Source organism: Syngnathus acus, chromosome 2 (assembly GCF_901709675.1).
Source record: "Syngnathus acus chromosome 2, fSynAcu1.2, whole genome shotgun sequence".
In the NCBI taxonomy this organism is placed as follows: domain Eukaryota; kingdom Metazoa; phylum Chordata; class Actinopteri; order Syngnathiformes; family Syngnathidae; genus Syngnathus; species Syngnathus acus.
The window spans coordinates 6,005,912-6,078,000 of record NC_051088.1 but is presented as its reverse complement, the minus strand read 5'-3'; the positions used below and the strand labels follow the sequence as shown (position 1 = coordinate 6,078,000).

Here is a 72,089-nt window from a genome sequence, read left to right as displayed (position 1 = left end):
CTTCTCCATCAATTCAGAAGTTTTATTCATCTAAAGTTTAAATACTAAAAGCCACTGTTGCCGGTCCACATAAATTACCGCATGCACTTACGTACACGTCCGATGTCCGTGCTTTAACTGAGCTAATAGGTGACAAGATGGGGAAAACTTTGTAGCATCAGACTTTTGCACAGTGCTGCACATATGTGACATAAAAAGCGACGGGCTGCACTACCTGTACCATGATGACCTCGCCAAAGGTGGAGAAATATTCCTTCAAGTCTTGCTCTGTGGTTTTCCACGGCAGGCCGAGGACAATAAGGTCTGATGTCTTCTGGTAACCCCTTTTGACTTTCACAGCTGAGGCGGCATCTATTTCCTCCATCTTTCTTTTGTTATCTGTGGAAGAAGGAAAACGCATTGCTTTGAGGATGACCAAACATGAAGTAGTTGGCTTTCCATCCAAAATGCACCCATTTGCCTGATGAGCAGCCTAAACATCATTGACAAGCACATTGACATTGGCTTAGAGAAAAATTAATATGAAAAATATCTATTTTGGAGTGCGCAGACACATGCTAATCACTTTTAACCTTTTATCCTCCCCCCAATAAAAAGAAAAGAAATAAGTAAACTAGGCAGTGCATGGGCACCTTTGGGGTGAGGGAAGATTCCGCAAGTAATTGTTGGAGTAATCGCCAGGATATAGGAGTTTAAAAAGATTTGTTTGCGACAGCCCTACCACACAGAATGAGCATGATGGTCATTTTGTCCCTTAACCACATCTTGATTGATATTTGGGGTGATCCTGTAGCCCAAAAACATAGGCTTGAGTGCCTCAAAACTCTAAATCAGGGAGAGGGAACCCTCTGGCGATGAGCTGATCATCAGATTCTTTCATTTGACATCATAAGGCGCCAATCATTTTAAGAGGCATTCCAGCGGAGATTCTAGGAGGGGTGTGTGAATGGACATGGAATGATGCCCTATCAAATTAGAAAGTGTGCTAATGTAGCTGGAATAGGGCTGCACAATATAAAGAAAAAAATATTGATATTGCGGCATCGACGTACCCTATGGGCCTATTGCAAAGATCAGTCACTTTCTCGTTTCGTGGAATTGTTTGCTTTTATCTGAATTTGAGAAGTCGAATGCAAACTGAAGTGCACATAGCCATCTAACAGTTGAACATTATCTAGGGGAAATTACATTTAGCTAATACCTAGCTTATTTTATTGCATGAAAAAATGTACTTCATTTGATGAAAATGTTATTTCTTTAGATACATTAAATATCACTGACGATATCGCTATATTCAATATTATATATTCATAATCCATATGGCATATCACATTTTTTTCCAATATCGCGCAGCTTTAAAGAACAGTGACTCCTAACCAGTACGCTGTGCTGCTCCAAAAATATTTTCATTTAGTCAGATTATTATTATTATTTTTTAATTATGCCTCTTTAGTCCTCTATCAAAGTCAGTTATGTATAGTAACAAGCACAACATTTTACATGCTCTTCTACTAGATGGCAGAAAGTACAACTAAGTTGCATATTGGATTTGCACTTTCATGTGTATTTTCAGAATTAGGATAGGAATAGATACATTTGCCATCAATTGACACCCAGACACTTCCAAAATTGTAACCGCCCTTAAATGCCCTAAAATGGAAGCAAAGCCCATTTTTTTTATCAGTCAAAGCTGAGCCAAGCTCAATTAAACGCTTCCCCTCAGTTTGACATACTTCCTTGGCGTCAAAGGAACATTCAATGTTTTCTTTTAGCATTTATGAGTGTTTATAAAGGGTTTAACTTTGATTAATTGTATCATACGCAGGCCTTTGTTAAATTCTCATTAAATCCACTACTTGGGCTTACCTTTGGGGTAGTTGACCACGTAGACCAGGTTCCCCCAGTCGCTCTCTGGCGCATGCAGGACACCCTCCACAAGCCGAACTCCACGCATGCACTGGGACTCCGGATTTCTATAGCGAAGCCCGCACGCCCCTGGAAACTGGGCCGCAACCGACGACAGCAGAACCGTGCCGTCGTCCTCCGAGGGGATCTCCATCGGCTCTTCGTTCTCATCCTCGGCCACCCGAATGTACAACTCGGACATGTTCTCTGAAAGGCCGGTAGCCAGCTTGAAGCCTCTTGGTGCTACCTCGCTACGAGGAAGCTATACACGCAAAAGAATGCGCTTGAGTTCGTTACTCGAATTTGCTCCGCCCAGAAGCAAATAGAAACACGAAAAAAATATCGAACGTTGACACCCACACAACTGTAGATACTCGAACGTTTGATTTTACTGAGCTGAGAGGGCGCACGAAATGCGTCACTTATCTCCTTTGTCGACGACAAACAAGTTAGCTAGCTTGCCACCGAAGCTAGCAAACTCGAGAGGGCTTGAGAAATGAATGACCGTCCAGTCTAGATGTGGACTCGCAGTCAACAAATACAAACGTAATCTCCTTACCTACGGTCTTATGGTCAAACCAGATTGGAGTAAAATAAAAATTCGAAATACGACGGTGGAATTGAAATACAAGCTTTGCTACGCACAATGCACGCAATTATACCACACGCGCCAGCGGCTACCTCTGAGTTAGCTAACAAAATGGCTGCTGGGGCTGACGTCACCCTAATGAGAACGCTGGAATTTTACAAGGATACAAGCTAGATGCTTTCCGCATCTTTGAAGAATTATGCTGCGTCGTAGTTGCCATGTTGGATGTGGCTTGATAAGTCGCGTAAAAGCGAAGATTCCTCGTTACTCGGAAATCCAGTCGTGATGGTCCATTTTCACTCACAAGTTTAGTTTATGTATTTTGGGGAAAAAATTAAAGAGCATTTTTATTTCACCCATTCAACTTGGAGAAATAATGAAATAACTAACGCCTTGAAAAACGTTCACTTTCAAGGAGTTATATGGCCACGCCCACTTCCGTTCTTTCATGTCTTGGTGACTTGGTGATCATATGCCATTCAAAATCATTGTAAATACATCGCTAATAATGTCGAAATATCAATTAAGATCAATTAGCGCCAAAATGTATGTGGACATCTCTATTTAGGCCCACTCTGAAACCTCTAAAAAGACCCCAAAATGATGATCCGATCATCTGTCCGTCCAACCCTCTGAAAAACACAGGACTATCTTTAGACATTGGATAAACTTCTCAACGTCACTGCAATAACAGAAACTTGGATCAAACGGGAATAAAAGAAAATACAGTCAACGAGTTTCCACCTCGACGAGTATAAATAAGTTCACAGATAAAGAAGTAACAAAACAGGTGGTGGAGTCTGAAGAGGGAGCAACAGCAATGTGTACATACTCTTATTAGTTTATACAAACTTGTGTACTTTATCATATCAATCAATATGTAAATACTCTTATTAATTTATACAAACATAGTTGCTCCATCAGAGCACAGACACGGCACACAGAGCTTCGTAACTTTTCCATTACACATAAGGCACAACTCATTAACTTCATGACACATAGATACAAAACATTCAGTAGATAACAAGACGTTCAGGTGATAACGGAACAAATAACTGCCTTATGTTTTTCCTTCTTTCCCCCTCCCTTTTCTTCTCTTCTGTATTCCTGCTAGTGGACACTATAAAGCCTTCTGACCGGAACTATGAGGTTGTTGTGTCATCTGCTGAAGTGCATTGTGTACTGACTGCCGTAAAACAACCCAAGATCTTGCAAATAAAGAATCAACTATTACTCCACATCTTTGTTTTCCTTGCTCAAAAACGGACATCTTGAACAAAACGCAACAAGCCGAAATCTATATTGAAAATATTGTTTTTGAAACACTACTCAGTATGTCAATGGTGATTGCAAATGCATGTGAATTTGTGACAATCGAAATCAGTCTTTTTCTATCTGTGACTATTAAAACAAATGCCACACGCACCCTACAGAAGTTCGATTTTAAAGAAGAAAAATGAAAATGCCGATATGGGTACATATGCACCCCAACAAACTAGATCTATTCAAACTGAGACAAAATAACCTTGGGCACAGAGGACTGTTGCTATTTGAACACTTGCTACCAGGTAATAGAAATCGCTTGTATTATGTCTACAATACAGGCTGGTGCCTGTGCTGCTGAAGTGTACAAATGTTGTTACAAAAAGTCTTGAACACTGTTGTCAACGCTGATACCAGAATACATAAACAATATTGTGGAATGTGGAGTAATACATAAATGAGAGGGAGTTGCAGTCTTGAGAGCACACCAGGAGCAGATCTCCTAGCGGCAGGAACAGGCACTTCCCCAACTGTATGATAAGCTATGGCTCTCCTAAGCTGGATTTTCAGTGAAATCAACCATCTCCACTCTACGTTGACCCTCATGAGGTTGCACTTCCACCTACAAAATAAGCTGAAAGGAACGAAGGCTGGCGTCCTTGGAAGCGAGGGACTTCCAGCCTTGGAAAGCAACCTGAGGGCCGAGAGTAGAGAGGCCAGAGATAATGGCCTTGAGATGTCTGAACTTCATAAGAAAATGGCTACAGGCCAGTGGGAAGCTACAGGAGGCCAGTGGGAAACGATTAGCTGTGATCGGTGGGTGCAAGTACCGCCTGTTGTTGGGGACAGTGCCCGGGGTGCCCTGAAAGATTGTGACTCCAACTCTCTTGAAATTGATTAAACTGTCACTGTTGTATTCAAATCAAACTGTTAAAACATATTATAACTAAATCAACTTGGCATTGCAGTATTCAAAACAAATTGATATAAATTAATTGATTAGTTATGCAAACTTCCAGTTTTATGCTCTATTCAAATCATATTCAAACCTCCAGTTTATTTGTTTTTGTTGTATCCAAATAATTGCTGTATCCAAATCACATTCAAACTTCCACTTTGTTTGTTATTGCCATATTCAATAATATGTTATCCTGGTCACATTTCTTTTTTCTTTTGTTTCTCTCTTTTCATGATTATGGTAGTACTGTAGTAATGTAGATTGTGTGTCTGGCAGTGAAACCCTTGGTTGTAATCGGGACGGGGCTGGATAAACAGAACTGCTTCAACCCGCTTCCCTTTTTTGACAAGTCATGTAAAACAAAATGTGAAATGTAGTTGTGATAAGTGTGTTGTACTTGCCGAAATAAACTAAATCAAATCAATGTGATGTTTCACTGCCACCCTCACCGTGGCCCTGCTGCAGTATACTAAAGTAACTACAGATGGCAGTATTGTATTTGTTTTCAGAAACCTGGATTGGTCCGTCGGAGTCGGAGCGATCCGCTTCAAGCTTTTTTTCCCCCAGTACCCACTTAACCATTTAAACACATTTTCTCTTAAAGACTTCACTCACTGATTGACCTCACATTTCATGATAACAATAACATTATTGGGTAAAAATAAAAAATACAGTCGAGAGGACTATTCTCCCGACTCAGTTTTTCAAATTAAGCAATAAGTTGATTTGCATTTTCTTATAAATATATATATATCTTTGTAAAGAAAGATATCATGCACATGATGTCAGGAATTAATGCCAGGATGGTGGAAGCTCTGTCCTTGTGAGGCCCTTTCCCCCATTGTTGTTGTGACCTCCTGGTGTGCACTCAAGCATCTGTAAATGATAACACTGCAGTGTTACGCACTTACATGCATCATATACAATGGGCCGTGGGGCAGAAAATCTAAACTTCCTTGTGTCTTTGGTCCCCATCTGCTCGGTGAACTTATGAGCAGGAAATAGGAATAAGAAGTTCAAAAAGCACAGCAACATCCGCGCCTCTTTCATGTGGCGTCTTCTCGGCCATCACCCTATCTGTAGAGACTGCTAACTTTCTTTACAAAGTTAAAAATCCCTTTCATGTTCCACTGTTCCTATTTTGTTTTAATTTCAGTCACAACATATGGTTTGCACATCTGGGAGATGCTAAGCTTGGTGGCACCCCCCCAACACATGCACGCACACACGCGCGCGCACACATATCCTCACACTGCTTCTGCGAAGTGATCCATATATGGTCCTCATTGTCAATGCTGATAATTACTCATCATTACAAACAACTCCTTTTTGAGTGTCCACTTTGAAGTTACGATAGAAGGATCCTTAATCGTTCAGAATTTCCAACACACGCGCGCACCACATGCGCACACGCGCGCGCGCATACACACACACACACAAACACACACACACACACACACACCACACACACACACACACACACACACACACGCACACACACACACACACACACACACACACACACACACACACACACACGCACACACGCACACACACACACGCACACACGCGCACGCACGCACGCGCACGCACGCACGCACACACACACACACACACACACACACACACACACACACACACACACACACACACTACTTTTTTATTTGGTGAATTTTATCTGGATCTGGATACTAAACAGATTCAATGAGATTGTGCTAGCAATATTAATGAAAAAAACTGCCATTTTCAGTTTTTGATTTCCAAAATGATGACAATTCTTTTTCAAAACTGGAATTTTTGGTGTCTAATAAATTGACATAAATACCTAACTAAATATCACCGATTAAAAATAAATGATGTAAAAAAAAAAAACACAAAATTGTCAGATAACATCAGAGCTATGAATTACTTTCCAAATGTAAAAAGAAAAAAGCGAAAATAACTCAATCTTTTTTCACGTGACATTACTTAGCACCCTCATACTGGACAGTGGCAACTTGAGTCATGTTCACATAAGCTGCAACGACAAGAAGTTAAACTTCTTGTGGCGCCTTTGCTTGTGATGGTAGCTCTTCTCTCCCTCTTTTGCGAAATTCACTTCATGCGTTTCGAGACAGTCGGCAGCATAGGTACTTTGACAGTTTGGCCTGAAGACACAAAGGAGGCGCTGCAGAAACATTTAAACATCCCGGATTTATCTAGTTTTTAAAGAGGTCTATTTTTAATGACTGTATAATAATAATAATAATAATAATAATAATAATATTAACAATCCTCCTCCTCCTCCTCCTCCTCATCATCATCATCATTATTATATAAGTTGATATTTCTATTTGATGTTTATTTACAGCACTTTGTATCAGCTGCGGTAGTTTTTTAAAGTTCTCTATAAATTAAGTTGAGTTGAATACTGTTGTGTCTAATTTAAATGCCCCTGCAAAGCCGCAGACAGCACATTGCAACTACAAACACTGAATATAATCGAACAAGTTCTTATCTTCGCTCATTCCAAATCAAAGGCAATTAAGCAGCTATTGACTAAAATGACAGCAAAATACAGTCAGTTGCTGCTGAGGATGAGTTCAGCCCCGTCCAGTCTCTTCTGCTCTCCAGCTCGTGTCTGTCTCTCTTTTGGCTTTTGGCTCGGTAGACAGCGCTTCACGCCACTGGAGGGCCGCAGCGAGGAAGAGGGGGAGTAAAGCTATGTGTGGCTTTGAGTGGTTGCTAGGCCTCTTCATCTCACTTGGTGGGTAATTACAGAATTATGGGTCAACCACGCATGTAACCGCAGTTACGTTGCACAGTAGCAGATGTGCTCGTGACATTATCCAGCAGTAGAGCAAAAGGTAAATAAAAACATCTGCAGCTGTTGCTACGGACCTTTGCCAAACTTGCCTCCAAGCCTAATTGTTCCCACATGGGCCCGCTCAGCCGGAGTAGTAAAAGGGGCGGGTAGGTCCTCCGTTTCAGAAATACCCTTGGAGAAATTTATGAATGGGACAACAAGCGTCTGATGGCGCTTGTGGCAGTGTGTGTTTCTACGCACGTTGATGTGTGACTCGGCGCTATCAAGACTATCGTTGAAAAAGCAACATCGTTAAAAACAACTTTTTTTTTCTTTCCTTTTTCTCATGTGGCTGTCCCGCCGAAGCATCTTCTCAAAAGTCCTCCTGGTCGCAGTGTTCCTCTGCTAAACATTGGATGTGTGTGCGTGACAATGTCAGGGAGGTCTCTGTTTGGATTTGAGCCAGGCCTGCTGTAGCCCACATGAAACAAAAAAAAAAAAAAAAAATAAGGAAGAGGCCCAATTTTAGAGATATCCTGTCTATGCTTGACTTTGGACGATTGTACGTGGCCTGTCATTGTGTGCTTCCATGTGAAACCACACTCACACATGTGGGGCAATTCCCTGGAGCATCCTACACTTACTGCTACTGTGACGAGTTAGATGCAGATGTCCCATTTTGTGGCAATTAATGATCAGTATTATAAGCAGCTTTATTCAACAAGTATTAAAGATACAAAGGAGAAGTTTCTGGCAGTTGCAAACATTATACTGTACAATCTAATGAGACCCAATACAGGGAGCAAAATGATGTCCTAACAAAGGATTTTTTTATGTTAAGGCAGGCACTTTTATTCATTTATACAGAAAATTTCATACATAAGGCAACTTTGAAGTGGTTCACACAGACAAAAGCACAACACCTAAAAACATTTACAAATAAACAGCCGAATGACATTCAAAAGCAAAAAGAACAAACGTACCTTAAGAATGATGAAAAAAAATCTAAAAGTATTTAATCTTGGGACTAACTTCACTTATGCTGGCAGTGTATTTCACTTGTGTACAGCATAACAACGAAATGCCGCTTCACCATGTTTGCATTGAAACCTGGGTTCCACCAATTGACCCAAGTCCACAGACCTCAGAGCCCTTCTGGGTTTAAATTCAAATTGGCATTTCTTTAATATATTCAGAACCCAACCACACAGTGATTTTTTTCAGAATCCGAATTTTGAAATCTATTCTACAGCTGCCTGGGAGCCAGTGTAAAGCCTTTTGATTGTAAAGGTATTTGTTGAATAGGAACATCATGTTTATTAACCTGGTTGTAGTAAGCAGGACTGAACGGCAACAACATCAGTCAGTAGATTGCAAGACTACCAGTCCACGGAATTGAACTTAAGTTTCTTCCCTCACAGGTCATTCACAGATGCATCGCATGTGTTGCGTGCTTGGGCAGCCAGATTCACAGCAAGACCAAAGTGAGTATGTGTGCGTGGTTTCTTGCGGAACAAACATTGTCATTCAGGCAATGTACTGTGTAGTCTTCCAAAGTCTGGCAAAGACAGGATGTTTCTAAAACTGAGACTTCCTTCAGCCTTCAGAGGGCTCTCATTGGAATATACCATCATGATAATTGGTCAAGAAAATTGATTTAGGGACGAATGGATTGAAAACAATGATAAACCCAGATAATATTTTTCTTGTGGGCAATTATTCTCTTTTTTGTTTCTGTCGACATCTTATTTCACCAACTGGCATGGTTCTACTGACTTATGCCAAGGTCTGCGATGTCTTTAAATTTAAAAGATCACATGACCTGCATGACTACACCCCACGGGAATATATTCTATGTTTTGAATTGAGTGTATTTGTACACATGCACATGAGAGGTCTCAGCATGGTACCCAATCCACAATAGTGTCCGAGAGGCAGATTCATATTCTTGATGAATACAATCATGTCGTGTAGATGATCATGACAAAGGTGTGTGTATTTGTGTGAAACAAACAAATCACTTTTGTTGAACAACCTATAATGATAATATTGTACATCCTGTATACAGTATCATAATCAATGAAAAGTGGCTCGGTGGGATACGATGTTGTCGACGACCAGCGAGAATTTCAACATGATGTGTTTCGCTTTTGAATACAACAGATTTTGGAAACTCGGGAACGAATATGCATAAAGCTCGTGTATTATAAATAGAAAGGCAGGCACAGAGAGACATTTGACAGAGGCGGACAGATAGAGATGATGTGGTATGTTTTGGATCATAACTGTTGATCATACCTATCAATAATATGACAAAATGGACAAAATAAATAGTGCAGAACACAACGCATACACATTACAATAACACACACACACACGCACACACACACACACGCACACACGCACGCACGCACGCACGCACGCACGCACGCACGCACGCACGCACGCACGCACGCACGCACGCACGCACGCACGCACGCACGCACGCACACACACACACACACACACACACACACACACTTGTGTGTTGTGCTGAGAAGCTGGCTGCCAACAGCATGTGCCTCCTCTCCCTCTCTCATTAACCGCAACTGTCAGATACTCTAGATGAGGAGCAATTAAACTCCATAATAAACCCTCGCCATCAATTCCTGTTTGTTGATGTTGTTGTTGATGGTGATGATGTCGACAAGTTCTGTGCTAACTAGTACTTCAGTGGTAGCACCCTTGCAGCGAGGAGACTCCTTAGGCCTCTCTACACGCCATGCCACACACAGATTGCCCAAAAAACTGAAACAAAAATCAGTTGATTGTTGGAAATTGGATGTTGACACGTGCAACTTTTGGTAGCAACTCTTTTTTATACCAGCTTCACCAAAAAGTGGCGCAAACTGTCAAGATAAAGCGCAACTTGTGATTGGAGCTGTCTTTGGCTGTAAAAAGACTCCCCATGTTTGCTCTTGTTCGCCGACGATAATGCCACGACTTGTCCTCACTGCTGATGAGGCTTGTCTTCCCTGACGTGCAGCAGCGGCGTTGGAGTAACAAGTTTTCTTGCACTGATAAAAACCTGAAGCTTCTTTTTTTATTTTTATTTAATCCATCCCTTTTTATGTTAATGCACACATGTATGATATTAAACCTTAATGACATTTTGAACCCATAGTTCTTGTAATCAGCTGAACCTTTGGTGACCTCATGAATTAGGCAAAGGTACATGTTCGCTTCAATAATGCAGCCTGATATAAAAGACCGGGATGGATTTTCACTTAATTTTCAAGGCCGGACAAAGCATTCCTTGGAATTTAAATACAATAGCCTTTCTTTGGGAGGCTATAAAAACATGTATACAGCTGTACAAGGAGTTTCCTGAGCCTAAGGCAAAATATGGTGTCAGTTATTCCTATTATCACGCCAGGCACTGGAAAATAGTGAGAAACACGTCCTGTTCAGAGAGACAAAAAGCTCACATTTCATGTTCTCATTGGAAAAAAAGACACTTGTTTTGCAGGCACATTTTCCTTTAAAAAAAAAGAAAAGAAAAGAAAGAAACCTCAAAACCAAACAAGAGTGACAGTGTTGGATTTATTGTTTTCAGCTCTTTTGTCTTAAGTGGTCAGTGTTTGTGCCTTTGCCATGGAAACAGCAGGCTTATTTATCTTTACGGCCCTTTTACAATAACGCCCTGTTTTCCTGACCAAACAACAGAGGAAATATCAGGTCAAACCTCCTTCCCCTCGCTAATGATCAGGTCAAATCAGCCTCACCATTCAAACAGCTTCTTTCCATACACACTTATTGTATTAGTCAGAAATGAAGATTTATGTCCCTACTGTGTGCATGTTTTTAAAGACCTTTTTGTTCTTCAAGTGGCCTTAATGTTAAAGGAAAAGGGAAGCGATGTTTTTGTGGTTATTCTCAGCATGCATGAAAAGGAAACGCAAGATGGCGTCAGAAAATGGACTCATCTCACATACTGTATGAGAATAGTTTGCGTTATTTACAGGTCACCCCCCCCCTGTTTCTTCTGCTGTAATTTGTGCTAAGGCTTGCTTTTGACTTTTGATTTGCTGGAAGATATGAGTTGCTTCCTCACAGGATTAATCTGTTAAATCCATATATACTTGTCCTCAGTGTTATCATTTGCAAACATCCTAGTGTCTATTCTGTCAAAGAACCAACTTTCCAGCCTGCCTGTGTGCCCCACCTCCGAGAGCAATTTTTATTCCTTTTTCAAAGCGCTTCTCTACTGCCATTGGTCCTCGTAGTGTAACTGTTTCTTCCCATAGAAGAAAGTGTCACTTTCGATGACAAGAAATCTGCATAAAAGCACAAGGTGTGTGGTAAGTGCATGTCACAATTAAATTACTTAATGGCTGACAGTCCTACGATATATCACATGTAATTTACATCAAGCGTCAGGGTAATAAAGACTTTGTAAAACTTACATTGAAATTCAATTAGAGTGTTGAATGCATAACCAAAGCCGTGAAAAATGAACTCATTGGGGGTCCCTTTTCATTACTGCCCCGAGGCAAAAGAGACCATTAATTTAATACATTCCCTGTTTTTTCACTTGAGCATTTTTAACTTGGTGCACATTTCCATACTAATGCTTCTAATACAATGAGAGATCATGTACAAGACAGTACAAGAAGCCCCCCTATACTCACAGACAAACCCTCTGCAGTTGTTACCTTGAGTAGTAGGACCACTTTCAATCAGTCATGCTTGAAAAATGGCCATATGTACGTATATGTGTATGTCTATATGGATTCAGATACATATCTGTTTTCTAGTCACTATTGATTTACTGCAGGCACCATTCCTGGCATAGGTTGGTGGGGTGGGGTGGGTTATAAACAATACTGCAACAGCATGTCTTAATTAGGATTATTCCATTTTACCTCACAACACTGGATGTGCACCCTTCAGTCAACCACAAAGCCAAAACATAACCGGGACCCCTTCATCTTCAGTGCCACCCTCAGGAGGAGCGCTAATTAAAATACAATTTCATGAACTGTTCCAGCTTGGTAAATGTAGGTTTACTAGGGTTCAATAGACTTTACAACGCCTCATGGTTAGGAACACGTTTATGATTTAAAGGGACTCATGAAGAATGGGTCAGAAAAGAACAAACTTGTTTGTTGGCGCAGTGATGACCCAGTGTGTCGGTCTTGGTTAACAGAGTGAGGAGGGAAGGTCATGTTAGTGGCTGTCAACATGATGCTATCAACAGTTTATCAACCTCCTTTGCACTTTTTTTGCAGGAAATGCAATCACAAGCAAGCATGTGAAACTGCATGTTGCTTTCCTTTCATAAAATTTCTTTAGAACTCTTGCAAAACAAAACAAATGGTGGCTTGAGATACGAGATAGTTTATTTCGAGATGCTAGGTGTTGTTTAGTCGATTATTTTCTTTAATTTACGATTACAAAACTGAGATAGGAGCACTTCCAGGGGGCAGTAAAATCAACTCGTTGCAACAAGCCGCAGTTTGGCAGCTTTTTGCAGAAAATTTCAGAAGCCGATAAAGCCAACCTATTCTATCCATCTCAGGGGGCTGCCGTTTTGTCCTTTACTGCCATCTGCTGTCACCTGAAATTGACATCACAGTGCCCACAGGCTCAGCTTGCCAGTGTCATGTGACCAAACCCAGAAAACACTTGATCCGTGACAAAAAGTAAACTTTTTAAACTTTTGAATGGGTCAATTTGACTCACAATATGAACGGAGATTTTATTATTTTAGTACAGTGGGTGACATAAAAAGGAGATTATTTTTTTAAAAATTTGTATTCTTACAAAATCTGCTTTTGCTCATTCAAGACTTTTTTGTATGCCGGTTTTTTCCCAGCATTGTACACGAACAATGCTAATAAAATCAGTTCATTGAACAGTGAGCGGATGCGAACAGCAGTGGTGCATGTTAAAAGTCATAAACACATAAAAACACAAGTGACACCGGCACCCTTCTGAAAGAGTCCTGGCAAAGGAGGGAAATTCATGTGTTATTCATGGGAAAGCTGCGAATGTTAGTGCTTTTTCTCCTTGTTTCAGCACGCATTTCTTCCATTTGTCTTGTGATGCTAAATTTTTAACGTTTTCCCCTCCACATCGCATTGATGTTGCATATAATTAGGGAGTTTACAGCAAAATTGTTTCTGACACCGCAGTGTTCACAAATTAGAATACTTCAGATAGGAAAAATTCAGCTGGGAATTGTGGCGCTTGGATGTCTGAAAGTCGACTAAATATTATATGCTATGGCCTGCAAATGTGACAAAATCATTTGAATTAACAGAAAAGACGTGAACACTAATTGAAAACTCTTGGTTTATTTATATATGCTAAGGAAGCTGCTTGTGTTTTCGAGAGCAGGACGCTTCCGACGCCTTCCACAAACACGACACCATATCCCGCGCAGAAAAAGAGCAGGAAAGGCTGAAGTGCATGTGTGATTTATTTATTTTCACCCAGACGGATACTCAGAGGTTTATACAGATTTTGCCATTTGGAGGTTGAAATAATGGATGGAGTGCTCATCCATATTTAATTCCACCATGTTGTGCGAAGGGTAAACATGTTGTTTGAGATGTCTTTTCTCTGTTGAACTGTGTTTTCTCATTATGAGACTTGTGTGTTGGGAGCAAAAACTAGTTACGAAAGTGCTTAAAATGTATTGTAGCAAGTCTTGTGATTATTCCTGAAACTTGCTTAAAAATGGTCCACAGTGCACTCCGTCTTTCGTCGGAGGTCAGCTGAGATAGACTGGAGCTGAAGAGAATAAGTGGATGGCTGGAGCTTCCCCAAAAGCACCCCCTGTGGTAAATAAAAACATAAGCACACAAGTCTAATGATTGACACTATCACTCCCAAAATAAAATGTGATTGTTCAACAACAAGGGTCTTTCTTGTTCTCTAAAGAAAGCCATGCCACTAACACAAAGCTCTATCTGGACGTAGACACAAGTCTAGAGATTCGCTGATAATTTTCCTTTTTAATAAGTCATAATTACGCAGAGGGTCTGGCTGTGCTGTGCAGCCCTTGAAAATGAAATATGTTACATTGGGGCCTGATGGTAAAGGATATTGCTTGCCGTTCATACATAATTGAGCAATCTTGAATGTCAAACCAGTGGGAGAAAATCCAACAGAAGCAACAGAACACCTCACCACAAATCTACTCGGCCTCTTCTGCTCTCCCAGGCTGTCAGAAGGGAGTAACATGTGTTATGTGGTGTACCAATGGGCCCACAGGAGGTGTATAGTGACAGTTTTAAAGAGGAGGTCTCCTAAACTCATACTTTTACCATCACCATTTACCAACCTCTACAATTACTACTGCTACTATGGCATGGGGGTGTTCTGGTTGACCCGCCTCTGCCACATCACATGGACATCGGGGAAAATACCTCTGAATTGGCAAACCGGGGTAGTGGTCCCAGATGGTTTGTTCCAACTGCAGGGGAGCACTCTTCACAGGAAGTCCAATGGCAGATTAAGGTGGAGTAATATGCTTTTTGTCCTGGCTGCAGAACAATGGAGCAGCTCTCCACCTTCAGCAGGGTTCAGAAGTTCGGATGGGAGTTCATCCAGCCAATCTAAATGTGCTTTGTGGATTTGGTAAATGCATTCAACTGTTTCCCTTAGGGAGTTCTGTGGAGAGTGGTTCCTGAGTATGGGGTGCCAGACCCTACAGGTTATTCAGCATTGCCATTAGTTTCCGGTGATGGTTGGACACCACCAAGGCTGCCCTTTGTCAGAGTTTCTGTTAATTACCTTTATGGACAGAATTTGTAGTAGCACCTAAGGAGGTTCCAGTTAAGAGATGGAGTAAATCACAGTGTTCTCTAAAAGTCAGGGATGAGATGTTGCTCCAAGTGGAAGAGTTCAGTTTCCTTGGGACGAATCGGGCAGGCGATCAACATAGTGAAGAAGAAACTGAGCCGAAAGGCAAAGCTCTCAATTCACCGGTCTATCTATCTCCCCACACTAACCTATGATCATGAAATGTGAGTCGTGATCAAAAGAATAAGGTTGCGGATACATGCCGTCAAAATTTGTTTTCTCTGCAGGGTGTTCGGCCTCTGCCTTAGAACTCAGTCATCCATGAGGGGCTCAGACCCGAGCCGCTGTGGCACCACTTCAAGAGGAGTCAGATAACGTGGCTTGAGCATTTGATTTGGATGCCTTGTAAGGTGTTCTGGGCATGTCCACCTGGAGGAGATGCTGGAAAGATCACGTTTCCCAGTAGTTCAGGCAATGCCCCAGGATTGCCCCAGAAGAGTTGAACCAAGTAGCTGGGGACTGGGAATTCGGCACTTCCCTGATTGAGCTGCTGCCTCCACGACCTGACCCTGTCTGAGGTGAAGAAAATGGATGGGATGGATACTTTCTATGTAGCAGGGCATATAAAGTATAAAGACAGAACACCATTCACGTAGCTCTATGTTTTCAGTCAGGCAATGCACCACTACACAATCAGTGACTCCCGAATCTCGCTCTGTCCGAGTCATGTCGTTGTGTTCTTGGGCAGGACACTTTACACACCTTGCCTCCTGTGCCACTCACATTGGTGTGTGCCTGCGTGTGAATGTTTAATGGTGGTTGGAAGGGCTGTTGGCGCACACTGGTAGCCACGCCTACATCAGCCTGCCCCAGGGCAACTATGGCTACTTACGTAGTTTACCACTACCAGAGTGTGAGTGTGAATGTGTGAGCGCATGAATTATGTATATAATGTATCTGTCTGCGGCACAGCTATGGGCATAGGGGCATGAGGTATCACACATGTACATGAATGATCGAGGTGGAAGTTGGTCTTCAAGTGTCCCCTTCACAGCAGCGGTCTATGATTGCCTTGGTCGATTTCCTGCATTGACTCAAATGAGTCACATATTGCTTTTGCCATGTGCTGAATTTAAAAGGAATAAGAGGAGCCACTTTCATTGGCCGAGAAGCAAGTGCTCACACCCACAATGGTGCAAACAAACACTTGTAACTGGATGCATCTGCAAAGATGTACCAAAGTGATGTCTTCTTTTGTTGGATCTAACAGCTGCTCGTTTTAATAACCATCATGTGGGCATTGGTGGTAGCGCATATTTTTAGATTGCATTTGACTGGCAGAACTTCTTGTTTTCGTCTTGGTTGATCTGATTCCCACATTTCCCCACTGTCGTATGGTCTTCCAGGGCCTCTGCTGTTTTCATTCTATCGGCTGCCCTTGGGTTCCATCTAAAAAAACATGGTATTTCCTTCCACTACTCTGCAGATGGCTGTCAGATCTATGTCTTGTTGGGCAAAAAAGACTTTGGGGCCACTTTTGCCCTGTCTGGGGGAAATCAGGGCCTCAGCGGCACTGAATTTCAATGAAAACAAAAAAAGAAGCGATGGTGTTTGGACCCCCTGGATGGTGGTTGTTTTAAAGTGGAATATAAGTAAAGCTTATTTGAGTTGAGTCCTAAAAGCAAGTACAATCATACATATTGTCGCTTCAAACAAAATCGGGGACGTGTGTGTGTGAGTGTGTGTGTGTCTGGCAAGAGGAAAAGCCTTGTCTGTAAGCAGATATTACAATTTTGCTATTGTAGATAAAATACACATTGCTCGGGGATGGATGCTTTTTATTTTCTCCTCACAGATGAATGAGCGTCTGCTTTCCCGGCAAAGTGCAAGCTTTATATTTTGACGTTTTTGTGTTTAATGCATTGTAAATGTTTTATATAGCTTATCTTCATGCTCTTCCTTTTTGCGTGTTCCTATCCAGCTCAGTTATTGATGCCTCTGCCTCTAGCTGCACATTATGCCTCTCCTGCAAGTGGGTATTTTTGCATATTGACAGTAACAAGAAATGTATGTGTGTGCATGTATGGAAATTGACTTATTTGTGTTACACTTTGCTCACTCAGCTCTTCTTCATATACTAATGTATGTAATGTAAGACTGTAAAAGACTGCCGTCTTGAGGGAGGTGAAAGAAAAACAATGCACAGCTTCCGCTTTCAACGACTTTTATTTCATCTTAACGTTAGCGAAATGACAAATTGTGTCTCTTTCTAAAGCTTTTAAGCGATGTTTCAAAGGCCCCTGAAGGGGGGCCAGGGGAGACACAAGGGGACGAAGGGTGATATTGATAAGAATGGAAGGTGTTGAGAAATGTACTCCAGTGTAATGTGCCTTTACGATGGCCTTTTTCATTTAGGCTGACCGTCTTTTATGATTCAATTTCTCAAGTGGAGCAGTGGAGTGAAATAGAACTGAGGCTGGGAAATGAAAAGATGTAACACCAGCTTAACACAAAACCCTCAAGACTCTCAGAAATGACAAAATCTTTGGTCGCGAAATTTAAGTGTTTCCCTGAGAACAACGTGCTGAGCTGATGATAAACTGCCACCTTCGCTCTGACATATTTCCTCCTCACTAACAATTTGCACATTTTGGGTTTGAGCGCTATACTTGTTAGCTTCCTACCACATTGCATTTGTCTGCGATTGCTGCAATGAAAAACAGTAGGATTTTTGTCAAAGCATTAAATTGGACACAGGGAGCTCTTAATTAAACCGTTTAGCACCATTTTTCCCACTACCCCGTGACAATAATAACGCTGTCATTCCAACTGAACATTCTGAATCTTCTTTGGCACTTCTTTAGTACATTTTAATAGGTTTTAACTGTATCTGAATGTACACTAAATCTCATAGCATGATGTTGGCAATTACTTTAAAACTAACTAAGCATGTTTTTAATCTTTTTAAATGACAAAATAATGATCTTGTTTTTTTTTTAAAACCTTAAACAGCATCCTTATCCATAATACATAGGCTAGTCACAACATAATGTACACTTAATACACTAACGATATCCATTACAGGGCTTTTTCAAATATAACAAATTTAACGAACAAGAGGAGTCCAACTGCCTTCTATCAACCTTTGTGCATTAACATGACCTGGATGACCCCCTAACCATATTTACACAGATAAAGAGAAAACACACTTTTAGAATGCACATCTGTATTTTTGTTGATATTGTGACTAAAGGTAAGAATGACATGGGCAATTATGCAATTGTTTAATATATAAATAATGATCTTGTTTTTTTTTGTAAAAACCTTAAACAGCATCCTTATCCATAATACATAGGCTAGTTTGTATTAGCACTAGCCGGGTTAAATCAACACTTGTCAGGCAGTGTAATTATTCTTTAATGTTGGACATCATTATGTTGTGCAAGTAGTCATCACATTTAATCATTTTGCTAATCATGTTATTTTCTCACTTTTTATATTGACAAAGAACTTGACTTTGGTGACTTTATTTTGAGATTCAAATCCTACAAAGCGGCAATAACAACACCTTGGGCAGAGATAAATAAACATATAAAACGAGAACAAATTCTGGCAACTTCAGTTCGTATTTAAAAGACCCTCGCACCTCACTAAAAGGGAGTGGACCCAAATCACTGCCACTGAGCCAATCAGTGAACAAAATTCATGATGAAATAATAACTCTTTTGATGAACTATTACAGATTTTTTATTATCGATAGATGTCAGATTTTGATGCCAATGACTATCAATGTATGAATGAGCCATCATTCAGTTTGCAAAATGGCAAAGTGATTGTATTTTTTAGGTCTTTACTGTCACAACAGCTGTGCCTATAAAAGCTTATAATAGAGTCAGAGGATGATGTATCTGTTTTCAAAATACATCTGTTTCTTTTTCTTTTCTTACTTGGTTGCAAGTGAACTTGCCTTCTTATCGTCTCCTTTTGTCTCAGTTGAGTTTCCTTTTCCTCCACACGTGTTTGCCAGCACTTTGTCTTCACACTCGATAAGTTTTTCTTTTTCAACAGGTCATCTGTTGCAGTATGTCACAATGGTTCTTTTAAAGTCATGTTTTGCATTGATTGAGTTGATTTCTTTCTTGATCAGTCATCATTATTTAGAGCACATGGTCATAGATATTCTTTTGTTGGTTCAAAATTGATACAGTGTTTGTCTGGAAGCCTAAAACCTCAAACAAGTTTAGATTACATCTGAGGAAAAAAAAGGTCTAACATTCATGTTCAAGTTTATAGCAAATGGAACTTGAAATGAGCAAGTTACCGACACTTTGACGTGAACTATTGTTGCAACTAAAATGTCCTGCTACGATACTTTATATATTTGGATTGGTATTAAGTGGATTCCCAAAAGTCTAACCAGAAATGCTTTTTTTTTGTCAGCCTCATGACTATTTCTACAGATTAATGGAATATTAATAATGATGTATACTATGAAAATTACCAACCGATAGTTATAACTGATAATTTCCTGCTTTACATGGCTGATACGATCCCCCTTTGTAATGTTCTGGCGTCGGCGGATAATATACTAGAATAGTGGTCAGCATGTTTTGTTATATTCTGAACTCTAAGGATCTGCTTTGACTGGCCATGACTGAAATTGGCTGTGAGCATTGAGCACTCTCTTAGCGGCGCGGCCCTCCCTCTTGGAGATCCACTAGCCTGTGCTCGTGTGTGAAATTACCAACATTGTGTCTAACCTGCCTCTTCACAGATAAGCCACGCGACCTTCAGGATCTCTGCCGGTCGAGAAGATCAAGCCCTTAGTGTCATAGTAACACTTTGTTACGAAGAAGTCATGTTATCAATGAAGCAGCCTATAAGTTTGTTTATGGTGCACGTCTTGTGCATGTAAATGAGGGCTGTGACTTTGGTCAGAAGCCCCAGGGTGATGAGGGAGTAGTGAAGAGAGGTTACATCAAATCTTGCTAGCAGTTTTAAAGCAGCAAACGCCACTCTTTAATAATGTTAAAATGTTGCTTAAAACATTGTGCAGTTAATAAAGGTTTTATGATGGTGACAGTTTGACCCAGGAACAGTGTTATTCCGTTTCAGTCTTTTATATATACTCGGTAGCTGAATTGCACTTAAGTCTACTTAATAAAATTAAATATCATGGTCATCATTTTCCTTGATTTTCATCAGAGCAGCTCAAATGTTTCCGAACAAGAAAACAATAAAACTGCTGTAAGTCAGATGAGATAAAGTCCTATAAATTATTTTGGCCTGAAAGTGAACACACCTCACTGATGAAATGGAGACTTGAAAATGTGTTTATAAAATATATAAGAGACTGTTGTCATTCTGTTGCAGTGATCTGCGCCATGTGATGCTGACAGTGATACACTCAAAGGCCTCACATCCCGCATACACAGCGTCATTTTTCTGTCTCCCAATAAGCTTTTGTGGATTTATCCTCAGGCACATAAAAGGTTTTATAAGGGTGCTTACAGAGAGACTCTGGCAGAATTGGGCTTTTTGGATCTGTTTAAATAATTTTAAAGGGAGGGCTGAAGGCTATGATTTTTCTGATTTATTGCCTCCCCCTCTTAGTTCAGATTGATTTGTTGTTTTGTGTCTATGTGTGTGTTTCCTCCCTCAATGACTTCCTGCTTTTATAGCATCATCTTGTGTCCAGAGATGCGGCTTCCCCAATAAAGAGCCTTTTAACTTTGCTCATATTTCGATAAAAAAGGCAAAACAGGAAAAGGATGAGAAACGGATTTGAAAAAGGGGGGCAAGTGTGATGCCGGTTTGGATTTTTTTGGTTTCATTGTAAAAGTATCGTTATTATTGCATGTTACTTAGCTGCGCATGCATTAAGACTCACAAGGAGAAAACACTGTTCCGCAGTGTCCTCGCGTCACAAGTGTCGCGCGGGGTCGTCGTCTGAACAAAGACGCTGGCCGGCATCCTCGAGGAGCGAGGAGGACAGGTTGGGCACAAGGAGAGACATCCATTTTAATTAAATGCTACACCATCCCACTCGGAGGCCTTAATACAAGTGGGCTTACTGCAAAGATCTCATTTAGGACAAACAAGATGACTGCATCTTTCTCTCACTATCAGCCACCGTCCTCGCTGGGATGCAGGCCTGTAAAATGACTGATGTTTGTAAAAAGCGACAGTTGTGCCTACTAAGCACTTCTGCAGGACCGCTCGTGACTTTTTATGCGCCGGTTCATAAACTCCCAGACTAATGCACTTTGACACTCTTATTTTGATATCATTACGCCCTTGTACTCATCCCTTTTTTAAGGGAAAAAAATGCAAGTACTTTGAAAGTCGAAATTCATAAATACATTTATGTCAAACTGCACTTAATATTGATTTTGTTAGTGTACAGATTCAATAATAAGGTACAGAGTGCATGAATATTTAAATATAATCTTCATTTCTGCATCTCCTAATGGCCTTTTCTCCTCTACACTCAATTTAAACACAATTTGAAAACTATAATGTATTGAAAATGACTGGAATTCAGCAATAAATCATTGCCAGGTCTTTTTTTAAGATAGTCCGGTATAGTCTCCAAGGGGATGTGCACAATTAGATTTTGTTGTGCAATTATCCTTTCAACTATGTGTTGTCTGTCTTTTTTCAAAGCCCATGCACAAATGGAGAAAAGCCTAAATGGACTGCATGACAAAGAGGCTGGCCAGACATGTCACAGGTCAAACGATTCCCCGCAGTGTAACTTTTTTTTTTTGCATCCTCCATGAAGTCCGTTATTGTTAGTAGCTAATGGCTTAAAGTACAAGCAAGAATGATGTGTAGCTCAAGCTGGCGCAAATGAATGAACATACGTGTAATAGGCATGCGGAGCCTCAGCGTGCGATCCATATGATGGCCATCAATAATTCATTCCTGACTTTGGTCTTTTGGGAGGCATTAAGGTAATATGAAGAGCAGCCGGGCCAAATGCTTTGCAAATCCTTTTTAAGCAGGATATATGCTATCATTTAGTCCATTGTACTTTACTGTGAATCTAACCAGTTTGGATTTATTTTACTTTCTGCGATTACAATCAATTGCGTGGCTAACATGTTTGGAAATATAGTTTTGTTTTTTTATTTTATTTCATTAACGTTACTACATAGAACAAAACATGCCTCCCTTGGGGTTGACCCTGCGGCACATTAACAGCTGCTCATAGTTTGTTGTACTTCCTCTCAGAGCATCTTTGCCACAGCCTCACTTCCAATTTGGTGATGAGACCGTTTGATTTGTCCCCACATTTAGATTGTCCATATGGCTGCGGTTTGTTTGGAAAATTGTTTTCATATGATAACTTAAAAAAAAAAAAAGGTTGTTTCTAGGTTAGAACAAGCCACAGTTTTATGTGCATCCCCTCTTATGTGTATTGTGTATATGGACTGGAGTCTTTCGGCAGTTTGACTCCTCAGCCCTGTGATTAGTCCAGCCCATAATATGTAAAGTTGGCCCGGCGGTGGCGGCTAATAGCTTCCCTGTCCGTATAAGTTATGGATGTAGCCTTTTGTGCTGCAGGGTCGCACATAAAGGTCCCCCTTTTTAATTCCCACTCACCCATGGTCAGGCTAAATGGCTGATGGTGGAATTGAAGGCCCACATTTATTCCAGTACACAAACACTTTGTTTAAAAAAAACTACCTTTTGTCAAGAGCTTTTCCTCACTGTTTTCTGCACAAAAATATTTCCACAAAAAAAATCTTCTTTCAATAGAAGGGATTTATTCAACAACAGCAACAACAGATCCATGCTTGTAATATTACAATTTTAATCTTGTGAAAATTTTCAATATTTTGTCAAATAAATTGTCTTGAAATGTTACATATTTATTCTATTAAAATTCCCATTTTCTCTTAACATTTTAAATGTTTTATTCTAAAGCTGATTAATGCATTTAAAAAATAAAAAAAAATTACAATTCAAAACAATTCTCAGGTGTCTGTCCGTGACATTGTATCATCAAAAAATGTCTGAGTATGAGGAAAACCACCACACAAATTTATTATAAATGAATGATTTATTGTTAAAACCGCCTTTATATATCAAGATTTACGGCACGCTTCACACAACCTACTCTTGCTGAGAGTAGCCTGTTTTGAAGCGACAGTCTGGTCCCTTGCAAGTGAACCAGCCGTAATGCCGCCCAGATACTGCTGGGCCAATGGCAAGTATGGATTCTGTTACCATCACGACGAGGGGTGCTATTACGGTTGCTGCCCATTGCGCCCTGAAGAAAAAAATAGTGACGCCAATCTGTAAAGTATTCGCCCTTGTTGAGGCAGCACTTCATGACCTGGTCACGATTCACACTTAGAAGTTAGTGTGCTGATCCACGTATGTGGTACATGCAGTGGGTACGTATAACCATTTAAATAGGCCCCTTATGACTACTATAGGACAATGGGGAAGAAGAGTGTTGTTTCCATCCAACAAGAAAAAAAAGCTTGGCAATACATGTATGACAGTAACCTGGTGGCTGTTCACATTTTAATATGCGTAGGATCATTTTGCAGTTCAACACTATTTTTTTCAAAATGTCTTAGTCAATTCTGAGCATTTCAGAGTAGCACTTATTTTCTTGTTTCTGGAGTAGATGATTAAAAATTGATAATTCTTTGTAATAGAGTCATTTCTGTCGCTTTTCATATTTTAATCCAGTTTCAGGGAAAACATGGTACATTAATCAAATATGACAGAACATACTCTTAATGGGTGATATGAATTGCAAATGTCTCACTAAATGAGCCGGTATCCCAACACACACACGTACATGTATTTCCATTAATGTTACAAAATAAAATAATCATGACCATTCCCTCTTTCTTTCGTTTTCTTCATTTTTCATAAATCAACGACTTGCAAATGTGTGGGGATGTTTTAGATTTGGGTTTGTGTGAAAAGCGGAAATGCTGAAGCTTCACATTACATCGCATGGAGACTCGAGTCAAAAGTTGGTTGATGTTTCTTTCTCTATGCCCCATTTTCTGTTCTGAACAAGGATTATTCATAGTTCTGTTGAAACGGCCCCCTTGTTGACTTGATCGACAGCTTGAAGCTTTAGAAGCATTTCAGACATCACATCAGTTGTGATGCACCTTCGAGAAATTTAAAAAGAAAAAGAGTCAACTTCCTCGAAAATGAATGTTCTCTAATGACATCCTGCAATAAATATAATCCATTATGAACGAACAGATGCTATTAGATGCGCGCACGGTTGCATTTACGGACGAAAATATCTCATCAGCATTGGAAAGTTTTCCTTAAAGAGACTGGGAATGAGCATTCTGCAGACATTGGCTTGAAATAGAGAGGCACCTTTCAAAACAAGTCAATATCCAGCACAGAAGAAAGAGGTCCTAATTAGATTCATTTGCTCCTTGGATCAATGTTTTCCTAGGGATGTGAGTTATAAAGTCAGAGTGGAGCATAAATAATCAAAAACAAATAAAGATGTGTGTTTGGAGAAATATGGCTGATAGTGCTCATAAAATCTCCGCCCAGTGAGCAAATGCAAAATGAATATTTAAAGAGGAGGAAGAAAATAGCTCAGGAAGATGGAAAAAAGGAAAAGGTGCAGGTTTCTAAAAAAAGGGGCTGACCTTGGCCGGCAAAGTGGAGGAATCCTTTAGAGGGCACCTTGGCCATACTTAGTGAAAAGTAGATAATTTGTTAATGTCACATACTTGTTGGAAATGGCAGATAAATGGATTCCAGCCATTATTTTCCCACCTAAGTGAAGTGAAGTGAAGGAGGAAACATTGCAGCGAGGACAAACCCAGTTATGACTGATAAGTGTCTAAAAGCTAATGAAGGCTGCCCAGGCCAAGGTCAATGGCTGAGAGTGAGATGCTATGTGCTGCGGCATTGTCCCGCCGCTTAAATATAGAGGAAATATACATTGAGCTTTTAACACTTTGAAACATAGGAGAGAGTTGTATATGAAATATGGCCATGTAATGGCTTTTTAATGATGGCCTCCAAGCCCACTATTCTGGCCTGAGATTGGAAATCGGAGGTGAACCTTGATATCACTGCGCTAAGTGCTTGTAATGCACCGTAACTTCTGGCCGGCCCGTTGAGGGAGACAGTTCAGGGCGGCAGATAAATGCCCCTCCAGTGGACAGGGCCTCGGCTGGCAGGAGGACATGGCACTCGCCATGACTTCTTCTGTGACTGGACACTCGCTGATTTGTGGATTTACCCACGGGCATCCTGATATATCAGGACGAAAGTCTCTTACTGTTTGCCTGTGCGAATGCAGTCGGACCCTCTTGTTTATCAACACGGTGGATCCCCAAGAGAAATATACTATTTTGGGATTTGAACAAATTTTGGATAAAGTGCAGCCCCCAATTTTCAGCCAACATCAAAGGATAAAGTCTGCATGTGTGTTTTAAGAGACGAAGTTAAAGAAGAGGGCGTGCACACATGATATCATTTGTTTCGTTTTACCTTCCATCTTCTTTTTTTCCAACTGAGTTTACCAGTTATAAATAGGTCACATTAAAAGTGAAAAGGGTTTGGAATTTTTCATCTTGTGTCTGGTGTTATTATTTTTTTAACATCACAGAAACCTTGCATTTGTAGTGGGGTGTGTAAACAATTTATAACGACTGTGCTTCAAATTACCCCGAAACACTTCAATATAATTTCAAACTCATTTCACAATGTGACCCTGAAAAATTACACCTAAGAACGCTGGCACAGTTTGTCGCTTTGCAGCCAATAAACAATTACTACTTTTCGCTGCTCAACAGTATTACAATTTATTGCATTTCTGATTTCGTGATACAAAGACACTCTCCACACTAAGTGTCCTCTAATTTGGCACTTCAAAGGAGCAGGGTGGCGTTTTTGTGAATTCAAGAGAGCGCAAAATAGGCAGAGAAGCGTGGATAAGACAGTTTTTCAGTGATCGTGTTCTACAGAAAAAAATGCAAATAGATGAGCTCACAAATGTTAATTAGTAAATTGGCAGGGTTTACCATCCAACATTGACGGTCTAGCAACTTATACCATTGCCATGGTGAAATATATGGCACCTTCACCACAACGCAATCTAGCACAGTGCTTGAGTGACCAGAGATGTTGGAAAATAGTCCAGTTTCAACAAAAATATACTGCACATGTAGTATCTAACGTCTTAATATTTCCTACAACATCTGTAAGAAGGTGTTGAGGAATGAGTGTGACTGGAATGAGGGACTGTAGGTCACGTATTTCTTCCGCCATTTGGGTACAAGCAGACCTTTGGCTGGACTTTCAGTTTTGACTTCCATAATCCAATCACCGAGTGAATAATCACAAAATAATAACAATCCTCTTGGCTCCATCCACGAGTATGGCTTCCCCCGCCACTTGTGTGCTTAATGTCCTCTAAAGACCCATATTACACCCCAATTAGATGGCACTCTTGTTTCCTTACATCAAGGGCTTGACTCGACTGCCTTGTCACCCTCCCTTGGCCTAATCAATTTCATTACTCTAGTTACAGCCCCAGCCTTGGAAAGCGGTGCCCTTAAACTTCAGCTCCCGCCTTAATCGATCAATAGTCCACGTCCCTGCCAAGGTTCCATTTAAAGTTCATTTATTTTAAGCCATCATATAAAACAAGACAGCGCATCGATGCAGCCCCACTTTGTTTTATTTGAACGAGGGTTTCCACTGCGACACTCAAATCCACTCTTTTTTTGTCGCGCTGCTGTTCTGGGAAGACCCATTACTGTAGGTCACACTCTTGGTGTTGATTTAGTACAGGTAAGTAAAATCAGAGTGTATGATACACGCAGCAGAAATATAAAAGCAATATTCCTGTATCTGATTGCTCCCCTTGAGGTAAAAGATACAAACAATTTATGCAAGGCAAGAAAAGTTTGCTTTATTTATACAGCATATTTTTTGTTCCTTTTTCACATCGTTGTCCACCTTTAGTTAAATAAAACATTTTTGCAATTGGATGGAGACTGCTCTGGGATTCTGTTCCCTGACATCGTCATTTTTTAAAATTTTATTAATGTCGATGCGAATGGTTGTCTGTCTACATATGTGCCCCGTTATTGACTGGTGACAAATTAGTCAGGCCAAAATGAGTATTTCTTTGTGTTACCATGACGACCATTGATTGTGCATTTTGGAATAAACATGGCTGCCTGCCAGAGAAAGTAGAGCAGTGTTTGAAACGGTGTTGGGCCCACTTCCAAACTTGTAGAGACACTGACGAATAGACGAATATATTACCAAATGGTTAATATTACCTATTACTTTGTCACTTCATGTTTTTTCATGTTGGTAAGTAGATAAGGTAAAGTTTTATGTGCATTTATGTGTTGGGTATCGGACTACAACACTAATAATGCTGTTCAACCAATAGGTGGCAAAAGTTGGTGGGAATCATTTAAATAATTTTGCACCTGACTTCAGGCAGGCAGGCAACGCAAATATTAATGTAATGTTTAAAGTCACTTTTCTATTCTATGTTCCCTTAAAGACAAATGGCCACAATAGCAGACATTGTAATGAACTCTAGCATTAACCAGGTTGAGCAGTTTTCTGCTATATTACCATCAAGCTTCCATTAGGCCGCAAAAGTAAACACAAAGAGACAAGAACAAAATCTACACGCATTCGTGAGTTTTATTATGAATCCCTCATCTATCTTAAGTTTCACAGAAGCCACCTTTCCTCCTTCGCATTCCCGATGCGGCTCTTGCTAGTGCAACATCCTATATTATCACCAGATAATTATTTTCAATGATTAATGAAATATACCTGGGTCTGTCTCTTCCATTCCATTTTTTTTTTTGCTTGTGAGGTCTATTGGGGGACCAAGATTTGGTGCACAATTATATACAGAATTCAAATGATTCAATATTCATAAGGGTTCTATAGAAGATGATTGTGATTGTGCATTTACCCCAGAAAACTTCATTATCATTCACAGCTTGACAAATGCCTGGCATGTATTTGGAAAGCCAACGAAGATAATTGGCTTTGAATATCGCCAATGAGGTCCCCAATTTACATGAACGTGCCCCCTCTCTCACTGCCACTTTTCATCTGACATGGGAGGGCCTTATTATTTCGTCTGTGTTTCATGTTGAAGACAATGACTGTAAGTTCACACTTGAGTAGCCACACAGGCTGCTCGCGTCTCAGGTTGCATGACAGGTGTCAAGACAACCACCGAGTGACTTCTGGGTACTTTGTTCATTTGTGCTGCTGGTGACTCAGCGCGTGACAGCTCGACCACAACGGCAGGCAGGCAGGCACCTCAGATGTCCACTCACATGAGCACGAATGCATAACCTGTCACGGGACATTTTGTCTCACTATTTTCCTCTTGTACGTTGATCATCACTTCACTGGACAAAGCTGGATGCAATTAAACACTTCAAATAAAATACTGCTACTTCCTCTCTTTTGTTGTCATTTTTGTCATGTCTGACGTTTATTTTGTTCTCATTTTTGTCATGTCTGACGTTTATTTTGTCCATCTGTTTGTTTCTATCTATCTATCTATCTATCTATCTATCTATCTATCTATCTATCTATCTATCTATCTATCTATCTATCTATCTATCTATCTATCTATCTATCTATCTATCTATCTATCTATCTATCTATCTGTCTATCTGTCTGTCTGTCTGTCTGTCTGTCTGTCTGTCTGTCTGTCTGTCTGTCTGTCTGTCTGTCTATCTATCTATCTATCTATCTATCTATCTATCTATCTAGCGATCTGTGTCTCCTTTAAGAACTGGCACCCACATGTGAACTCTATTTTCACATAGTATTTGAAAATATGAGCAATGGTTTTATAAAACACACCTTTCATTCCTCGACAGTTGACAAGCACATTTCAAAATGGATATTTTATGAGTTTTTAATACCCACTATGTTAGTTTTGAGGATGATGCTGTGCGAGTGGAACTCCACTTTGATGCAAAAGGCTTGATTCAGTTATATGTTCAAAGGCAATAAAATCCTCTTTGGTACAATGAGCATGTCAGCATTGCCACATATGACAGAGGCTGCTTGCAGTGGCGCTTTGGCAGCCAGAGGCCCATCTCTGCGAGTGATTTCTTCCAAAGCTGGCCCAAATGACAGCATCTTGTTTTAATCAGGGATTTTGGCTGTGATAACTGCAGCGAGCGCTGCAAGGACTTGGCAGCCGCTCGCAACGCTAACCGTGGCACTCGTACAAAATACACAAATATTTCCACAGTAATTATGTGTCAAGTCAAACAAGCAATTGAGGGCTCGGGGTGAATGTGTTGGGAAGTAGCTGAGAGCAAAAAGAGCATGGTGAGTTACTTGGACGCACGAGCGGGACCCCAACAAGACAAATTAGGCCATTGGGTTTTTAAAAGCTGCAGGAGATTTTTTTGGCCCTGGTAAATGCAACAAACTGCACCGTGCTTGTGAATGCTACATTGAACAGCGTCATGTAGCATTGCCAGGTCTTGTTCCAATGGAGGAACTCTCTTACAGCTCACAAGAAGGAGTTCAAAGACTCAGTGGCTGGCCAAAGGGACTAAGCCATTGTGAGATCATTGACTTGGGCTTTTTTTGTGGTTCATAAAGGCTGATTTACGGAGCAATCTGGCGTCGTCACTTGAAAATAAATCACTGTCACGCAGTGTGGTTCAAACGCTGCTGGAAAAAGGCAAGATTTCAAAAGAATTCACATTTCTACCAAACCTATAAACACAAACTGCTTAGACCATGATGTAATGCTCATGTCATTCTAAAAAAATATAGAGTATTTTTAAAAACAGTATTACAGAAATGGAAATTACATCTCTTGACGGTTTTAATAGAGTATAATAAATCAAAATAAAACATTATACTACATTGTATATATGTATATATTTTTAATTCAAATCACTACGTTCTTAATTGCCCTATCAAAAACCTCCATCAAGAAACAAACAAATAAACAAACAAACAAACAAATGAGTCAAGGAGAATTAGGATGATTTCTGAATCCAAATAGGTGACTGGTTTTGTGTCGAGCTGAGCCGGATAGATAAAAATATTGCAAAAAGGAACGGGAAGTGGGGAATTGAGGAATGTGATAAAGGGGACACGAGGCCTCAAGAAACAAAAATGTACAGTGAAATGAAACACGAAAAACAAACAAAAAACCCCCAAAGGTTTCAACCTGGATAGGAGCATTTGCGGCAATCTGCATATGTACTAGATTAAGTTACGTACATGTGCCACTTTTTTCTTCATCTATGTTAACTTGATCAATACATTAATAACGTTACATTTAACCTATAGACCTAACCTTGAGGTCAGATCTTACATGCTCTCAGTGGGATTTTCAAATTCTGCCACGTCAACCAAGTTTCAGCTGAAATTCAGTGAAAAAGAATTGTTTAACCAAAAAGACCGCACGAGTTAGTCGAACCTACGTGTCATCCACAATACAGGAGCAGTTTATTTCTCACATCACTTTAGCCCGTTCACAAAGCTATTGTGTGACCTTCAAGCTCCAAGTATCAGCGCACCTGATTTAAAGCTTGCTTATCCAAACAGGACACCAAGCACTTGTCTATTCAGCAAAAACAATATCCCCACACATACACGCACGCATGCACACACACGCACACGCACACACACACACACACCCTCACACACACACATTCCAGTGTCTTTCAAAAGAGGCTTACAGAGGATCAGGCACTTGAAAAGTGGCCTGCAGAAATGTGTACCTATAGGTCAAGTCACATTTGTATTTTTTTTCTTCATTTGGTTGATGGACCACTGGCAGGAATCACATGCAAGTCAGAGCCTCTATATTTAGCTCATTGATGGCATTGTTTTAATTTGGAGAAGTGATGCACTGACAGACTCAAGCAACAGTGAAGATTTAAACTGTATTTTTACAGACTGCCCACATTTGCTCCAATGTTGCAGTCAAAAATAATGAATAGAAAATATCGTCATAAATCAATACAATAGGGGAAGCAGTCTTTTCTGTGTATTTTAAACAGTTTCACAGTTTGACTGGAAATGCGTTTCCTTTCTCCCCATCAACGGCCTGCTACTCTTGACGCCTGGGTGACCCGTGGCCCCGACAGAACACACGTTCAAGGCCATCTGGTCTCAGTTTTCATTTCAATATTATTTGTGTTCCTTTCATACATAATATGGGAATTGAAGTGTGCTCGGATTCCATTTCTTATTTAAATGCTCATTGTCTGTTCCAAAAAAACTTGATTTCCCTCCTCACTCTGCTTCACAAAGCTCAACTTCCCAGGTGCCTACTGCAGATGGCATTAAAACATATTCCCTTTTTGAAGATGTTGTCTTGCGTTGTGGTGTAAATTCATTATGAGGGATATCCTTGGCTGGCTCTTTTATTATTGTCGTCTTTTTGGATGAAAACTTCATGATTAGCAGTGGAGTGAAGGATGAAGGTGCGGGCCCCTGGATAGTTCATCTGTGCAACTGTGCAAAATCAAAAAAAGGGTTAATGAAATGTGTGACAAGAATCAGAACAGTACAAAAGTCTTGCAGTTTTCATCATTGTCTTTCAGTGATGCACTTTTAACCAGAGAGAGGGAATAGCTGGAGAATCATCTGTCGTTAAATGTGGCTTGGTATAAGGAAAACAAATATTTTCAGTTAAAAAAAAAAGCCCAAAGCAAAAATGGTTGTTTTACTTGTTGTCCTACCATCTTCATTGCACACAAAAATGCAGCAAAAGTGTTTTCCCTTTTTTTTTTAATCAATAGTATACGCCATATTCAAATCCCACTGGGGCCACTGAAAGTCCAGAGTCCAGTGGGCGTCTAATAGGGCAGAAATGGCACCTTAGAGCATGATGCACTCAATAATCAATTATTACAACGCATGCACTCTTTTGAAAGAAATTAAACTTGAACAGGCTATTTTTACATGCAGACTATAATGATCATTCTTTTTGTATTTTTTGTATTTTTACCTATAACCTCCAACCGCCCAAGCTCTCCTTTTATTTTCTATCATTTGAAAAGCACCGACAAGTCATTGTTGAAGGATTTGGAGACGCATGCACTCGCTCATGAAGTTAGCCAGTGGGGGGCGCTTTAGCAGTGTTGTATCTTAAACCTGTGTGTCAAAGTGTAAAAACTTTCTCAACATGCGTTTCTTTAATTTTGCGTCTACAATATTTTCAGACGGATAATAAAAATGACCACAGTTGTAGTTACAGATGCAGTCACAGGATTTGGGTGACAGAGCGGCATAATAACATAACTGTATCGTGTGTTTATTTTATTTATAGTGCACAACTGCTCTGCATTGTATGGCGAGATGTTTTTTTAATATTCTGTCATGTTGCTAAGTATCCAAAATAATGTAAACAGCTCTCAGAATGAAAGTGCTGGAATACACCACAATGCTATAAACTGAAGACCTCTGACGAAGCTGAGCTTTTATAAAGGCAGAATTGTGGATACAACTGTGTATATGAATAGGTGTGCCTAATTGTGGCCAGTGGTCCTCTGGAGGCAATACATTGATTACAGTAATAAAATAATAACAATACAAGAACAAAAGGTAGTTGTCATCAGTGTTGATACCATTTGTAAAGTCAGAGCTTCTTGTTGAGGGTCAAAATGTCTTTTCTCAGATTTCAGTTCATTTGCGCCAGGACAGCACGACGCCTCCAACCAGTGCCAGTCAATATCTGCGATACAAAGCGAGCACACTCACAGAAAAGGAGACTCCAAAGGATTCTAGCCATGGAGAACTTGAGTTTTATTTCAGAGGAATGTGCTGCAAACACGTGAGGATACAATATAGTATAATATATGCAATATAGCTTATTGTGGTGTATTAAACTCAATTGCTTTATACAAAACGAAATCTCTCAAAGGTTGCCATAAAAGAGCAGAGTCTATCTGTCTTTTTGTTCTATTCTAACAAGACAATGGTATCCAAACAACACTGGGATAATGCATTTAAATATGAACCCTATTTTCTTTTATTGTTATCTTGTATTTTCTCATTCCGGGCTTTGCATCTTTGCGTACCAGATGTGCCTCCACGTTGAAGAATTATTCCTCCTCCCCTGAGTCAAATAAATGCAATCAATATTGCTCTCAGGCCTTGAAATATTACATTAATGTTCCATGTGGTGACATTTTAGCTGGAATTTTCAAATACATCACGCAGGCCCAAATTAATATTTATTAGCAAGAGGCTTTTATGCTGTGCAAAACGGTATTAGCGTGAACTCCAATAATCTTGTCCTCTTAGCAGAGGAATGGTGTCAGTAGATGCTGGAACATTTTGGTGGTTATAAACGCACCAGATGTCTTAATGTGGTCACACTTGAATTAGATTCTCCCACGCACAAAAAACAAAAAAGGCAATTTTGTGTTTATCCTTTACTAAACATTGCATCTTTTCTCTGGCTCTGTAAATCGTTTTAACATTTCACGCTCTTTACATTTACAGCTTATCCATCCCTCAAGGTGGTGAGGCTCTCATTTGTCTTGAGTGGGGTGAAGGGGGGGGGGGGTCTTAGCATTGATATTATTATTTATTCAGCTATGTTAAACAATTTGCCCTTCCTATCCTTGCTGATCAGAGCAGAAATTGCTAAGAAATTCACAAAAGATCAATACCTCAATATGTACTTGAACTCGCCAGATAAAGACACAATGTTGAAAAAGGACAAGATACGTTTATGCGCATGCATGCTTAAGTCAATGTTGTATGACCCCTTCATTTTTTCCCCAACACAAGCAAATCTTTCCAAAGCTCATCCTGCCAATCCAGTGAATTGTTATGCATCTGTGACCATAGGGAATAGCGTTCTATCGTTTATAGATCTGTTTTAAATTATTCCTGTCATTGAGCCTCAAATTTATGCTGCCATTGATCCAGCAAGGAAAATATGAAACGAATTGGGGTTGCTATTTGAGGACCTGCAGGTCAAGGAGATTTTAACATTGCTATTATTGAGCGTGGCATCTGTCGTTTTTCACCCAGGCTGCTGCCCTCCTCACTTTCACTGCTCTTCACTGCCAAACAGGGAGCATAAATGCTCCCAATCTCATGACTACAAGGTGAAACACAAAAATGCATACAAATAGAGCGCAACGTAAATTGGTAGAAATTTAAACAGAAGTTGTCATGCTTTGAGATTTATTTTCCAACTTTTATTTGTCAAGATTATGCACATGGCTAGTTCTCCGAAAGTAGAGTCCAGTTCTAGGCCCATATATCCATGCATTAAAAAAAAAAAAATTCACTATGAAATCATGGATGTTGTATGGCGCTGTATTAAAGCACAACTGCAGAACAAACAAAAGTGTTTTATTTAAAAATTCTCATTTTACCAATTTGACCTGATTTTTCAAATACCTTTTCAGATTTCCCAAACCTTTAACTCACTTTTAGCATAGGTTACCCCTGACCAACCTTTGTGAAAGGATATTAGCCATAAACCATTATGACAGCAATGTTTAAAGCAGCAGGCCACAATTGCAGTAAGTTACCGTTATGCTACAAAACAATAAGTCACGATGTTAGAATTAGACATCACAGTGATTATGACACTGTTATGTTGCTGATATAATTTACTTTCTTACAATTCATTCAAGTGCCTAATTTCTTTTAAACCTTTCTTGTGTTCTAAATGAAGCATATTTTCATTTGACTCACTGACACTGTCCACAAAGGTTAAGGGAAGGTATTATAAAGGTTAAGCGATTCGACTTTCTGGAAAAAACAAAAAAACAAAACAAAACCCAGTGCTCCTCCCAACTACTCTGACAGCGCAATCCTAAATAGAAAAGAGTTTGGATGTTGCTCCATCCTATGAGCAATGAGCATCTATTATGTGTCTGACTGGTAGAGCGTGGCAGAGCATTGCACCCTTTGCTTGGGAGCTCCGAGTGGAAACGAGCCAGGTGTTGCGGTAACAGACTTCCCCTGTGGCCCACTGATGAAGAACATCTGGAGTGCTTCTGTTCCGCCACTTCTTTCCTGTCCCCAATATGACCAGGCGATGTAGCTAACAGTGCGACGCTTGTCGACACATGGCTCCAAGGTCTCCCGATAGAGGCGGAGACGCTCCGATACTCCTTCAGTGACAAGTCTGCCCCGTCCACACGTGCGTTGCACTCTTTCCATATGTGTGACTGGTGATGGGTGCAAAGGGTGGCGAGTCCGGTCAAGAGGGTTTAGACACTTTCAGGCTTGCTGAAAGATGGCCTTGCATAGCCCGAACCTGACAGACCGAATCAAGTTGTCCTAAACATACAATCTACTGTATATAGTATTATGTCACATGTTATATACAAAGTATTATGTATTCTAATCCTTTTTCCACAGTGTTTTTCCTTTCCATTCTTCTTATCACAGTATGATGTTATGTTCACAATATCATGAACCCAATCCTACAAGATCCAATATGAGAGCAACACTACAGTGAAAATTTGTGGACTGACACTGTCAGAGATGTAGTAAACCCATATTTTAAGTAGGACTCCCGAAATTCTCTTTTAAATGCAGCTTTCGTTTTCATAGAAGTCGTAGCCTCTTCTTCCGTCTCCTCATTGGGCTTTTTTCCCTTTCCGAAGAAGCTTTCCAAACATCTCTGTTTCTTGCTCATTTTTGCTTGCTTCACGGGCTCGACTGAGGTGACATGTCACGTGACCGAGACGAGCATCTTGACCTGAACCGACGGATGTAATTAGGAGAGAATCGCCAATTTTTTAAATATTTTTCAAAATAAATTCTTACTCATTTTTGTTAGCTTTACGGGCTCGACTGGGGCAACTTGTCACGTGACCGGGACGAGCGTCTTGACCTGAATTAATTGATAACTAACCCCAACCCTAACCCTAGGCCCAACCCTAACCCTAACCCCAGCCCTAACCCTAGCTCTAATCCTTAACCCCAGCCCTAACCCTAGCCCTAACTCCAACCCTAACCCTAGCTCTAACCCTAACCCCAGCCTTAACCCTAACACTAGCTCTAAACCTAACCCTAACCCCAGCCCTAACCTTAGCTGTAACCCTAACCCCAGCCGTAACCCTAACCCAATCCCTAGCTCTAACCCTAACCCAACCCAGCCCTAACCCTAGCTCTAACCCTAACCCCAGCCCTAACCCTAGCTCTAACCCGAACCCCAGCCCTAACCCTAGCTCTAACCCTAACCCCAGCCCTAAGCCTAGCTCTAACCCTAACCCTAACTCCAGCCCTAACCCTAACCTTTAGGGAGGTGTATGGTTTTATGGGGCAGCACACGTGCAACTGTGTTGCAAATTTTTCCATGATATATTTTTGGTCCCATTTTTGGGGATTTAAACTCGGGTCACTGGGGTGAGAGTCCAGAGCACTAACCACTACACTATGGAACCCTCGCTTGTATTGCATGGAAGGTACGTATATGGTTTCATGGAGCAGCTCACAAGTGAATAGTATCAATCAGTGGTCCCCACCCGTTTTTGCGCCACGTGTTGTTACGTGTCAGAAATATTTTCGCGGACCGGCCTTTATTTAAATAAATAATACATTTATATAAATAAATAATACATTTATAATAAATATTTAAATACGATGAAATAAAATGATACGACTGGCATAAAAATAAGTATAAACGACATAATTTTTGTAAGATTTATTTATTTATTTATTTAACGGTCCGCGGCCCGGTGGTTGGGGACCTCTGCTCTAATATACAATAATAAAAAAACATATACACGCGTATAGAGAACAATTGAGCTAGTATTGCTTTTTTGTCCTTCGGAGGCCATGGAGGAGTTAAATCTGCTGGAAGCCTGCTCTGCTGGCCAAATGAAGGGTAAGCACAGTGATCCAAAACACCCTCTGCAGAAATAAAACAATATATAGAAATGTGCAACACTGAGATTTAATTTTCCCACCACCATCCATTTATATAATACATGAAATGAACCTCAAATTAATTTGCACCGAGGCTCTAAAGTAACAATGTAATCTCAGCGTTATAGCACAGTTGCAAATGGATTTCTGTCTCTAGTAATTTTATAAGAAGCACTCCAGAGGTCACCTTAAAAGATGTCGCTATTTTTTAAAAGCGCAAACTACCCCGTGGCCTGTCAGCAAAAGGGAATCTCGGCAAGGCAATCTGTTTTGTGCCATCGATTTGTCTGCCGTTGCACCTTGTCACATGGTTTGCCTGTTAGCTTTGCTCCTATTGGCAGAGGTGACTAATATTAAACCCGCACGTTTGTAATAGAGTGAGGTTTCTCTGTTTACTTGTGTGCAATCTGCTCCTTCCTGACCACTGCGCAATGAGTGGAACATGTGAAATGTTTAAAGGCCCAAGCTGATGTTACATAGCACAACAAGAAGACATTGGAAAGAAATTCCTTATTTTCACAGAAATGTTACAATGACGTTTTCTTTCTATGTTGGTAAATATTTGTACATGCTGTATGACTGGACCGCACCAACATAAAAAACTACAACACATATTTAAAAATCAGTTCTAGGCCATAAAACACTTTAAAAGAACAACAGCCTTGAAATATTTTAGGTTTTTGTAAACCGATGAGCCCATGTGTTCTTATTATTTAGCTATCTGTTGATGATATCTCGCTAGCAATCCAGCTATTTGATTTCATTGTGCTTATTAAGTAGGTGAGCGCCACCAAGGCAAAACTGCTGTTAAAAGGGTCAGGGTTCAGGGTAGAAAATGAAGAGACAGATGGAAATCTGAATAATCTGGGGTTTGGACACTGGAACATGCATAATCCACAACATTTTGAGAAAATAGGCTTTGTACCTTTTAACTGAATCAGTCTTACTATTTACACTTTTGAGGCACTATTTTCGTGCCGAGGGCGAGTTGAGCTAGCACAAAGTATGGTCTAAATGTGTTTTGTGTTTTTCTTCGCAGATGGGCGCAAACAAACATTCGTGCTGTTGTGGGCGTAAACACAGCCAACTTGCTTCCTGACCAATGAAAGCAGCATCTCGCATTCCCTTTAAAGTCATTGCAGGAGGCATGGCAGAAGCAGCAGATGACTCACTGGAGTCCATACAGGGGATCGACACGTGCAAAATACGTTTATAAGGGATTGCGAGCAGACCTTCATGGTTGGATGACGTAACTTGTCCAGGCGATCAGAGATCACTGCTGTGAAGTGAGCACTTGGAGGCGGCCTTCCACCCCAATTGGTTGTTTTCGTGTGTTATTCCTTCAATGTGGTGAATTTTTCTGAAAATATCGGAGAATAGGTTTTCCGCAAAAATCTGTGAGTTAATGTGTTTACTCACATTTGAATCCATTATAATTTACTGGCAGATGTATCATTTACGCGCATAGACCATTATGTAATTTCTGGTGTAAAACATATAAGTAGGAAATTGTAGCATGTGTATACTCCATTCCAATAAAGAGTGAGAGAAAAAAAGAATGGTCACAAGGACTGAAAAGCCATTAAAGTGGCGTCTTTTCCATTTTAAAAGGGCAAATATCTGACATATGTCGAGCAGCAGCTGTCAGGCAATCAGTCAATGCAGCCAGAATGTCCTCTTGCACTTCAAATCCACTCAGCATTTACAAAACTTTTTCATACGTCATATGAGCCCACCCGGATAACTCCTCAGCCATAACTCAGTACCTAAATTTAGGCTATATATTAAAGCTCCCCCAGGCTGGACGTGATCTGACTTTTGCCTTTTTTGGGGGGTGCTAAAAAGGCAGGCGGATGGAAGGCTGCCCTTGTGCAGTGTTTAGTTTTCAAATTACCACCCAGACTGTGTGAAGGTCGCTCGCAATACACAGTGTGACATGATTCGACAAAAGAAATAGAAAGGCTTTCACAACTGCATTGCTTGGGAACGACCCAATAAGACACCACCATTGCTTAAAAAGACAATGTGGACAACATCAATGCTGTATAATTTTATTGATTGAAGCGTCTTTCCTCACAGTAATGTCACAAGACAGACAATAAATGACTCACTGTGATTGGATATGACTTTGTGTGTTGCTTGTCCTTCAGTCACTCCCAAAGCAAGCTTGATCAGGTGGCTTGTAAATTTCCTCATTTCAGTAGTTTATGGATTGTCCAGTTGTTGTTGTGTTCATACGCGAGCATTTCATCTGACCCCCACCCCCACTCTTTGTGTCTCAGTGTTTTCTCTGAAGGAGGAATTTAGGGTTCAGAAAGTTTATAAATAAGCCTTCTATCAAGTTCCACAACAGGTGTGACCTCTGTGTCCTAAAACTGAATACTTTCAGTGAGTGCTGTTCACTGAAGCAATCGCCAAGGGAGGGAAGGGTATTAACTAAGCGTTAGCTTTATCATAGTAAAACCATTTGTTGCTAGGCAATAATGTGGCTAAAATCTAAAAAATATACCCGATCACACTTTTCCATTAATGGTAAACAACACCCGTTGGACTTATAGCAAAGCAGCTGCTGTGAGGACAGACAAGTCACACTCTGTCTCTGCCAGCAGAGACATGCGGGCCCGGACAACTTGGAGTTCTACCAATGTGTTTGGAAAAAATAGACCTCAAAAACACCATCATGGGTAATCAAATCATCTTAGTCCAACACTTTGTGCCAACAAAGGTGTAGCGTTGTGTCGGGAATGCGGTCACTACTTGCAAAAGTAAAAAGTGAGTGTCCACAAAGCATCAATTTTTTTTCTATCCATTTTCTAAAGAGTTCAGGGTCATAGGAGGTCAGAGGCGTAGCCAAGCCGGGGCGAGCCGGGGCGGCGCCCCGGTTAGGACTCCCTGCGCCCCGGTTGAAAAAAATCGAGCTTTTTCGATTCTTCATTTTCATGCCGTTTTTTTCTTTCGGTCTTGCGCGAATGTGCTTGCGCTATTCTATGTGCGCGATGTTATCCATTCACCGTTTGCCTCCCGGACCCGGATGTTGTTTTAGCGATCAGCGAACGGCGTGGGTGATGTTCGATTTTTTTTCCTGTGGGCGTGCGCCCCTACTGGAAAAATTCCTGGCTACGCCTCTGTAGGGGGTGCTATCCCAACTGACAATAGGCGAAAGGCAGACTACATTCTGAACTGGTCACCAACCAGTTGCAGGGCACATATAGAGACAACCAATCACACCCACATACACACAGCCACTGAGTGAGAATCGATCCCACGCTGCCCCCGCGCAAGTCAGCAACTTCAATTTTTGTTCTCAATTCAATGTCTGACAGTGATAAGCACACAAAAGAGGTTTGCACAAGTTGATGTACACTGTACCCACTTAAAAGTAAAGAATATTTTCATTGATTTTCCATTCAAGACAGGGTCTGTTGTTGTGTACATGCCCGGTCAAGTGTGTCTCGTGGCTGTTTGGGCTGCTCTGATAGCCCATTGGCAGTGGATGTTAGGACTTTTTAACAAATAAAAGATAAATAAAAGAACCAGCCACCACTGTCATTCTCACCTACTGTTTATTTATTTTTCTTCACATTTCCCACAATCTGATGGGATGAACTGTGATGAGACTTAAAGGGATAGTTCATTGACCTGAGCATTGGCATTTATATAATCGGTCTATATGTAAAGCCAATGTCAGCACTAAAATTCACACCACTAAAAGAATCTGTAGTGATAAGTGGCCCGTCAACTTTTGGAGGTCGGCTTCCTGTTTTTTTTTTCCCATCTCAACCTGTCTACGTCACAGGAGAGAGGCAAGTGTTGTAATGCGTATTGTTTCCTGGCTTATTTTGTCAACCTCCTGTTGTCATTAAGTGTCTGAAATGGTGATTAATTGCCACCAACGTTCATAGGCACAGTTCTACTAACTCCTGTGGCTTGTCGTGGCAGAATTAGCTTTCAATGGCTAAGAAGCCCGCCCTGACCGCATTAGCCAGCCCTCGCCGGTAAGGCAGCCAGGAGCACCTTATTCACCAAAGCTCTCAGTCACGGTCGCCCACCGTCCATGCTGCCATGGCAGGAATTGCACTGGCGTCGCTCTGTGTGCGTTACGCCTTATTTTGTTTAAAGCGACGTCAAACATGGATAGACTGTTAGCAACAAATGTCTACGTATGTGGTAAACATGGAAGTTACAACATTCATTGATTAATTATACTTTTAAGCCAAAAGCTTTGTGTCAACCAATTTTGCTTGTTAACTGATCCAGCACTAGTGAATAGCACCACCTGCTTTGGTGCTCTGCAATATTTGTAGAGCAGCCATAATACCGCCCCTGCTGTGCTAGCAATAGTGCCAATATTATTCAGTAGATTAGGACATGTGAATTGAATGGAATCATAATATATTGTACTACGTATCTTTTAGTTTTGTTTTTCACAGTGGCTTCAATGCAAATTCCACCCCCACCTGTAGGGGGACCATTGAAATCAAAAAACAACAACAGAAAAACAATCTATTCCTTGGCTAGAATTCTCAAATGCAAGAGAGGGCCTCAGGTGTGCATGTTCACATCTGTCAATAACACGGAGTAACTTGTGAGTGATTGCCACCGAGATGAAATGTTTTCAATGTTTGGAGCTAAAGAAGAAGAGGGAAAAAAACAGAATCCCTTCCATGCATTTTAATACATGCCATACATTACGCCCTGCTAAGAATAGGAGTAGGAAAGTTGAAAAATTAAACTGCAAGGAGCAGTTGGCCCTGAGGGAATAATTATGGTCAATCATAAAACTTTATCACAGTGTGTGACAAACAGAGTGACAGAGACGGAGCTGATTGCTCAAATACGGGCTAAACAAAGACAGTCAGCCATGCATGACTAATGTGCTCCACTCTTCAGTCGTCTTAAAGTGATGATTTGAAAGCTACAGAGTCATCATTCTACATGAGTCAGAAATGAGGGGTCCATTTGTGTCTCATTTGTGTCTTGGGCTAGTAATCAGTTTATATCTTTTCCGGTGCTAAAAGGGTACAGTGGAAACTTAAAGGTCAAACATGATCCATTTTGGAACCGTTCTAGCCAAACTCCAAATTGTTCATTTTCTAGAACAAATCCCATTTTCCCCATAGGATTTAATGGAAAAAATCATACAAACTTTTAACTCATTTTCAAAGCAACTTTAATGGTCCCACATGCGCAAAAATAATAACAAGTTGTAAAAGTAATCAAGTCAAAACTTTAATGATGAAGACCCCTCCAAACTCAATCGTGATGGCGACAAAAGTGGAGAGACAGTCACTCTGCCTCTCGAGATGTCTGACTGCTCGCCTGCACCGAGTACATGATGATTCGGACTGCAGTTGCATTGTAAAAATTCTGATACGTATTGAATCTAGAACTGCATATAAAAGTGGCTCTGGTCGGATTTGAACAAATCAGAACTGAGCTGATCACAGTGTCTTAAAAAAAATCAGATAAAGGTTGCTCATGGGCAAAGAAATCAGAATTGAGCTGCTGTGTGAAGTAAGCTATAATAAATATGTATATATATATATATATACACACATACATATTTATATATATATATATGTATATATATATATATATATATATATATAGATACACATACATATTTATATACATATATTTACATACATATTATATATATATATATATATATATATTATATATTTGTACTTTTACTGATGAATCTCTTTCGGGTAATTCACACAAGACTACAAAAGTTGACAATTACAGTAATTACTTACCTTTTTTTTTAACAACACTGACAGGTATGTGCTCAAGCTGTAATTTTTTTTAGCTGTACAGTACATGAATACACAACGTGTCAAACCTCAAGTAAAAGTGAAACATTGTTAAGCTACTCTTGCAGAAACACTGCTGAAACTGGTTAACCAACATTTCCACCTCCAGTAGACGAACATGCTGTGCCAATAATAATTTTTGATGTTAGTTCAATGTACACACCCTACAAGGAGGGTACAGTATGTTTTTTTTCAAACCGTTTCTACTTGCCTTTACCTGCCCACTGTGCAAAATGTAAATGGTAGGAAATTGGAGATGTTGGGTAATGGTGGGTTAAATGCATCGCTCCATGTCACTCTGTTGTCCTCAAATGTCCTTATTGTCGCCTGTCAGCTGAGTGCAGTGGGTGCAGATAAGACAAGAATGAAAGCTGGTTGGATTACTTTACATTACTCCAATCAATTATTCAAATGTACCCTCTGTCTTGGTGGTGACTTGACGGGGCATGCCATGTTCTCACAATAAGGGCAAAACATTCATTTTCTGGGAATTGGCAGTGGAAATATGTCTGTGTCAGGTTTTGGCCTGCGTCAGGCCATGACACCTGCTTCACATATATGGTGGGAAAATAAAATTGTGGACAAACGAGTGGCACAGCCTTTGTCCCAGAGCGTGACTTTTCAGTTTTCAGGGTGTGAAAAGATAATAAATATTTTAGAATTAGGTGTGTGTCAGAGGCAGGCCGACTCCATCAGGCGTCTGCTTGGCTTACTCTCCCAGGGAAACAGGTGCAGCCACATGAAGGAGAATTTCATTTCCAAAATAGCATTTAGCATTTTGCTCCTGCTGCTGGAGGCCTTCTCTGAGAGAAATTCTCATGTAATCATACACCGTGGTTACGGAAAACGTCTGAAGTTGATCCACAGAGACATATGGCGTCCTAGTGGAGGGGAGGAATCACGGGGGCTTGAGGGACCCAAATAGGATTTAAATGTTTATTTTGTGATTATCTGCAAAGGGCATATTGCTGTGATAATGACGGGAAAGTGCCTGGCTGCTTCATAGTAAAAATGAAGTAAAATGAATACATACAACTAAACAATGAATATACAAAACATTTGAATCTGGATATGTAAATGTATATTATGCATATTTGTATTCAATTACACTAGATATTTCTCCATTAATCTCTTTAAAAAAAGCTCATTAAAACAATAATTACAATTTAAATACAATTTAATGAAAGAAAAGTTGTGGTACAGTATATCAGTATCAAAGATAAAAAATGTACTTTGGAAAGTAATGCAAATAAATTAACAACATAAAATGCTGAGTTCCCAATAATTTGTATGGGGGAACGTTATCAAGATAAAGATAAACATCTCATCTGTTCATTTTCCATAGCACTTGTCTTCATTAGGGTTGAGGGTGAGCTGAGGCCTATCCCAATTAATTTTGTGTACTCTTGAATGGATTTTCTAGAGCAACCAAAGGTTAAAATTTCCATCCATCCACTTTTTGTGTTATCTAGTGTCGCAATCATGTTTACTTTGGAGACACAAATAATGAGATAGCAAGCATGGACTGTATACACTATTTACATTTGAGCACTTGAGAACTAAAAAAAGACCCTCCAATATAATGAACTTCTTTAATGAAAACTCTTTCTATTTCAGTCAACACCAACATTATTTTTCTGTGCTAGCAAATGTGTTCAGCGCTGTACAAAGGGCCTGTTGTTGCTACTCACACAATCATACGTACGTACGTATGTGAATTTCATTTAGAAGGACTGGTAGATAGGAACACATTGTATACTTCACTTGACCTTCATCACACTAAAATGACTTTAGTTGCACTTTTTTGTAAGAGTGGGATTGTGTTGAGTGCCTCTTTATAACCTGCAGGCTGACAGCCATGAGGAGAGCCGCACACTTTTGAGTGTTTCCAATCGTGTCGTCAAATGTCGCCTGCTACATAATGAGAGATGTGGCAATTAATTTTCTTTTCATCAAGGTTGAAATTAAGTAAATTGCTGCAGCTGGGCGAGTCCTCATTTTCTATTTTTGCAGCGATGCAAAACAAATACGATAAAATGATGGCCCTCCTCACCTCCGTAATTAGAAAGCGTGAATGTTGCGAGGGAGATGATATGTATAGTGGCTCTGACTGCGTCTCTCCCCTTGGAGATCAGATTTCAGCTCTTTTGAAACAGATGAGAGTGTTTTCTTGACCACGCCTCCCTTATTTGCCTCTTCTTGTTTCTCTTCTGCCGCAGTTGAAGACAGCAAGAGCAGCTCAACATGACATTGACTGCAGTGTTGTTTAATGCCTCTCAAATCTTATTAAAGACCACAGCTGTGACAGACCTTGCTGAGTCTTCACATTCCTATTAACCGTATTATTTCAGAAACCTTGTGAGCTGATTAGGAATGTATTAAAATTACCTGGGCCTTGTATTGACAATGTATGCTAAGAGCACAGTTCTGAAGATTGCTTTGTTTTTCATTTTTGCCATGTGACGAGCATACTGGCTTGTATGTTACATATCAAGCCTCATTATAAATTTCCAAAACAGATTTGGGTTAAAAGACAATCCTCTTAGAATACACCATTTCTCTTGAGAGAAAAGTTAAGATTGTGGCGATACTACGGTCTTCTCGGAGAACCGTAATTTCCTGTTGGTGGTGATTGAGGAAGTACCCACCTGCCTCTTATTGTCTGCTGCTTTAAACATGTAAACATGGAGGCAGGCCACATGTTGACAGAGGTTGTAATCACCACATTTGATGTATTTGAAACATTTATATTTGTTTTCAATAATTGAAACTGAACCACAATGTGTTTTCATATACTGTATTCATTGGACACAACTTTACATAAATGTTTATAAAACTTTTTCTCAATTAGATATCAGTTAGTTATCAGTAGTCGCGTTTTTCACAGTGATCGTTAGCATAATACTCAATTCATAATTCATATTGGATTAGTTTTATGTGTGGCATCCATTACCATTCAAGTTTATGTGACCAAATATGTTTTCTTTTCTAAAAGGAGCTGCCAAACTACAGAATATGATACTCTGTTGAAAGAACAGATTTGTTCCTTTGTCAACTCAGTTTAACTTAGCTCCGAGCGAGTGCCACACAAGAAAGCCCACCTCAAACGGCGCCACTCCTTGCTGAATGCAGAAGGGATGCCAATGAGGTGGTGGGCTTCGTGCCTTGTCAAAATATTCCGCATCCCATCAATTTACCCTGTCTTCTTTACGTGAAACCAGTCTGTGATACAAATATGCCCAAGAGAACCAAATCAGTTATTCGCATGGTCCCATATTGTAAGTGTTTCGTTTCAGAGCCCTAGGAAGAAAAGAAATAGCAGGAAAAAAAAGAGTGAATGGAGGAAAAAAATGTTTTGCTCCTTTTTGTTTGATCATCAGATGTTGCAACACAAAGTCACTCCCATGTTTTGTTTGACAAACTTTATAGTTTAAAATTGTGTATCATTATCTTTTAAATCAGAGACAATATTAGTATTTAAATGGATTTGGCGGCATACAAAGTCTCGCCAATATGGCAACACATTAACCAGACCCTGCCTTACATATACGTACGTATATGCTTTTGGAAGGAACATGAATCTAAAATGTGCTTTTATTATAAAAACCTCCTTCTGATGACTTTTAAGATATGCCGTGTACATGCGGATGAATATTGATTCTATTATAAAAGAAATACATTTATAAAGCGAACAACTGCAGATACTTGAATTTGGTCAAACAGCAACAATATTGATATTGAATGCTTTTGTAGCACCCCTATGGTGCAGTCAGTTTGTTATTGCCCTTTTATATATGAGGCATCAAGACATTTTTCTGTGAAGCTTCTGCTGCTCAAAATGCCTCTGGGTGGCTGGCTGCACCAGTGTTGAAATGCAGAGGAAAATCTAAATATGTTAAGCCTTGATTGAGTACAAACTTGTAGTTGGCACAGTAAAGCCGGTACGACACTAGCCCTTTAATGTTCAGTACAATCTCACCAAAGACACCACCGCCATGTAAAAAAAAAAAAAAAATCTATGTTTACCATACACCTGCCACCAACGTTAACTTCTATAAGACAGCCACCTGGTAAGAGACATTTGTACATGTCCTTATTCAATTAAAGTGAACGTCACTTCATTGGCTCGTTCATGCAATTTGACTCAGAATAAATCGACTTTGATCAAGCTCCTGCCAGTGGAGGTATGTGGAAGCAATGTGTCTTCTGCATTGATCAAAATCTCAGCTTTGTAAAAAAGTTTCCTACAACTCAAATATTCAACCAACATGCATATATGCGTGCGCACCCAAACTCGTACAATGTCATGCATGGTACATATTTTATATGTGCAGACACACATTCCACAGAAACATGTCTTGGCAATCTTAAGCCCTTTCCTCATAGGTGTCCACAAAACTCTCACTTATCTTGGGGTGATATTTGACATTGTTGATGATCATAAAAACTTAAAATTAATTACAAAGGTCTTTGTCTACCAGTTTTTGTCATTTAGGTTCTCAGAACTTTTATGTCCAAGTTTTTCATCGTGTATTCCACCGTGTCTGTCTACCAAACAAATATGAGCAACTCGCAAACACAGAACATGCAGTATAAGCGAGACGTGATTGGATATGTATGTCACATGGCAGTGTGACAATGAGGTCAACACTCAGTACAGTTGCGCTTATTAGTTATTTCTTGGTTAGCGCGGGGCCAACAGTACTGCGAAAAGGGCTAACTGGAAAAACAGGTCTGTGTGATAAAACATGCAGTTCCTATGGAAAATACCCAATTAATATTTGTATAAAAGATAGCTATGTGAATTAATGCAAAAATTACAAGCAATTTCTCATTTCGGTCCATCTGAAAAGTCTGACTCACTATCAAGTGGAATTTATTTTGTATATTCCTAGTATGAGTAAAAAAAAATATTACTGTGAACTGAAAAAGAAATGTTTAGTTATTGACGTTTCCATTTTGTGTACCAGTATTGTTGTTTATCTATTATGTTGTGTTTCTATGTTTATTTATTGTTGTGTACTGTTGTTGAATGCAGATTTTCTATTCTATTCTATTCTATTCTATTCTATTCTATTCTATTCTATTCTATTGACCAGGCTACTCGTCTAAACGCATGGAGAAAATATATTACAAAACCATAAAAAGGTTACAACACAGTAATTATATCAGTGTTGGTCATAATCGGTATTATGTCATTCTGACATAAATATAGCTTTACCTTATGTAAAAACAATCAAATATGTGTGTTTTTTGTTGAGATGATACAAAGCAAACAATGTGTCTTTTGTAACCTTGCTCCGACCTGTGATTAGCTTTTACTGTTTTACAATTAGTGCGACTGGTGAAGGCGTCAGCAGGGCAGAGGTGGGATGGCTACGCCCTTGAGATTAGGACTTATGATTGGCAATAAATGGAGCGAATCATTCTGAATCAAGTGATCTGCAGAATAATCTATTGATTTTCTGGTCTTTCGTACTTCTTTATTATTCTGTATCACCAGTATTGCAACATCAGGAGGAACCCACTGATGGATGGGATGCCTGTGCTGGGACTGTGGGGGCAGGCGGGCTGCTGTTTGCTAACACAGCCAAGGGTACTGCCTGGACACAGAATGAACTATTTTTAAGAGATTTTCATCTCTGACAGTCTTAACTATGGGATGAATCATATTTTAATGACTATGTTAATATTTTGTTTGTTAAAGTTGGTACAAGGCTTCAGTGAACAGACTGTGCAACAACACAGATAAGAGCAGATGGAGAATGAGAAATGAAAAAAGTCCTTAACTCATATAGAAATACACATTTTTAGATGAATAAAGGTAGATATAAGTCTAAATCAATTTGCTCTTAAAATTATAGGAAGGTCAACAATACTACAGCCAAATCTTGACTTTCCCTTTTTTAGTCTATCCAGTAGAAAGCTTTCAAAAATAATGTCTACTTTCTTTTTTATGTTTTGCATTGACAAAAGTTTTTATGAGAATATAATGGAGCACAACATCTGGTGAATCTGTGCACATTAGTTGCCATTACGATTGACCCTTTTGATTCTTATTATGTGCAACAGGATGTGTCACAAAACTGCTAATTGGCAATAATCGGTGTGTCAATAGATGGCGAGAGTGCAGAATTTAGATCAGGAATAATTTCAAATACAACCTACGTCAATCTGCCTTGCTTCAAGGAGCTTCATGCTTAGAATAATTTCCAGGAACGTATTGATGTATGGCGAGCTTTAGGAAAGGTGAGGGAAAACCCAAAGAGGAGGTGACGCTTGTGTTTCAGGTGTGAAGGTAAACAGGGTGTTGGAAGCATTGAATGCGACGCATTTGACATATTTGTTTCAAATGACAACATTTTTTGCTTTCAATTGAAAACATTCAGCAGTCATCCGTCAAGCCCATTTACAGTCAGCCACCCCTCTAGGATTTCAATAATAAAAACTCGGTCAAGTTTTGACAATGTGTCCACTGCATGCACCAACTGCACAAATTCACACTGAAATTTTAGTGCAATTTAGCAGCTTGCTGATTGACTACGAGGAGAATGAGAATGATTATAATTTAGGTGTTCTTCATTCAATGTGTTAAAAACTCTCTCTAAATATTCTGAAAACTTGTTTGCATGCCAATGCTGCTTACTATCCAGTAAAATGTCCATAGTGGACGGTCAGCGTGGGTGGAGTTCAGTTTGCCAAAGCTGACATGTTCTTCAGAACACATTCATGCTGAGAGGAAATCAACAGCGCCTCTGCTGCTTGCAGCCAAGTTGCGTGATTTAGTAGCATTTTTGCCTCAATTACTAAGATCTTAATCGATTATCATGCTCATCACTCACAAATGAATGAAAATTATTATTTCTCATTATTTGTACACAACGAATTAAAGTAATTTGATCTTTTCTTGTCTCATTTCCACACAGATTATGGTTTGATGATGCCAAATGAACCACATCTTCTGCAAAAAGCAGAGGTAATACTGAAGCCGTCAGACGGGAACCTCTCATGACCCCGAAAATCAGTATGTAAACATTATGAACCGAATCAGAGATATGTAGACTGGTTGGGTGAAGTCTCATCCACAATGTTCCAAAGCCAGGCCTTACTTGTACAGTATATCAAAAGCCATAAAAACACAAATTGATGCAAAAAGAGGATTATGTTGCAAATGCCAGGGGGGTGCAAGAGAATTTTTGCATGTTAAAATCATGTACGACCGCGCAAATCATTTAACCAAATTATTGGATTATTGTGAATAATTTTGCAAAGTTTCATTAGTAAACAAATAAAGAAGTCGTGCAAACTGTCGACATAAAATCATGTGCCATACAAGGTAGCCTGTCCTTAGTGAGATACTTCAACAGGTATGTTTGCAAAGAAACAATTTAGGATCAATGGTAACATTTTAGCCAAAAACGTCATGAAAAAAAACTGAGCGTGACACAACTTACTGTTGTGAAAGTCTTGCAATTCATGAATGTTCTAATTATACCGTGAAATGGCCTGATAAAAAAAAAGAAATACATAGTATTATATTGTTTTTCTGTCAGATCACTGTTGACAAAAATCACACCGTTAGTCTAAATTAGCGAAGCACTGTTTGCCAAAAATAAAATGCTACTTGATGCTCGACCTACTTGAGAGTTGATGCCAAGAAACTAACATGTTGCCAAATCTAACTCACCATGGACCTTTAAAAATTGTGCGTTGGAAACAACCGATCCAATTTTTGCACAAAACAACCGAACAAATTATGTTTTTTTTTTTGCAAAACAACCCAAATTCGGGTCAAATTTACACAATTTCCCAGGTAGGTCCAATTTTTAACCCAACAGTTTGAAGGGTACGTGCGCCATTAATCTACCTAATCATCAAGGCCAAAAACTAACCACATTGCGGTTAGCCGAGAGAGTTAATGACTTGTTAAAAATGAAGTGACTCAACATCTGGAAAATTGCTGGCTGTACTGGTAAACAGTTCCACACTTCTCACTCTGGTTTACAAATCCTAACCAAATTTCCAATCATTTTATTGCATTTATTTGGTTCGACACCTTGCATAAAGAATTACAAATACTTTTTATCAATACTTGAGGAAGTGCATGGCAGTTATTTTCTATTTCTGTGACATATTCTGATGTTCCAGTTGTTGTTGAGTTAGAATTGCAAACTATATATTGAGCAATATTTGACCATCACCAAGTTAAAATGAAAGAACAGCTTCCACTTTTTTGGAGACTTTCTTTGTGGGAAATTTAGCCCATTTATCCAGAAGAATATGACTAATATTACTAATATTTGACTTTGCATTTCAAATTTTTACATGCCACTGCTGGAGTGCAGTGAAAAATGTCACTAACGCACTTTATGAAAGGTGACAATCAGTAAAAAACACAGACTCAAAATGAAAACTGCAAGGATGGAGAAGTTGCTAAGGCTAGAGTAGACTATCCGTGTGACTGCGGCTCCTGACGTCACACGATTCACTTGACCGCACTTGAAGAGTGTGCGTGTGCGTGCGCGTGTGTGCTTGCAGCGAGTGTGTGGGGGCGTGTGTGTGCGCGAGAAAGAGAGAGAGAAAGAGGGAGCGAGACGTTTGGTTTAATTGCACTTTCTGAAGGCGGTTAACGTCTTTATTTTGTATGTTTTTATTATGTTGTTCTGTTTGTACTTTACTACACGGTGTTTTGTGTTTTCTTGAACAAAAACGTGATGGAAATTGTAGTGATTTTCTCATGCTGGAAAGGAAGTATGGCATTTCAATTCATTGTATTGAGGAAGACATAATTCTATACATGAATAAATTGAGTGATATTTGAACTAGGAAGTGCACAGAGTTATGAATTTGTTGCACATGCTGTTGACATGTTCATCTTACTTTCTTAGGGTGCTCTGGATGACACTGACGACATAAGAATAGTAGTGATATTTGCGAATATTAAGTAAATATGATTTGAAAGGCAAATTTTCATCCTTTTATTTTCTCATCGTTCTCAACTTCTACAGCGCAAAAGTGGGTAGCAAATCAACGAAATTGGAAAACCGTGCAGTCGTCAAAGTCAGAGAGAGTCCAGACCACTTTTTCCAAGTCACACCTTTGAAGCGACAAACTCAATTAAGGACTCCTCTTCCCACTTGGTTGGTCCCAGGGCATATCTTCCGAGCGACTCGCCTTAAACGAAATTAGAAAATACCAAAAATAAAACATTAAAACACCCCCCACCCCATTAATAATAGTAGTGATGATGCAAATAATAATAATATGACTATACTCCAGAAAAGGCGTCACTCACCGTCAAGGCACAAGGGTTGCTTGTAGTTTCAAGTGACGACAGGACGGCAAAGTCTACACAGGTAAGACTTTGGCTTTTCCTCCAACTCCTCTGCATGTTTCACCCCCCTCAGTGGAAGTACACGCTGAAGGCGACACGGGAGTAGACACTGCTTGGAAAGGAGGGAGGGGGGCTGTGTGGGACAGCTGAATTCAGACGCTTGACCGGGGGAGCCGCTTGCTTACCCTGCCAGCGGGGTTTCCAACGGCGACGGCGGCGACGACTGCAGCCGCGTGTGGAGGCTGCTGTCCTGCCTTCCCCCCTTCCTCTTTCCATTACCGATCTCAACACTCTTCCACCTCAAATTTACACGCTTTCATCCCAAACGAAAACTTCCAAAGCTGCAACGGCGTGCACAGGCTCGAGACACTCACTTCACATAAGTTGAGACGCTTATTGCAACTTTATTTGTTTTTGTTCGCTCTCAGCAGCATGAATTCAACTGACGCGGCATAATAAAAAATTCAAGTCAGCACAACGGCAATTATACTGGACATATTTTTTTAGGACGCAAAAAGTTTGCTTTTTTTGAGAAAAACTTACCATAAACAAGTACCAACCCTATCATTTACTGTAAATAGAGGAACTTCTATACATACGTAAGTGCATTAAGGGCTTGAAATGCGGAAGTTCTGCATTTTTTGTAATGAATTTTTTGTTGTTGTTGTTCCAAACAAACAGTGAGCATCGTCTTTTTTTTCTTCTGTAGTGTAATTATTCACTTTTGGTTAAATGGGATCGTCCCATCATTTATTGCCAATTAGGTCGGGAGTAAACACCTCTAAGAAACAGACTGTTTTTCATGAATGTTTACGCACCAGAGCACACACACTGTATCTGAAATGGTTATGATTTTCCGTGAGTTCCTGCTCTCAGTGGCTGACAGGCAGGTTTAATGACTTCCACCTCCTCTAAGACAAACAATCTGTTTAAAAACAGTGTGCATTACTCCTGCCTGTTTACTTAGTTGTTAGCGCTACATGATATGAGATTTAATTTCATACGCCTTTTTTTTGTTTGTTGCAAAAGGGTCACTGTTTGCTCAAACTGGCGTCTTGCCTGTGTTTGGTGCTATTCTCAAGTATGAAGATAAGCACAGGAATAGATGACTGGCACTTTAAACCCAGGTCTCTCATATTCTCGTCGGATCTTCCTCCTTTGCTAATTATTGTGTTGTTTTCAGAGCAAATATGTCATATCCATGGCGACCAGGCAGGTTTATTGTCTCTCTCATGCAATAGCTCACACAAGTAATTAATTATCCTTCCCCCCTCTCTCTTTTCCCTCCTGTCTTTGGTTAAACAGATCATTCATGGAAAGCCATCATCTTTATTAAAATGCCACAGCTAGTACAACACAAGGTAAACAATGAACGTTTTTCAATTTTACTATTTCAATGTCACTTGTTGTGCTTTGATTCTTTGTATACTGTACCCGATGTGTACTTTGGTGTGTATTTTCCCATCATGAGGCAGCTGTGCTGCATCCATTCATGCATGCAGAGCAAGCACAATTGCACACACACACATACACACACACACACACACACACACACACACACACACTGAAACAGGGCAACCTAAAACACATGTTTACGCAGGAAATCATCTAGAATTTTGTGTGAATTGCTTGCAAGCATAAACCAGATTAAAAGGTAAAATGACTTAGCTGGGGACCTCACGAGGTCACTGGCTGTAATGACCAGCTGCAGGTGAAAGTGACAAATACAAGTAGTCCACCTGCATTCTTTGCAGCTCGAGGGTTAGGTGTACCTTTGTCCCCCCCATTCCCCCCAATAAAAAAAGATATATATGATAAATTGCTCAGTGCTCCATCAGTGTGGAATGAGATGGCACGTGTGTTTTGCTGCATGGTCTGTCTTGAGCTGGACACCTTCCAGCCTTCACTGTCTGACTGGTGGCGCAGGTTCTCATTTCTCTTTAGCATTGATGTCACACAGCAATATCCATCTGTCAAACATACCGCCTCTTATTTTCCATCCTGTCTTTTGACCGCTCCCTGGCTCCCTTCCCTTATCCTTCCATGCCACTATTGGTGACATGACTTAAGCAAAGTACATCCATACTGATTTTGAACTTTTAATTTATTTTTAAATGTGTGAGACCCCACACTTGATGAGGAAAAACTTGGCAAGTGTGCGTTTTCTGCGTTTGTTTCTCATCGTTCTCAAAATGACCAATACAGATCACGCCGACAATTACGTCTCCTTACCCAAACAAGGTGTCTGTTGTAGTTTCAAGACTGGCCTGTGAGAGTTGAGAAGCCCTTCCTAGCTCATTTATTAATTACATTTTGTTTGCAAACTCCTCTCCTTAATATTTGTATTATGGGGAATAACTGTGGTGACCGCTCGACACGACCAATTGCTCCTCTATTCGCTTCCAAATTAGCTATCGTTCCCTTTCATATCACAATCAAGGAGTCCGTGGCTCAGCTGAACTCAGTGATCACACATTCAATTGCAGCAATTGTGCTAACTGTGAACAGGTTTAACTGTTGTGATTGCACAACAGTCTTTCGAGTTGTCGGGGGGAAAAGAATACATCTTATCACACAGCATACTTGCTCAGGATAATGCAAAGGCATCCAACAATTGGGCTGACTTTGATCGCAGGAGTTGAAAATAATTTGATCCGACTGTTGGTACGTATGTGTTTATAGCTGTTGTTCTGTGTGGCTATAAAATGTAACAAAAAGAAGTGTGTAGCTGTGGATGCTCCAATTGTTGTGCGATGCATTCATATTTCCCGTAGCCCTCTCAATCAGCGAGATGCCTCATGTCTCATAAGTACCCATCTGCGTGTAGGGGTGTGTAGAATTAAACCGTTGTGTATTGTGCCACTGTTTGACCTTGGCAGTGGACCCCTGTTTTTTTTAATGTCAAATAAGCATCAGCAATCCCATAGACCACTTGACAGGCTTCGGGAGTCATTAGTTTTCTTTCCCAGCTTATAAGCTTCATCAATTGCTCCTTTGTGTAATGATTTTGTATACAAATTCACACAAGCAAATTGTTTGGCCTTGTAAAAATATACTGCCATCAAGATATGCTAGCTTATGCACACATTTTTTTAAATCATCGCAATTGTTTTTATTTTAGTATAGAAGAAATTTGCTTTCTGCATGCTTGATTAGACAGTAGAAAAATCCAATATAATTGAGGTTCAAGGTGAATTGTTATCCCTCATTTGTGACTGAAGAAAAAGTCCTCAGCTAAATAAACAAAACACGGACAAACAGCAACAAGGACTCGAAATATAAATATTGATTACGCTCCGAAGATCACGGCTGGAAGTTTTTCTTGTCCATTTGTTGTCTGCCTTTTCAATACATTTGAGAGCAGGGGGAGAGAAGGAATAGAACAACTGAGGAAGAAAGACGAGACATTTCACAGAGTTGAGAAAGGGACATACTGCCCCTTTCTTAGCTCATTATCATTCCTAATAAGTCTTAAGGAAAGAAAGAGCATTGAGTGTAAATGCACGGTAATCCTTCCACTGTCCAAGGTTAGTAGAGACGTCAGCACAGACGCACCATTCCCAGCTGGCCACTTTAGGACCAGAGGAGCACAGTTAAGGATAGCTGTTCAAGGAGAAAACGAGGGCATTTAGACACTGGGTTAAGGTTATGCCCAAGCTTCTCAATGGCAATGCACCAGCTGGCATGCAGTCAGGTCTTTAAAACACCCATTTTTGGACATATTAAGTCAAGCTACCACGTGAGATTTAAAAGACACGTTTAAGAGGCAAATGGGGGAGTTTTGTTTTAAGTGGAGTATTGAACTTAAAGGAACTTCCTCCCCCTGCACTTTTCATGTAGACCAGCAACAGGCAATAAGATGAATTGGCGGTACTAGACACCAATTAACCCATTTAGGAAATTGCCGCTCACTTGTAGCAGTTGTTCAACCATGTTGCTTTGACGGAAAGCCAATGCAGTCTTTATTTATACATTCCACATCACTCTTCTGAGCTCCAGTGTTCTGTCAATTTGTGTTTTCTACATAGGTTGGCTAATATTGCGTGGTATCCATGTGTATTAATCAACTTGGGTGTTAATCTTAATCCACATTGGTAAGAGGGTGATTTGTATGTGTAGTAGAACAGTGAGTGGTTTTGCTGTTACATGTCAAGATGTGTTTTTAAAGTTTAAAGTACAGTAATGTGAAAAAAATATTCACACATTTGTGAAAGAGTTGTCTTATATCCTCTGTAAGAATGGGACAGACGCTAAGGGTAAATAGAACTGGAGCTGGTAGTGTAAGTCGAGTTGGAGTTGCCGTTTGTCTTGCACAGTGCAATGCCAGCTGTGTGCCTTTCTGTCATGCAAGGAAGGATGAATTAGCCTCAGTCAGATGTTAATAGACCTTTGCTCACCATTTTGTTCTTTTTTTTTTTAGTACCTTTTAAAGGTTATTCCCTGCAACATTTCAGCATCGTTTGCTCACTCTCAGGTGTCACAGTGTCTGAATTATTGCCTTAGCTGCTCTCATGGATTTGACTCTACCAGGACCGTCTTCATCACCGTTTTCTTTATCAGTCTGCATTTTGGTTGCTGCTTATTTTGCTCCATTGCTGTCCTCTCCCCCAGTTAACTCTCCAAACACCTCCTGGGAGCCTTGGGTGGCAGAGAGCCATCACCATGGTGATCTGAACACAGATTCCCTGCACACCGGTCCATTGTGACGGCCGTGTGTTGAGGTGAGATGGAACAAAATGTCACAGCAACAGTTTTTTTTGGGTGTGTTTTTTGTTTGTGCCTGATTACTCAGTGGGATTGCGCTGGGATCCAAGGGCTGACAGACGACGAGTTAGAGAAACACGTTTTATTTTATATTCCCTCCCTCCTGTAAGAGAAGAATCTGCACAAATAAACACATTGTTATTTTTAGTAGGGAAAAGCAACTTTGATTTGATGTTTGAGTCAAATTATATATGTTGCAAAATATGATCAGGGTCATAACTTCACAAATGCAAAACTGTTTACCAATAGCAAAAGAAACTCAACCCGTTAATTGTCCTGCAGCACATGCATCAAGAAGCTATTGAATATTCCGGCTTTGCTCAATCACACGAAACCAAACAAAATCATGATAATGCCCACCACCCCCCAGTGTGTGAATTAAGGTAACGGGCCAGAACCATGCGCAAAAAAGCATAGAGTGTAACACTGTTCTTCCTTTGGCCCAAATGTTATTTCACCTGTGACTTGCCGCAGTTGTAAATAAGAACTTGTTCTTAATTGTTTGCCTGGGTAAATAAAGGCTAAATAAAAAAATAAATACAATTTTTTTTATTCAGGGTAATTACTACCCATTGTACATACACACAGTTTAACAATTGAGGATTGGGAGATATATAAAGTACAACAAAACACCAAGATGCGACTTTAATGAATGATAACAGCTGTTTTAATGCCATTCAAAGACTTGGGGTTAAAATATTTTGCACACAATTATTTTTAAAAACAAAATTAAATAAAATCATGTACAGTATATGCAGTTTTCCTTTAAACTGATTGTTATGGCAACTTAGCCTGGGGGTATATGAAAAAAAAACCCTACTATTTTCTATCAGCATCAGTCCTGATGAAATATATACAACAAACATTCTGCTGTTTTACAATGCGATCAGGTTGTAAGAGATGAAAACATTCCATCCATTTTCTATACTGCTTGTCCCAATGGGGGTCGCAGGTGTACTGGAGCCTATCCCAGCAGTAATCGGGCAGTAGGCGGGGGACACCCTGAACCGGTTGGCAGCCAGTCGCACGGCACACAGAGACGAACAACCATCCGCACTCGCACTCACACCTAGGGGCAATTTGGAGTGCTCAATTGGCCTACCATGCATGTTTTTAGGATGTGGGAGGACACCGGAGTGCCCGGAGATAACCCACACGGGCACGGGGAGAACATGCAAACTCCACACAGGGAGGGCCAGAGGTGGAATCGAGCCCGTACCCTCCTAACCGTGAGGCGGAAGTGCTAACCAGTGCCCACCGAACCGCTTGAAAACGTTTGAAAAATTCGTATTTTTAGAAAATCCATATTTGTACACTCCTAAATTTCTGTGGAAACAGTCTCTTATGCCTTGTCTGCAGGTAGCAATTCATAGCAAGCTCAGTTTTGTTCCTCTTGTTCAAAGTTGCTGCTGCTTCGGAGTTAGGATCAGTAAAATACATTGGGAACCCCTAAAGTAGAATGCCCCAAAGTCATACAAATTAGAATTCAAACAACTTGTCTGAAAAAAATGTCACATCTTGTGTGTTTTCAATTCAATGAGTAATAAAGAGGAAACGTTTGTTGATGAATGAATACATTTATTTGTTTCAAACATGCAAACTATACATCATCAATCAAATGAAGACAAATAAAATAACAAGCAAAAACAAGGTGAACGTCATTTAAATTATGACTTAAATGTATAAATACTAGGTACAAACATTATACAATCTACTGCGCAAATTGGTGACCTAAAGCAAGAAATGTATTTGTGCGGTCGCAAGTCTCAAGTCAACGCTTTAAGTTTAAAGCTACAGATTTCAAATGTACACTGGAATCTGGTCTTTTTCCAGACAAAAGTTGTTTCTCTGGCACAATTTTTATAGTGCTTCGCACACCCACAAATCCTTATTGGCACAGTATCTTGTGATATTTCTGCAGATAGCAGGTCATAGCAGACAAAGCCTTTTTTGCCCAGTTTAACTCTTGTCTATTGGCTCATGATGATCAGACAGTATTGCCCTTTGAGCTCTTGCTTGACACTGACTTTGACCTGTCGTGATCCAAACCGCGTGCCATTGGCTACTGATGTTAGAGTGGAAAAGGTTTGGATAGGTAATGTGGCATTGACGAGATGTAGCAGGTTATGCCCTCAACCCTGAAGAGGATGTTGGCTGTTATCATAACAGGTACAGAGTTGCCCTCAGTCCCTGGGGGCGGAAAGGAAGTTTGACCTGTAACAAAGGGCGCGGTATGGGATTCAAACACACCCGAACAAACCCTAACATCTGCCACAATGGCTGGGCATCTTGCTCTCTGAGGGCAGGAGATGCCCCATGACTTATGACATCAAGTGATCTTGGTAGCCTCATCAAAACTTTTGCGTCTAGCAGGATGCAATGTTTACTTTAGCAAGTGGTTTTATGCATCAAGTCTCATTAATGTTTGTTACTGCACAATAGCTGCCAAGTGTGTTCATGCCAAGTCTGTAAGAGTAATAAGCTCTTTCAGTCACATTCGATCCCCTAGTAGGTGCAAAGATGTCGTTCCTGAGAGATTCTTTTATGTTTGGAGACCTCGCTTGCTTCATTGATTGCGATCGCCACAGCAGCAACTTGTAGTCTCAGTTTGATCTCCACTGTTGCATGGCATCAGGCACACTCTTGGCAAAAGATGAAAATGTTTTTTTAGTGTTTATTATAATACAACTTGCCAGAAGGGACTCTTTGCTGTTCTCCTATTGCAGCTCCAGCAATTAGCAAATTGATTTGAAGAACTTGAACACACCTCCTTGGCTCGTATCTCCTCATTCTTGGACAATATTGCTGCGCCGTGGGACAATGTAAATATTTAAAGGGGAACCCTTGGTAAATCTCAATAAATGACTAACGGGCACAGCAGCTGTTTCTTGCGAACGGTCCAAGCCAATTTTCTAAACTATGATTAAAGAAAAGTTTTGGATGATTTAAATGTGCCATATCCTGTAGGCCTGCCACTTCCAAAGAAGACCACAGTGATTATTGAACCCTCCATGCCAGGCCTGCTCCCGTCCCTTTGGATCTATTAGTTTGAAATCATTTAGGCGATGACTCTTTGAAAGTGGCGGTCATTCTGGGATATCATGTTCAAAATGCCACAAAGACCTCTCTTTTATGCACAAACTCTAAGTAAAACTGGTTAACCTCCCCAGCCCCAAGCTGCACAGGGAAAGGCTTGGTAGCAATTTGGTGGATAATCAAATTGCATTTTAAATAGCGTTTAAAGATGACGGGGGTCTGCTCACAGTGGCGCAAATTGGGCTTGAATAAGATGCTCAGAGGAACAATGCAGGAAAACTCACATCAAAACACGCATGCTGGATTTACCGTTTTAAAGACTTCAAATAACTTTATTTAAAAAGACCATCAGATTTGTTGTCATGCATGCAGGAATACTGTTTTTCTTTTAATTATGCTCTTGCTAAGTGGCATTTTCTTTACAACGTGTCATTACAATCTCACCGGTTGAGGAAGAAATGCTAATGAGACATGGTTTGTTAACGGTTGTAGTACCTTGGAAACATTTTACTCTTAATTTCAGATTTTGGCTCTGACAGAAATGGCAAACTGGGTGGAAAATGTTGTCAACAGTGATTCTTGTCTGGAAAAATCTATGCTTCCAAGCTGTCCCCCCACATTTGATTTACACCATTAAGTTCTATTCAGCCAGTTAAATTGTCTATTCACATTTCACACAGCATTCCAGTGCATATTAGTGACATCCTGTTAGCAGAAAACAGCAAACTGACACCCCCCAAAAAATTGGAAAACAGGCCTGAATCGCTTTTCCCTAGAACAAGCAAGAAGCTCAATTCCTATGAAATGAGAGAATTGGATTAAACTTGAACTCCTCATGACCTTTTATCCACAATTTGTGTTCCTCATTCAACTGGATGCCTCAAATAGTTGTTTTCATCTCACTTGGACCATGTTTCATGTTGAATTTGACACTCAAACAGACCAATGCAGCCAAAAAAAGTACATATGCACGTTCATAGCATTAAAGGTGAAACAATGTAAGTATACAACAGAGGTGGCTAGCAACAGGCGACTAAGTTTGTTCTATTGCATCTACTTTTATCGTTTTGGCTGAATTGGATAAATTGTTCTTGTCAGACAAAACAGAACAAAAAAACAAAAATGTAGTAGAACAGGGGTGTCAAACTGTGGCCCGCGGGTATAGTGTAATTATATTAAATTCTGAATCGACTTTGTGTCAATACTAAAATTACTATACATTGTCTTCACGAATAGAGATGTTGCTAGAAAGTTTTATTACCATTCATCTTTTTAACAAACTGAACAGTTTTTACTCGTCTCTGATTTCAAAACTAGTTATTCATCAGTTTATTGTGTAGACCAGGGGTCACCAACCTTTCTTAAACCGAGAGCTACTTCCTGGGTACTGATTAAGGCAAAGGGCTACCAGTTTGACACACACTTCTGAAATAGCCAATTTGCTCAATTTGGCTTTCACTATGTGTTATTATTGTCATTTCCAGTTCACATGTAAGTGTGATTTTAACAAGAATAGCAAAAATACAGTCAAACCTTGGTTTTTGACCACAATCCGTTCCAGAAGGCGGTTCGAAAAGCGATTCGGTCGAATTCCGAATCTATTTTTCCCATTACAAATAATGGAATTTTTAAAAATCCGTTTCAAGACAAAAAAACCCCTGCCTTTATAAGCATTTTTTCATTTGCGCATATTTGTCCGATTGCGCAACTGCAGCGCACCGTCGAACGCGCAACGGTAGCGCTTCGCCCACCGCGCAATGCACCGCGCTGGTCGCATTATTGTGACAGAGCCGTCGCTAAAATTTAGAAAATGTTTTTAAAATCCTGATGTACTTTCCAAAATTTAAGTGGACCTCAGTGCGCAGGGAGCTTAATTTGGTTCGATTGCGCATTGCTTTAAGAGCGTCTTTGTGTTTTAGGATGGCTTTACTGCTCCCACTTGCTTTCTTTGGAGGCATGATTAGGGGTTAATATAATCCCCAAAGTAACGAAAATACAATAACAACGGAGTCAGTCGGCATCCGGGCCGCGCGGTCGGGTTTTCTCGGGTCCTCCCGGCTCATCTCGCGATGTTCGACCTCCGAATTTTGTTCGACAACCGAAGCAACAACAATTTTTTTGTTCGAATTCCGATTTGTTCAAGAACCAGGACGTTCGAAAACCGAGGTTCGACTGTAAAATAAATAGATGCAGTTCACTGACAAGTGCCGCTATTTGAGCTAATTTTAAAACAGTCCTGCGGGGGACTCATGCGGTCCTCACGGGCGACCTGGTGCCCGCGGGCACCGTGTTGGTGACCCCTGGTGTAGACTATACTGTATATCAGGGGTACCCAAGTTCGGTCCTCAGAAGCCCCTATCCAGTTTTAGATGCATCCTTACTGCAACAAACCTGATTCAAATCATCAGGATCATTATCAGGCTTTTCCAAAGCTTGCTGATGAGCTGATGATTTAAATGAGGTGTGCTGTCGTAGGGCTGCACCTAAAACAGGCTGGATAGGGCCTCTTGAGGAGCGGAGTTGGGCACCCCTGCTGTATATATTATCAGACGTTCATATATTTATTTGGGTTGACAGTCATAATGGCCCTCCGAAGGAAATTATGACTATGATGTGGGCCCACGACAAAAATGAGTTTGACACAGAACTTGTATCTTTATAATTAGGAAATTCTATTTGGTAGTGACACTACTTTTTTCAAGTAGTTTCTATCTATTCGTTAACAAATTAGTTTGTAAAACAAAGCCCTGATTGCTGTGTTAAAGCTGTTACAGATGATTTCTAAGCTACTCTCATGTGTGTTCCTTCCACTTATTGAGAGTGGCTGCACTTGATTACACTTGCAGCTTTCCCTAAATCCACATGGTACTTATTTTAGATGTGGCATTTTTACAAACATTGGTCAAATATCAATTTTCTTTAAGTTTGTATCAAAGCTAATGACACTAGTGGGATTTAATTGATCAAGTGGGGGACCGATCATAAAATTGCAGTCAATATTTGGTTGTGCCAGAGTGTCTGCAATGACACACACGGATGGCAAAACATATTTATACTCCAGTCTCTCCTGAGTCGCTCTACAGTAAATACTAGGAAGTGAATGGACTTAATCAGTCCAAGAAAATGAGTGTAAATGAAACATGTCAAATTTTAGGTGTTGTGGGATTAAAATCTTACATCTGTATCCCCAGGTCCCTTTCTTGTTCCTTAAAATGGTGGTATATTAAGTAATCTATTTAAATTTATAGACATTTCAGCATACAACACACTAGTTCTGTTTTTACACTACGGCAGTCGGCAGCCTTTATCTTTTTAATAAAAATCCTGACTTGGTGAAAGTTTAATTAATAAGGGACTTGTATTAATAAGTGAGCAAGGGAGTGCAGTCTTTAAGGGGCTGCCTATTTTTTCAATCTGGGCTTTCCTCCAAAAAAAAAAAAAAGGAAAAAAAGAAACGGTCAATTAGTGTGTTAAGCTGCAGAGACAAAAACTTCATTAGTTCTAGCAAAAAGAATAATAGGTTATAAAGGTGTAGCTTTAGTAGCAGGCCAAAAGTACTTGCGTATTTTGTTTTACGCAATTATAAGTTTCAAGATGCTATTATGTGGAAGTATGTGACTTTCATATTGTAGTTTCTACTTTTGGAAGGACACTAGTTTCTCATCTCAACATTTACAATGGTTTAGACATAAAGAGTCCCATGGTCTGTTCAACTGCTTTTATCAAAAAAAAAAAAAAAAAGGGGAAAAGAAATTTAATGTTGTCATAAGACACTATTCCTTTTGGTTTCTAGATCGTCCATTTAGAACTTGCTGCATGTCGCAATCTGATTGGAAATGCTTATGCATCATGCAAATAGTAAATGATTGGTTACCACAGATCTACCAATAAATTAATTATTTCCACTTCATAGTTAAGTATGTGCTACTCTTCCAAATCGAGTGCTGGTACTTGGTTATTACACTTTAATAGCCCGGTTGCCAAACTAACGATATGTTACTCTGTGTGCTGGCTCAGATCGGAGAAGATGAATTGGCTATTAATTAGAGTTGCACTGAGAGGGCACCGGGGAGAGACTCCTCATAGCCTCGCAATCAACGCCAACACGGCCTCTTGTGACTGGGACAGTTGGAACAGGCTCGGGTTTTCGTGCAAAATCCTCAGAATCTAGTTGAAGGGCCACATTTAATCATCTGGTGCTGGCCTAACCATCATCATGAGCGCAAAAATCCAATGTGTGGTCTGTAGCGAGGCCTTGCAGGCCGTTTGACTCCTTCAGCTTCTTTAACAAAAGCCTCACGTAACCAAAGACTTTGAATAAGAACACTTCACTGGAAAGATTTGACAAGCAAAGATGATTTGTGGAGAATATTATTGTTTGGCTCACTTTTGTTGCGCAGCCTCTAAATTGGCCCTTTCATCACAATTAATTAAGCTCTGTTATACGAGATGTTCCATCTTGAGCTCATCCACATAGGATAAATAAGTCAAAGCTGTAGGATATATGTCTTTTTATTGGCTCACTTGATCCCTGACGCATCTGTATTGGGGGCTGAAGCTGTCTCCGTGGTGCGACTTTGTGGAGGACTCTTCGCCATCACTCACTTTGAATGCCTCTTTTATAGCTCGTTTTGTTAAAAAACACTTTTTTTAATGCAAGGTATCAGGAGTTATGGGCCGTCTATGCAAATGAAGGAGTTTTGACAGTTTGTTATTCATGTCATTACCTTTTTAAACACTCAAAAACAATAAATTTCATCATGATATGCCACACGGAAATTGACACAGAATATTATTAATTTTAACAAGTTCCTTGTAAATAAGCGTTAAATGTTTGAACGATGGGCAGGAAGAAAAATGGCTTTGCATCAACTTATTAGATGCTATAAAAGTGGCAGTGATTTATCATGGATGTTGTGTTAGCCATCTTTTGCTTATTTTGTACGCTTGCTTTGTCTTCATGTGCCCATTAAATACGGAAGCGCTGTGGTTTTGCCTGTCATGAAAATGTTATAGTTGCAGACACATTTTTGAACTTTGGTCCTTGAAAACATGGATTGATATGCAGTACGGCAACAACAAATATCATGTTTTAAGCGTCCAATGCTCATTTAGAGTTTTAGGAATTAGGTGAGTGCGTAATGTAACTCAAATGATCTCAAGGTGCTAAAAGTTAGAACAATTAAGCACATTGCCATATAATGATGGACAGAGGTAGGCATTGCATCATTCTCTGTGTCTGAGTTTTCAATCCCTGACCCATGTGAGCACAGCCCGTCGCTCGTCGGCGAGAGCCAATCGGCATTGAGGACATACTAGTTTCGACGTCACACGCAGACAATGAGCCAAATAAAAAAAAAAACATAAAACAACAACAACCTAAATACTTCCAATATTCTGGTTTTGAAAGGGACATTGACTGCATGTAAGCGTAGCCATTGTATTGCGGAACACATTATAAGGCTTGTTGGAAAAAAAAAAGTGCACTGCTTTAACTATAACAACCACATTCACAGTGAGACATATTTTCATTCATAAGTGTATATTTGTTCTTATCAATCAAATATGAGTCTCCATATGAAACCAGTTCATGGTGCAAAATAGGTTGGGGAACACTGGGCTATATTACATTAACAAAGTTGACAAACATTGCATTTTCTTTCATCCATCAAGGTTGTTCATATTGTCAGTTGATGTTTGGAATGTTGTTGAATGTGTCCAAATGTTATATCACGGTAGACGTGCTGCTGTGGTACGCCAGTTCTGCTTTGTAATCGAGACAGACATAGGACATTGCTTAGGCAGATAACCATTACAATGTTTGATATTTTTCCACATTTGAAAGAGGCCTGATACCGATCTACGGGTATCCAATTTCATAGGTAAATTTTCCTATTTTCACTGCCATGACATGCATTTGAATTTTGCCACTTGGGAGCAAAACATTGGAATTGTGTCACTTGAACTTTGTAATGCAAGTGCAAGCCTTAAAGTGTGTTTTTTTATTCATTACACTTTAATTAAGATTATGTTCAACTCCATGTTCTTGCTTATTAACCCTAAGAGGGGAAATAGTGTCAGCTGACTTCCTTCAAGAGAGTGAGGAAAAGAGATTAATCATGGCTACAGAAAGGTTTTTATTCTGTGACTTGTTCAATGTTTGGTTCTAGCGCACCCTTAAAACCGCTGGGTCAAAAAATAGCCAAGAAAAGGGGCAGATGTTATTTCAATTTTGGGTCCATTTGGCCCAACCTTTTTTCTTTGTAAAAAAAAAAAAAGAAACCAGAAAAGTGGGTCAAATTGACCCAATAAGCAGGTGGGTCAATTTGTTTTTCCCAAAATTGGGTTATTTTAGACCCAGCCCTTTTAAGAGCGTACTATATGAGCATAGTTAAAAAAAAAAAAATCCTGAATTGAATACTTGATTACTTTTGGTTCATGTCCTGCGCTGCATTAAAAACAAATTAATACAAACTATGTCAAATACTCCCACATGTAATTAGTTACATGTTTTGTAGGACCACTGGAGTTATTACTGTTAACGATTAATAAAACGATATAATTATGTTTTCGTTAGTTGCACACTTTTATTCGTACATGTAAGAGAACACAGATAACCTATTAAAGTTCAAAAGTTCAAATCATCACACAGTGGACTTTTTACTCCATGGCAGCAGCAATGTATTTTACTTCAAGGCTTGAGGATCATCCTCAACATTGTCTGATTGATAGTTCAACGCCTGTCCGTCTTCATCGATAACACAAAAATACAATTACATGTAATGCACAAGAAATATCTAATGTACTACTCATTGAAAATTGCATTTTATTCTATATTCCAAAGTTTGCACACTATCACAAGGGAAGGAAGATCATCTTAGAACAACCCTGCATTTCTTTAGACTTTCTGGGCTCCCTTGTAGACATTCAGAAGGCTATTGTGGGTCATGTCAGGCACCAACCCTTTACTCGTTGGTTAGAAGCCACAGCAGCATTACACAAATCTCAGTGCTGTCTGTGCACATCACTCTTACTGCTTAGTGTGACGTGACGGCTGCCATGTCAGCAACACGGCACATCTCTGTTTTCCCTCTCCGGAGCCCTCTGTGAGTTTTCCCTGGGGTTGGCAGAATACGAGTGGCCCCTTGTCTGGCTATAACCTTGCCACCAGCTTATACGTGTGTGTGAGTGTGTGTGCATGTGTCTGCGGCTGTGTGTGGTTTTTCAACTCTAAAGACTTGAACAATGATGACTCAAGCCGCGTCGAGTGCACCTCAGGGAAGATATAGTGGAAATAAAAATAACAAGTGGATTTTTGACTGCAGTCAGATGTGGGAGGAAGCGTGATGGCACTGGGCTAAAAGCCTGACTAGATTCTATCCCCCCCTGTCATTAGATTAGGGTGTCTAGTGTTCAGGAAGTGCTGAAAGGCACTACAGATTGTATCTGCACGAAACGCTGCCCTTACGGCCAGTGACAGTTACCAGTCTCAGCTTTTTAATTTCACAATATTTCTGAATTCAGTTAAACCTGTTATCGTGGTTGTTTTTCTACCCCTTCCAAATATGAGTGGTTTTCTTTCTCTTCCATGTACAGCACATGCCTTTGAGTAAAATATTTATGTTCCTGACACCAGCATGTAACACTGTAACTTGTTTGTCTCGGAGCATAGTAGAGAAAGGCAAGGCCTTGATGGTGCTCCTTTTTTCCGTTTGTATACTTGAGAGACCCTCATCAAACAATGCTTGGTTTTCCGTATTTTTCCTGTTGGGTGGGCTGTGTTGATGTAACTCTGTGCAACTCTCTTCAGGGGGTTCCCCCGTCATCTCCTTGATGCGACGATAAACATAATTGGGCCAAAATGTGGCAAGAGCTGCACATGGATTTAGTTGAGCATGAGATGCCTGCCAGTGGCCTGCAGCACGTGTCAGTGCAAATGTGCAAGGAGCTTAAAGGATCCTGGAAAAAATGGGGTCTTCTTTGAAATGCCACAATTAATTGCTATGCATTGTCCCCAACGCATGGATGATTAAATGTGCTCCTAAACTGCCCTGATTTGTGGGGGCACCTTGCCGATTTTATTTGCCACTGTTAACATTTTCATTCGTGCATTATGCATGGTGCTGTGGGCCAAGGAAGTGCTGCAAACAAATGGCCTGAGGGATGGGCGTAAACACGACGTGCCATAAGGGCGAGACGAGTGGTAGTGGAGCGCCAGCCCACTCAGCCGGTCTTTACACACCAAACGGGCAGCCCCTCTGCAGCCGCCTGCTGTCATTTCTATCCCATATTCCAAACTATTGGCCAGGAATTTGCAGATACAAACGGAAAATGGAAAGACAGGAGTTGGGGGTTAATATTAATCAACACGGAATGCATGTCTGATGAAATATTTCTGTCTAATTGAGTGTGATTCATTCTCCTTCAGCCTGTATAGGCTAAGGTCACTCTCACTAGTTAAATGTGACAGCTAAAGCAATGCACTGCCGGTTCCTTTGTGTTTAGGGATTTTAGTTCGTCATTGCAATAATCAGTGACTGATGGAAGCCTTAGTGTTTTATGAAGGCATGCCAGATCACATGTGCTCCTGTTTGAACATGAAACACACAGAAAAGAATGATCTGATTTTACACATTTGAGGCATATTAACTCAGTGATTAGGATTCACTTGATCATGGTTTCTTGACTGTTAGGAGAGCGAGCCGGCACCCATGCACAACTCGAGGTGTCAGCTGTCATCGGCCCAGTGTGTCTCCACACTCTCACCCCTGGCTAAAAATGCAAATCCAAATGCAAACGACATTTAGCCAGTGGACAGCTCTCAATACAGTACAGTCGTGTAATGTCATATGCAGTAGATAGATCGTGGCCCATTTTTTCCCTGAGAAATAATGTTCCCACACATGAAAATGCTCAGGTTGGCATTAACTATAAATAATGCTCCTGGCTCTGTAAAGACAGACAATATTGTATTTTATGGCCTGACCTTTAAAACGTTATTGTTTTGTTTTTTCTTTTTTGACAAATTTACCTCGAACACAGGCATTAAACACGTCTCCATAAGACAACAAAACAAAACCATCTCGTTGAGTCTCCAGTTAAAATGAATCATGCTGTCTGGTGCATACGGAAAGTCCTTTTTTAGTGGACTGGAGGAAAGTGTTAAATAGGTGGCGACCAGCTCATTAGGATGCCTTTCCGAGCATGAAAAATGACCTTTTCCCATCTAATTGTAGTCATAGATATTTGACGGGAACCAGAGCAATACCGGAACCTGTACGTTGACAAGGATCACTGGAAACAATTAGCATTCCATTTCACTCGTCGGTCTACAAGTCGTTTTCATTAACAATTTCAGTACACATTCTTTCCTTATTCTATGTCTGAATTAATTATTCATGACAGTTATAAGGTGGACAATGCTTTATGTCATTTATAAAGTCCAAAGAGCTGCACGTTAACTTATGTGTCACTGTCATACATTTCTAGAAGGGGCAGAGTTTGTCTGATTTATTATTTGTCAAATATGTTCTTTGGGTCCCGAGGGGATTTTGCAGTAAGTAGTGCCACAGGTTGACTCAAGTAAAGTCCAATTTTATCAGAAGCGTTTTGGTGGATTATGACGAAGGGGCTGGTGTCTGAATGGTTTAGAAAACTATGAAGCTTGGTCAGGAAGGGGAAAAAAAATGTAATTATGCACTGTAGCTATTTTAAGCTTTTCACACACTGTATATCCTCAAATGGTGGCCTGGGTGCTTATTTACTCAACTGCAGAAAGTACCAACCATCTTTAAGATATGAAAGAAACCTTTGTAAAGGTGGAGCTAGACATGCTGGTGTCTGTTGATTCGTTGGCGAAGAATTGTTTCCTGTTAAAAACAGGAATGGAATATGTAATGGCATATCACATTAGCAGTTTTTGTTCTAGTCACTATTATTTAATGAACAATTATTCTTGGTTTCTGTCAATAATACAATACAAGTAGAGGGAGAGATAATTGTTCACTGCTTGTTTCCTCATGCCACACATCATTAGCGCACCAGTCTAAACAAAGCAGCCGAAACGGACAATAGTCAGTTGTACTTAAGTTACTAAATGGCCACACTCGTGGTCTGATGTACTATGATAAAATATGAATATTTTGTGTGCTGTACTGTGTCCTTTAGAGTGTGCACTTTCTTTGTATGACAGTATATTTTGTAAATTAAGTGATGTATTTGGTTTTCGTCCTGATTCAGTTTCTAGGTTTCTTTGGGGCATTCATTGGATGGAGCACACTGTTCAGCTGATGTAGTTATATCTGTACCTACTATCGCCTGTGGTGGAATGTTAACCAAAATGTACTGCTTGGTGGAATCGTGGCATTCGTCAAGATGCCTGCAGCCACCTTGTTAAACAACCCAGTTTTTCCCCTGTTGAGTCTGTGAGGGAAGAGGTGTTTATTTGTTCAAGTGGATGACTCCCCCAGTGACTGAGGATAGAGTGACATTTTCAAACTGAATTATTGTCACAGAAAAGGCCATAAATCTAAAATATGTGATTGCTGACATCATGATACTCTAGTCCACAGGTGTCAAACTCAAGGCCCGGGGGCCAGATACAGCCCGCCACATCATTTTATGTGGCCCGCGAAGACAAATTGTGCATCAAATTCGTGTCGTTACTAGAATTGCGAATTGTCTTCACTTTTGACAATATCTTTATTTTTAATATTTGACCAGTTTATACTCGTCTGATTTGAAAATGAGTTATTTGTCAGTTTGTTTTGTAGCTTTTACTCTATATAATATGAGGTGCTCATGCATTTATTTGGGTTGATAGTCATAACGGCCCTCCGAAAGAAGCTATGACTACAATGCGGCCCATGAAAAAAATGAGTTTGACACCCCTGCTCTAGTCCAAAATGCTAGGATTTGTTGATGACTCCCGTTTTGTGGTGTCTGGTAAGGAGTGAACGTATTTATTTATCTATTTATCTATTTATCTATTTATTTATTTAAACATCTACTCATAGGCGATATGTGACCTTGCAGTCTTTGGAGAGTATGGATAACACTTGAGAAAACTATCAAACAAGGTTTTTTTAATGGAATTTAAAGTCTTCATGTCATTCAATTCTATAGAAAAACCATCCTATTTTCTGTTAACATTAACTACTGCCATCACAATATTTTTTTCTGAAGCTCTGCAATAATTTGACCAATCACTGGTGGAAGAAGAAAATATTTGAGGTACTTACAAATGTGATGCACATCTGTCAAACAGCCCAAGGGTGAAAAGCAGCACATAACAAGGCAACAAATGCTGATCTGGGACTTCTCTGCGGCAAAATAAAATATGGCTCAAGTTTTCATTAAGATCCTATTGATTAGCTTTTGCTAGCAATGAATTATGGAAGACATTAAATACAAGGGAAAATATTTTTATGTCTTTGCTTAGCCCATGCCAGATTTCCCCCTTAGCCTTGTTTACCTCATGTATGCTGGCCCCGACAGGCATTTGAGTGTCTCTTCTCATCTTCCGGCTTTTGATAAAAAAAACAAAAAAAAAACAAAAGGCTGTCATATTTTATTGTAAAATCATACAGTTTTCAAAGTTATTAGACAATAACAAAAGACTGTCATATTTATTGTAAAATCACACAGTTTTTAAAGTTATTAGTAGATACGCTCTTAGTAAACCACATCTCAGAATCATCCCACATTATTTTTGATAAGAATGAGGAAGTTCAGAAAGAAAACATTTTATTTCATACCCAAAGTTGAGCCGGCTTGGTAGACTTCTCCGAGTCATTGGAAATACATTTTCTCAAAAATCAACAGTGAGCCTTTTAATCCGAAGCGCCTTATGTATCAGTGGCGGGTTGTGCATATCACACCTAGGCCTTCGGTAGAGCTCCATCTGAATCAATCCAACCGTCAATAACTATTTTATGGCTATAAACATA

At 40.0% G+C, this 72,089-nt stretch overlaps 1 protein-coding gene and 3 long non-coding RNA genes across 9 annotated transcripts in view; 1 reads left to right on the top strand and 3 right to left on the bottom strand.

Annotated features, from left to right (window-relative positions):
* tardbpl (TAR DNA binding protein, like) overlaps nt 1-2,616 on the bottom strand; it is a 7,050-nt gene extending 4,434 nt beyond the window's left edge. For 3 of the 6 annotated variants that reach the window (XR_005100759.1, XM_037275066.1, XM_037275079.1), the window contains exons 1-2: nt 1,867-2,615; nt 215-378 (exon numbers count right to left, since the gene is read on the bottom strand). Coding sequence is in view for 5 of the 6 variants with exons in the window: in XM_037275066.1 (XP_037130961.1) it covers nt 215-378; nt 1,867-2,107 (405 nt within the window). In the remaining variant the exon portion in view is untranslated. Of the gene's footprint in view, nt 1-214; nt 379-1,866 lie in introns of all 6 variants that reach the window. The other 3 variants (XM_037275036.1, XM_037275055.1, XM_037275046.1) reach the window with 2 other exon arrangements.
* Nucleotides 2,617-31,344: 28,728 nt separating this feature from the next.
* LOC119138057 lies at nt 31,345-39,542 on the bottom strand. The gene is made up of 3 exons (XR_005101077.1): nt 39,303-39,542; nt 38,424-38,551; nt 31,345-31,797 (listed from the first exon to the last, which is right to left on the bottom strand). It is a non-coding gene; the product is annotated as an uncharacterized LOC119138057 (long non-coding RNA).
* Nucleotides 39,543-51,022: 11,480 nt separating this feature from the next.
* On the bottom strand, nt 51,023-52,926 carry LOC119118104. The gene is made up of 3 exons (XR_005096649.1): nt 52,527-52,926; nt 52,303-52,450; nt 51,023-52,181 (listed from the first exon to the last, which is right to left on the bottom strand). It is a non-coding gene; the product is annotated as an uncharacterized LOC119118104 (long non-coding RNA).
* On the top strand, nt 52,181-58,670 carry LOC119118109. Its single transcript, XR_005096650.1, has 4 exons — nt 52,181-52,363; nt 53,647-53,702; nt 56,953-57,062; nt 58,223-58,670. It is a non-coding gene; the product is annotated as an uncharacterized LOC119118109 (long non-coding RNA).
* The last annotated feature ends 13,419 nt before the right edge of the window (nt 58,671-72,089 follow it).